This window comes from Rhamphochromis sp. 'chilingali' (assembly GCF_963969265.1).
Source record: "Rhamphochromis sp. 'chilingali' genome assembly, chromosome: 7".
Classification (NCBI taxonomy): domain Eukaryota; kingdom Metazoa; phylum Chordata; class Actinopteri; order Cichliformes; family Cichlidae; genus Rhamphochromis; species Rhamphochromis sp. 'chilingali'.
This window is the reverse complement of record NC_137934.1, coordinates 29,238,052-29,302,589: the sequence shown is the minus strand read 5'-3', so window position 1 is coordinate 29,302,589 and position 64,538 is coordinate 29,238,052. Positions and strand designations below refer to the sequence as shown.

Sequence of the window (64,538 nt, the reverse complement as noted above, 5' to 3'; positions counted from 1 at the left end):
TAACTGTACAAACAGAACCCCGAACAGCCCTGACCCGCTACAATATGCTGCTGAGAATATAGCCCAGAAGAAGCGTATAGTATAGCTTTTATTTTGGAAAGAGCCATTTCTCTGTAATAAACTCTCTTTTCCAAAGATGAGTGATTCCTCAATCAGATATTTTTTTTTTAATTACTTTTGTTTCAGCAACATTCAATTTAAAAACTGTACTTTTGAGTTAAAATATATATTTATAATTTTAATAAATGACAAATTAAAAAGGCATGAACATTTTTTTGTATCGAAAAAATATCGAACCGTGACACCAAAGTATCGAACCGAACCGAACCGTGAATTTTGTGTATCGTTGCACCCCTAATAAATAAATATATATATATATATATATATATATGCGTGTGTGTGTATATATATATATGTGTGTGTGTGTGTGTGTGTGAGTGTGTATATATACAAATAAAGGATATATTAGGAAAAATGTTTGAATTAGAACTACTCCTGGTACTCCAGCAAACTAGGCCAACAATTTTATTTTCACATTCATTCCACAGCATGACGTGCTTTGTATGCGTTTCTTAAAGATAGTAATTAAGAGAAAAAAAAACATGCATTTTATGTTATTTATACTAATACTCTTTTCTTCTCACTTTGCTCAAATCTGCCAGTGGAGTGGTAGTCTCTGGGGGTTTTCTTTCCTTCCTTCTTCACCCTCCACCCTCTCCTTTGCCTTTCTTTCTCCTGGGGCTGATGATGCCTCAGACAGTAAATGCTCTCGTGTGTGTTTGGTGTTTGGTCTTGTTTGACTTTGACTTTTGTTTGGGTCACTCATGACTGACCGAAAGACAGATGTTGTGAAGCTATTCTGAGTACATCTGCTTCACAACCTCCCAGTCTTTACTGCATCAATCCATTCATCCATCTGCCATCATGGGCCCATTGCAACCTTTCAAAGCCCAGACGGGGCCTCCTTTATAGGGAGCAGGTTGTCAAAGGATGCACAGACAGATAATCAGACAGACAGGCTGTTAGCTGAGGCAACATTAGTCTGTGCAAAGTGAAACAGGCCGCAGGGGCTCTGCTGCTACAAAAACCCTGTATTTTAACAAGCCATTAAATTCACTGTTGGCTCTTTAAAGCTTATTTTTCTTCAGGGAAGAGAGGCAGAAACCTGTCAGTGAGGTATAATTGTTTCATTTGTTTCTAGCGCAAATCAACATCTCATTTAAAGTCAAGCTCCCAGTGGAGGGAAAAGTGAAAGCTTTTGTTACTTTTTTTGTTTTGCTTTGTTTTTTCCAGTGGTAGATATAAATCCCTAAACTAGTTTAGATACATTTATTAACTGCCATTAAATGGGGTTCCCTCAGGATTCAAGTAAAAATAATCACATACCTCACAAAAATACTGGGAAAAAAAGAATGAAAGCACCAGATTGGAGCAGTTTACAGGAAGCAGAGAGACTCTTTTTTTTTATAACCCATTATGGAGCTAAGATGGTAAATACTGAAGAACGCTACAGACATGTATGCATGTGGCTCATAACACACTAATCTTGTTCAGACTGTTTAGTGCAATTAGTCACCCTTCTTACAAAATGATAACACAATGCTTGGTGAAGTCTAGCCCCAACACTCTAAATATATTGCTCCATAACATGCACATATTCCTACAAACTTAAATTGTTCCTGACTAGCTTATGTGTTTATATCAGTTACTTTGGATTTAGAGATAGCAAGTGATTAGCCTATATGCCAAAAAATGCATTAGCATACGTTTGCTTTAAGTGATAGCTTGCTGAGCCAGTAAACCAGAAGAGAGAACATGTCAGATCAATAGTTTAGCTTTTAAATTTTTAGCATGTTAGCATTGTCTTTTATAGGCTAATTATCTTGCTACTGTTAGCATACATCTCAAAATTTGTTAAGACCAAAAACAATCTTTCAAAAATAGATAAAAGCATCAAAATTTAAAAACATGTCTCCCTGGCACCATTAATTTATTGGCAACTTGAATTTAAAAAATTTCAAAGTTTTCTAGTTTGACAATCATTCCCATTTGGATAACAATTATTTTATGAAAGAATTTCAACCACTGGATCAATTTAGAAGTTTTTTTTCTTGATTTATATACGTCTAGCTTGTTTGTTTCAAACAAGAAGTTTTATGTTTCAAAAACTAATTAATTTCAGTTATAGATGTGTTACATTTTGCACCAATGATCCAATGACAAATGTTGCTGCACAGGTCAAGGGATCACATTTTACCTCTAAGTTAACGCTATGAAGTTGGTTTCAGAGATTCATTGGTGCATGAAGACTTCTTTGCCCTTGGTTTGCTCTGCTGGCACACCCTGTCATCGGCTGTTATTGTTTTTCTTACAGGCTAACACAGAGAGACAGATAACTGTCTGTCAGGCTGCGCTGCCCAGCTATCAAGTTCCAACTAGGAACTCAAGGGTAATGTTCTCTGCATTTTAACTGTCCTAGTTTAAGCCATTATAATTAGATTGTAATTATATTTAATGTTGGTTTTATTTATTGTATTTTTAGTTTATTTCAGGTTAATTATTACCTCGTTTTAAAAAATGCTTTATTGGATTTTATTGTTATTGAGGTACATATGTTAAAATATTTGTTTTTATATTTGATGTTTTTAACCCACCTTGTAAGAAAGGAATTTCCCAACTTTGGGATGAATAAAATGTATCTGTTTTACATGTTATCTTACCTGGCAAGTTCACCTTAGTCTGTGTCTCTGGGTGACCTTCCTACCCAGCCAATATAATACAAGGCTAAATAGTTCTATCTAGTGGACAAGTGAAAGCATTGCATCCTCAAAAGGTTACTAAGTGGCCCAGAATCACTTTCATTAAATAAATAATGAATAATAAAATTGTATTAAACCAGTAATAAGCATATTTCACTAGTAAGTCAAATAAATGTTACTATGAACTGAACAGAACATCAAGCCTCTGAAAACTTCCACAACTTTATCTAAAATATGAGCACACGTGGAATTTCAAACTTTGAAACTCTTGTGTGTTTGACTCCTTGAAATTCAGAAATCCATCACAGTGATGATAATGCTTCATTATTATTTATCATTTCTCTACCGTTTCTCTAATAAGCTCTGGGAGTCACATCACTCAGGGGGACAAGCTGACTTCACCCTAACTTTCCTCTCTGGGTTTTAAAAGGTTTGAAATCTGAAAAATATATAAAAAGATCTAACTTAGCGAAAGTGAATCATCATAAGAGGTACCTTTGGTTAAAGCAAGACACGGGGGTGAAAATCCTGCGATTAAATGAAAACGTCGCTGTAAACATCACCAAATAAGAGCTGCTCTTACAGTTTACATTACTGTGTGTACATACATTTGAATCCTTCGTATGTATGTGATCAGAAGTGGAAGAGAGAGACAGATCTTCTATTTGAGTGAACAAAAAATTAAATATAAAATAAACTATCCCAGCTTTCTTGTTAATCTGACGTTGGATGAGAAGTCCTGGCTCAGTGTCCGCGCTAATCCATCCCAAAGGTGTTCTATCAGGGTCAGGACTCTGTGCAGGCCAGTCAAGTTCTTCTACACCAAACACACTTGTCCATGTCTTTGTGGACCTGCTTTGTGCACTGGTGTGCAGTCATGTTGAAACAGGAAGGGACCATCCCTAAACATTGTCCAGAATGTCTTGGTGTGCTGAAAAATAAGAGTTCCTTTCACTGGAACTAAGGGGCCAAGCCCGAACTCCTGAACAACAATCCCACGCCACCTTTGAAACTTTACACTTTGCGCAATGCAGTCAGACAACTACCATTGGTTTTGGTGGTTGCCAGGACAAACTCGCCCATTGGTTTGCCAGACAGAAGCCTGATTCCTCACCCCAGAGAACACATCTTCACTGCTCCAGAGACCAGTGGCAGCGTACTTTACACCACTACATCTGACACTTGTGCTTGGTGGCGGCTTGGGAGTAGCAGTTTAGCCATGGAAACACATTTCTGTCAAAAGTGGGAAACATGGCAGAATTAGATGCTTTTTTTTTGCTGTGTGAGTAAACTGGTTAAACAGGAGGAATGATCTCCTGGAGTGTGACTTGCACCTGTCTGACACTGAATGAGCACTACTACACCTCCAGCTTCTCTTACTCACACTGCTTGTAGTTTGTAACACAGAGGTCCATGTCCTGCACAGGGTGGAGGAAAACTTCAACAAGCCTCTCTATCCTGCTGTGTAGCTCTACTATCACCTTTTGTATTGTAACACAGCCAGTCTTCTTTATATTAGCTGTTTGATGAAACCAGGCTTTCTGCTTTAGTGTCTGTGTGGCTTTTAATGCATGATTTGACTCTCTTGTGCACAAAATGAAGACAAATGGCAATAGACTGTGGGAGTGGTCCTACAATCCTCCAATCAAATTGTTTTTTTGTTTGTTGTTTAAGTGAAATTGCAAGTGAATATTAATCAACAGCCCACAGAGAGGTAACAGTTTCTAATTTTTCATTTTTTATCTGTAATTGTGTATCTGCAGCTGCAACTTGAAACCAATAAAACATGCATTTTTTGTGAAGAGTCTGTGGAAATGTGGAACTTGAAGCCTCAACATAACCTGCTTTATTATTTTACTATGCATCACTAGGATCTTCCAGCCAGGTTAAAAAACAGACACCTACCTAAAAAGATAAAAAAGAAAAGTGCTGTCCAATAAGCTTGCTTTGTGGTACACCCCTCACCTCAGACATCTTTTTTCACATTCCTCTTGGAATGGCTGAATACCACATTCAGCCATGCAGCAAGTTTTAAATCCATCTGCTCTGAGACCTCCATCAAAATACGAGAAACAGAGAAATTAGGTTCAGTGCAAGAGGTTATTTTATTATTATTATTTTTAACCGTTGACACAATCAGCAGAGAATCAAGGCATGACATGAAGACATGAAGAGGACGGGGTCAGATCTTGTTGAATGCTGCTACGTCGACACTCTGGACCTAAAATAAAGCAAAAAAATGCAAGTGTACCAGGATTATTCACGACAGCGAGTAACTGCATGAGATACTGTTCCTGATGTCACCCTGAAGAAAAAAAATGACTCAAACTGTTCTTGCACAACTGCTCGTGTTATGGAGTCTTTCAGCTTCACTTTGTCCCTTTCTGCCTCAAGGTGGCAGCAGTGTGCTGACTGTGGCAGATAATGTGATGATTCTGACACACTGCTCTTATTTTCCTAGGTGAGCCATCCTCACTGAACCTAATCTGTTCACTCCAGCTTCTCTGATGCTTTTAATCTATTTTAATTTCTATGTTTGAGTATGTTTACCTACATTTTAATGATAAAAAAATGCATATATGTAATTAAAATTAGCATTAAAAGAGTAAGGAGGAGTAGAGGGGAAACGGTGGCTTTGTCTATTAGCCGTTTTACTATTGCAAGTTAATGCGATTTGGATTTCAGCAGCAGATGGCTGTCCCTCCATGAGCCTGGTTCTTTAGGTCTTTCCAGCAGTTTGAGTGTTCTTCCTTCCTACTGTCACTAGAGCATCATTTGATTTTGGGGGTTTTAGTGGGGTGATTGCTATTGTGATTATTAAATTCTGGATGCCCAGTTAGTTTGTTATTGTATTGAACAAGACTTACATAATCCTCAAACTTGGTGATTTCCTCCTCTAACATGTCTGTTCCCACTTTGTCGTCCTCCACCACACACGCAATCTGGAGCTTTTTGATGCCGTATCCAACAGGAACCAGTTTGGACGTCCCCCATAACAGACCGTCGGCCTGTACTGAGCGCACACACTCCTCAAGCTTCGCCATGTCTGTTTCATCATCCCACTAAAAGAAGCAGAAAAAACAGACAGTGAGCTTTTTTTTCTTTTTTAAATAATTGACCTATGACCGGGCTCAGACAGAGCAGACTTACAGGTTTGACATCCAATAAGATGGAGGACTTGGCGATGATGGCAGGCTTCTTGGCCTTTTTCTCTGCATACTCTTTCAATCTCTGTTCTTTGAGTTTGTCTGCCTCTTCATCTTCATCACTACCAAACAGATCAATATCATCGTCGTCATCCTCCTCCTCCTCCTCTTTAGCTGGGGTGCTGGTCTTCTGCTGGACAGCGGTGCCCTGAAGAAAATTAAAAGAGTAGAAACATCTCTGGATTCTAAAAGGTGAAAGCTGGTTGAATGTTTAAAAACTCACGTTTGTATAAGGGACTGGAGGAGCAGAAGCTGGGCTGACGGCTGCAGGAGACTTCTCCAAAACTGCAACCCGACATTCCAGTTTGGAAAGTGCTGCCCTCAAGTTCTCCACCACTAAAGAGACATGAGATACAAGAGTGCGTTTAGCATGAATGAGGAACATGTGAATATGAATAAAGAAGTGATGCATATTCTAGCAGATCAAACACTGTGAGAGTTAAGACAACAGCACTGAATAATCCTTTAACTTTACAACCAATCAAATGTAAATCAGTAGTTAATCCTGTTCATTCACTTGTCTCTGTTTTACAAAAGGTCTCCAGCTCTGTAGGTCTGCTAGACTGGTGCCTGCATTTGCAGTTAGAGAGCTTGTTGATTAGGGAAAAAAAGTGTGATGACACCATTTTCATGTATTTTTAAAAAAAAAATCCTGTCAAAGTCATTTGATCATTATTAGCTGCAGTTCTAATAATACTTAACTTCAGCTGAGGGCACCAAAATAGCTCTGCTGTAAGTAAAGAAGGAAAATGCATTAACACCTGATCAAAGCTGAAAACAAACCCACCTTTGTGTAAGCTCTGGTTCTCCAGCTCCAGGCTCTTGATGCGGGAAACGAGTTCTCCGTGATCAGCCGAGCTGCTGCTGATGCTGCTGCCTGTGCTCTGAACCGCAAAGACAGAAACGGAGAGGGATCAATACAGTTTAATGAGAACATCTGATGGAGGATGTGGAATATTAGTCGTTTCATCAAACAGAACACCCATGTGTGAGAAAACAGCAGGTTGCAGTCTCAACAGCCAGGCTCTAGAGCCAGAAAGTGACAGCACAAGTATGCAGCAGTTTACAGACCCCAGTAGAAATATGCAGGTGACTGTGTCTGAATTGGAAACTGCACAGAAAAGGCATCTGTAAGCTGAGGTATTCAGATCAGTAAAGTGTGGTTTTCAACAAAGTCCACTGACAGAGGTGCTTCCAGTGACACACAAGCTTTGGAGGCACTTACAAGCTGAGAATGTTGGCTTATGGGAGGCTGAGCAGACCCTCTGTTACACAGTGTAGTCTTCAGCTTGGGGCCAGATTTCAGGGAAGAAAGGAAATGAGGAGAAGGGAAGGAGCAGGATTTATTGAAGTTCATGCCAAAAGGAGAGCAATGAGGAGCACAGAACAGAAAGCAACTGGAGCAACCACAGGAAATAAACAGAGCTCGGAGGTCACAGAAGAGATAAAAGACTACAACCACATTTTTACACTAAACCACATTTACACTTTAGAGCCTTCAGATCAACAGAGAGCTTCAACTCAAACAAAATCTCCCTTATCAGTTAGTTTAATCCATCTCCGTCAAGGAAATGAAAGCTAGGAAAAGTCAGAGAAAAGGAGGGCAACTGGTCCTATGTGTATTAGACTGTCACCATAAAATGATAGCACTATAGCTATGTTATTTCTAAATTAAAACTAGTTTTTGAGCTATGCCGATGTCAGACTGCACTATTATTTCTTTTTAAAAAGATGATGATCACAGTGCCTGATAGTAGTCTGAACTGGGCATTATGTGAATATGTAAGCTAAGATTAGACAGCTTACATTTTGGAATAACTTGAAATTATTTCCAAGACAATTTCAATTTGTCATCTCCATTTACTTAAAAGAGAAAGACACTACCCCCAAAACTAAAAGGCTGGATGCTCTGATCTAAATGGTCGGGATTGGTGAAATTATATTAGTATGCATACATGTACTTGGATAATTTAAGCACTTTTAATACCACATCAATGTTATCCATCAAATGGAAATACAGCGTGTTCGATGATACTTACCCCTGCTAGAGACTTTTGGATGTTCTCCCGGGCCCGGGCAATGTCCTGAAGAATGGTGTTGGCGCCAGCATCCTTCAAGAAAACGAACAGCTGTCAGTGTCAATTCATCTCTGACTTTATGACGCAAGGACAGACTCCACAATTAGAACATTTCATTCCAAAATATTAGATTGATTTACACCCCCCAAAAACAAACAAACAAAAAGGAAAAAAAACAAAAACAAAAAACTGCATCTATACAGCTCTGGTCAAACCAGACCTCTAGCAGATTTGTGCTGCAGGTGCCTTTTGTATCATTTTAATTAGTCAACTAATTATTCTGGCTCAAAACACATGGTTGTGTCCAAAATCCCAAAATTAAGGCTTCAGAATCCAAAACCAGCAGAAGATGTTACAGTGGCGATCTACTTAGATGTTTACATTTTAATGTGGCCTGCGACCAAGGCCGTAATTTATTTAAATTACAATGTAATTATATTTACATACAAATATTTAAGGTTGGTACACTAGAATAAGGAGCTAACAAGTCAGGTTTTTACAGGAAACAAAGATAATTATACTAAATAATTTTAAGTACAGCGCAAGTAAAAAATAAATAAATAAATAAAATAATTAAATAATAAATAAATAATCAACATAATGAATATTCAATAATGATGTACAAAAATAATAATGTAAAAAGGCAAGATTAATCCACTTCATAATACCAAAATGCCCTGAAAAGTACAAAATACTAATGATATAAGATGGCGAAAAATTGTTTGTTTTCCCCCTAAACTACCAGGAAATTGTGTAGTACTTAAAGTTACTTAGAGTACAATTATTTTCTGTTTCCAGTAAAAATGTCCTGTATCTACCTTTAAGTATTTGTATGTAAATATACTTACATTACAATCTCAAATAAGATACTCTGAAATTCGTCCTTAGACAGAAGGTATATTCTAACGTATTACTTTATTTATTTTTAATTACAATAAAATATAACTTCAAATTCAGCCTGTGGAATAATACAGTTTTGATCAAATACAGAACAGAACAAACAAAATCTATGCACTGTTAGAATCTAATCTCTACGCAAAGACACTTAAGATGTAAATAATCCACATTAATATGGTACAATGGTTTCAGATTAGATGTGATGATTAAAAGCTTAAAGCACAAGATTTAACTTGTAAGGCAGCGTGGTTACCTTTGTAGGTTGTGGTGAGCCATTCATGTGCTCGTAGAAGCGCCTCTCTGCTTCGTCATAGCGTGGTTTGTCAAACCAGATCTTTTCCTTGGCCAAAATATCCACTGCACTCATTTTTCTACAAAGTAGAAAGCAGGGAAGGAAAAGACAGGGATGTATGAACAGGACACAGAAGGTCAGGGAAAAAGGAAATGAAGCCTAAATTATTACTAATTCTTATACTAAAAATCACTCAGCATACAGAGATTTCACCAATACAAAATCTGACTTTTTATTCTGTAAGAGACTAATTTTAATTTAGTTTTAAACAGCTATTCTCCACCAACAGCCACCCCAATCCAACTATACAAATGCATAACAAAAAAAAGAGGATGGTAAAACACAACAATGGGTCAGATAGTCAAAACACAAAGCATAAGGAAAAGATTGAACACAGATGAATGACAAAGAATGGCTTAAAGGAAAGAAAAATCAAATTCATGTGGGAAAAGAATGGAGGTGATATGATGGTCAAAAAACCCAAAAAACAAAAGATGAACTGAAACATCTGGAGCAGTTCCCTTCTCCCGGTTTGATCATACTTGTCCCTCAGTGGGGCGGCCGAGGCAACTGATGAGGCTTCTGCTTCTGGCCTGCGCTCCTTCTTCACAGCTTTATTCCCACTGCAACCATGGAAATGGCTCTCAGCAGCATCATACCGCCACTTGTCCAGCCACACCCGCTCACTGTTCGGATGGAGGAAATAGCGAACTCCTGCAGCTGCTACTTCTTCCTTCTCCGGGAGCTCAGCCGGCTCCTCTTCCTCTTGTATCGGGTGCAGAGCATGGAAGACCTCAGCTTTCCCCTGTGGGACCACACGTGTTTCCTCTGCTACAGTTTCTTCGTTTTCCTCCTCCTCTTCCTCTTCTACAAGGCTTTGAGGGTGGTCACTACATCTGGAAGTAGCAGTGCAGCTGGACCGTTTGGTGGAATTGTTACCATACAGGTTTTGGTAAAAGGCTGCCTCAGCACGGTCATAAAGTGGTTTGTCCAGCCACACGTCTCTGAGCAGCTCCACTGGGATGCGGGGCAGTCCGTTAACTGATTGCCGTACGGTTGGTGTGATGGCTGCTTGGATGACAGGGGTTGCAGGAGTTGGGGCTAGAGACTGATATCCTTCATCAGGTGTTCTGGATGCAGTGGAGCGACTGGATGGAGCTTGAAGGTCCAGAGAGTTTGGAACTGATGGCTGCATCGACCCCTCAACAAAGCGGCGTTCTGCTTGGTCAAATGTCGTCTTGTTTACCCACACTGTTTGTACAACATGGTGGCAGGCCACTTGGTCACCATGGTTGCATGATGGGCCAGCAGAAGGTGGAGCTGCAGTGGATGAAGAGTTCAATTGTTTCCCAGAGGATGGAGGTGATCGGTTCGACTGGGTGGTCGCATTAGAAGAGCTTGCCAGCCAGCACTGGTAGAGGCTCTCTGCTCTCTCGTAGACGCTCCGTTCAAACCACACATTCGCGCACTCAGACTGCAGACCAATCAACCCAGAGAGGTGATCAGACGGCTGACTGCTTTGTTTGTTTTTCTCCTCGCTCTTGTGCTTGTCGACTTTTTCTTCTGGGCGGCTCTCAGGATTAGACAAACGTTTTCTGCGGCGACGGCTTTTGCCACTACGCTTTCCTTCTCCGTTTATGCTGCCGCTCTCCGGAGACGACGACGCGGTCTCTCCATTTCTCTGGCCTGGCTCGGCCTTCTTTCTACAACCCAGCATGGTCTTTGTGGACTGATCCACCTGATAGTGGCTGGGAGGCTGACCATGCTCTGACTGATCATCTACAGAGCTCTGGGTGTTCTTCTTAGACATCTTTGCGCCGTTGCGGAGACAAAGGAAAGAGAATAACAGGCACAGGCTTTTGGGTTAGTGAGAGAGAGGCACGGAGGTTTAAAGACACAAAGGGGTCGATCTATTTTACACAGTGCTGCTGATGAATTATTGAACTTTTGCTTTGTTACAGAGATGCACATTTATGGCAATACACTACAAAACAAATTCTACAAATCGGTAGCAGAGAAAAACATGCAGCATGCAAGCAGATGGTGTAGACTGAAGTTAGGTGACTGGACAAAGTCTGTCACCTTGAGAATTCAGCACTGCACTTTTCACACTTTCGCCACAGCAGAGAAAGGAGCAGGACAGTATTTGGAGACAAGTCCATCATTTCAAAATGCTAATGATCAAAGCAATTACGAGACGGTTTTAGCCAACTGGCTATGGAATACACATTTTTCCTTAGCATCTGGCGGTTGCCAGGACTGACTGGTCTGTAGGTTTGTGTGACTCAGACGTTAGTGCTCATAGTGGCCAAACCTCAATAAATGATGCTCTTGGTTGCTATGTCATCACCTGTTGGTTTAGTGAAGTCCTGTTATGGAGTCTCGAGCTAAGTTTTTCACCATATTTTCAGACTGTGAAACAGAATGCTTACTGGCTTGTCAGTCACAATGGATAAGCTTCACTTCTGACAAGATACATCGTAGCCTCTACATATGCTCAATCCAGAAGTCTAAATTAAGCTTTGCCCCAATAAAGCAAGTTAATCCACAAAGACTTTAAATAATTGTGAGAATTTCTATGTAAAAAAAAAACCCCAATCCTTTCCATGTGGTTATGATTATAAACTATTAATTCATAGAATTAGTAGATATGAGATACTGTTCATACAGAGGTGCCTTACCCCATTAATACACAGGCAATGCATGCCTGTCTGACTGATGTTGAGAAACAATAATTTTAACATATCGCCCAGTTCTAACTAGAGATGGCACGATACCACTTTTTTATGTCCGATACGATATCATAAATTTGGATATCTGCCGATACCGATATGATTCCGATATAGTGTGTTTTTTAATAGATAAAACTGTTTTTTTAATATCTTGCTGCATTTTGCATAAATTCATACTGAAGTTTAAATAAACAACAACACTAAAGCTATTCTGTTATACCTGTATGTAAAAAATACACTGCACCCAAAAGATTTCATAGTTCAGCAACACTGATCAATCTAATAAACTTAAACCTACTCCATCCTCCCTATTCTAGTATTTTAAAGAGTACTTAGCAGAAATATTAAGCAACCTAACTAATAGGGTTGCAAACTCCCAGCAAAAAAAAAAAAAAAAAAAAAAAAATAGGGAACCACCCCCCACCCTCCACCTCATGATGCTTAATCGACGTAATCAACTTTAATTTCATGCAGTGTGAAAAAAAATGCACAGAAATAAATTATTTTTCAAGAACAATTACATAGATTCAACATCTTTCTTCAACAGAACTGCAGACTGCACAGCCTTCCCAAAGGAAAAAGTACTATAGCTTACTAGGGCATATTAGACTTAATAGTTACTATATACAGTAATGGACTTCTATATATTTTATATAAGATTAAAACTTTGGGTGTAAGATTCAGATAATTATTTATTAAAATCTAGACATTTTAAATGAGAATAAGAAAGAAAAGTGTCTTTGTGCCCCCTTTTCCCTGTTCATGCCCTATCCGCCCCCCTGGCTAAACTTTGCTAGATCCGCCCCTGCACAGTTACCAGCACTCAGCTACTTAGAAAAGGATCCTGGTGTAGAAAGTAATATTAAATAAATTCTAACAACAGTTTATCAAGCTTAAACGTGCTGCTGTTATTCAGCCGCTGGTTTCCTCTTTCTGGTGCGAAGTGGGCCAAAAACAAACAAGAGAGACGGAGTCGCGACAGAAAAGCTGATCAGCTGATCATTAAGCAGTTTCATGATTGAAGTAGCAGCAGGAGAGGGAGGGAGAGAGAAGAGGCAGTCGCTCTATATATCGGTTGTTAAGCTTAACGTGGGAATGCTTTACAAACATTCAGAGATGAACTTACACACTTGTTTTACTTCTCTCTGGGATCACTTCCTCGGAGATGAAATGCTGGTTTGGTAGCGAGGCTCCAAATACACACAGCCGCTCTATCACGTGAGCACACTGCTCCGACGTGCTACGGTTATGAGCCGAGTTAGTGTCGCAAATTTTGTGAGGTGCTTTTTTGATATTTAATGGATCGGATTACATTTTTTTATTTCTCTCCGATATCCGATCCAGTAATTTACGTCAGTATCGGACCGATCCATCTCTAGTCCTAACCCAGATCAATCGAATCTAATTTTTTATGAGTTTTCTAGAATCTGATTTATCAATCATGTCTTTCACGGAGGACACTGTATTATCAGAGCTAGTAAGATATCCAGCATATGCCATAGCTTTTATATTATTAGCACCATTTATGACTAAATATTTATGCAAAGGATACACATTAAACTGACCTTATAATGCACTCCTTTGTTTACAGCTTCCATTATGTACTTTACAAACCTTAAACAGCTTTGCAACACTGAACATACACAATGACATGATAGCAATCACAGGAAGAAAAGGGGTCATTGAGTAAAAGAAAAACATTAGTGGACCAATGCAACGCATGCGCATGCAAAATAAATAAATAAAATTAAAATAATAATACAGTAGGTATTACAATTCAGACATGCACTAAATCATGCATCTTTAAGTTTTAGTAATATACTACAATACAGCAAATGCATTCCCTATTGTTCATACAGAGCTTAGTTAAAATGATCCAAACTAATACAAAGCTATAACAACTTTGGGTACTGGTTTGGGAAGTCATTTCCTGCTTGATGTTTATGAGGAGATCTTAGTCAATCTGTTAACTCACCTTCTTCAGTAAAGGTGTTGAGCTCAACCTAGTATCAAAGTCAAATGCTCAACACGTTCTTTTCATCCAGTTAACCGCAAGCCATTGAAAAGAAATTTATCAATCACCACCTTGCAAAATGAATCAGACAATACAAGGGATACAACATTTAAGGAGGGTGGAAACAGTACAAAAGACGGACATAACTACCATGATGTGACCCATTGTTTTCTGCACTCCTGTTTTGAAGCCAAACGTTTCTACCATTTCCATTTTGGTTGCAAGAAACTGGATGTGACTTGAAAGGGTATGTCTGAATGTGAAACTGCTTGGTCATTGGCTCCCGACTTGTGATTGACAAGCCGTTAGCCAATGAACAAGCAGAAAATACCACTGATAAGCCTCCTACTTGACATGTGGTAGGTTTAAGATTTTATTGAGTATGATCTTAAAGGAGTAACTAAGACAAAGAACTAGCAAAGTGTTTACAGAGGTCAAAACAGAAAGGCTTTTTTCCTCATAGACTAAAGGACAGGAACACTCATTGAAGGCATAGTTATAGCCATCTTTAGGCTTTCAGACTAAAAACCGGTTTAAGGCACTTCCACATCGGCTTAACTTTTTCAAACCAGGAAGCTACATCCATCTTTTGTACTGTCTGTGCTCAATGCAAGGTATGTGACAGCGTTACAAGGAATACTCACATGTGAAATTCTGAAGGCAAGATGGGAGAAGACAAGCTATACATTAAAAAATTTATCTAGATCAGATATTCAACATGAAAGTCAACCTTTCCGCAGTCTTTAAATGGCTCCACTTTTAGCCTTGGATGATGCTGAATGGGAAAAATGCTTTCACTGAAATCCAATTTAATCCTAGAACATGAAGCAAAACTTGGACCCAACCCCCCTTCAGTTGGGAGCAGTTTATTTTCCTCTACATCATCAAAAGTAGACATTTGCTGTTAAAGCACATCACACCTTTCAATACTCAATCTAATTAACAGATCAAACAAATTAGATACGATGTGGAAAACAGATTTTATCCATCTTCTTAAAGAACTGCTGCCTAGGCTCAGCTGCGGTAGGAGGGGAGGTTCATTTATCCGTTTCAATTTCTGTGCATTTTCAGGGAGAGTGTATCCTGTATTGAGGAGCTCCACTAGCAGCCAGTATGGTTGCCTGTCACTGAAGTTAAGAGGATAGCACTGTTGGTGTTGGTGTGTGTATGTATGTATGTATATATATATATATATATATATATATATATATATACATACACACACACAAAACTAAACATACTCTTCTGAAGGCACCCCAAAAATATTTCATACAGTAGGAAACTGCCGTTTTTAATTTAGCTTAGTTTTATTAACAAAAGTTAATACTTAATTTCTTGGGAGCTATTTCGAGCTGCAGCTCTGGTGAGTATTTCTGGCAGCAGGGTGGTGCACTGGGTGCTGGATCAGCTCAAAATAAACTACATGGCAATTTTGGAACATGTCATGGCTTCAAGCAGTTTTTGGAAAAGAAAAAAGAAGAATTCTATGCAATGGTTGATTTAGATATAGATATATTTAGATATAGGCTGACGTATACTTAAGACAGTTTGATTGTCGGTTTTGGCTGGCTCACAACATTCAGTTGATATCCCTGTGACTTTAGAATTTGGAGAAAAATGAAATCACCCCAGACACCCTGTGGCATTATATAGAATATGCTTTGTTCTCCTTTGATGTAGAGTATCCTTGCATGTATATAGTTGGTGCAATTTCATTCACAAATAATTTAATTCATCAGTCCTTCCTTGATAACATTTAAAGAGGGTGGCTGACAAAGAATATATACGTGATTTAGAACAACAAGAATTCACCTCTCCTGCCCCGATCTGTATAGAAGCTCATCAGTGACCATGTTCCAGGATTCAAGGCAGCACTTCCACTTAAAGATACTTGTGTAACGTCATGTAGAAAACCCTGTCATGCCAAATGCTAAACAACAAAAGACAGAGCATCAGGAGCGCTGTCAACTTCCAAAGGTGCGCGCCCTGCTAACCTTAGCCAGCTTTCATCTTCTTTAATTCGGTCCTAGCTAGAATTCTGCAGTAGCCATTTCATTTGCACCGGAATAAGTCTACTTGTTTTAAAACGTGGCCCTAAAGAGCTTCTTTTTAATACTGACAATGCCGTAAAAACCTAACCAGCACAAGCAGCCACTGAAGCCGGTATCCGGCAAGAGTGACTGCCGCTCCGACAGTGTTAGCACTAGCACGCTGCTCATTCAGCTAGCAGCTTGCTAGCCACGGCTAATCCCAGCCAAGCGCCTGCTCTGTTAACCACTGAATATCCATCAGTTTACCCAAAATGTATTTTAAAGATTCCCACCACTAACAACCACACTGAAACCTGGCTGTCGGTCGGCGTTGAGCTTACTTACTATTGTGGGGGTTTTTTGTCTTGTCGGTGTGAGGCCGGGCCAGCGGATAAAACGTGTTTCTCCGGTCGTGAATGACAGCGGGAAGGAGGAAGAAGCGGAGAGGAAGCAAGGAACAGCGGTGATTGTGTGATCTTAGCGGGTGGGGGAGGGAAGGTATGAATCATTAATGTTGCCTCATGCTCTGTGTTGAATGTCATGTCGTTTTGATATATTAAAATTGGAATAAATGTGACACTGGAGTATTTGCATCTCACCAAATTAGGTCACAACTCAGTTTAAAGCTACACCTCATAATTTCCAACCGCTGTCTTAGTATGACAGGCTTTACTGTTTATGATACCTTCACTCAGTTATTATTGTAAGTCTCTAAATTATTTACATCTGCTGTTATAGACAAATCAGTGACAAAAAAAACAATGTTTCATTCTCTTTGATCTAGATTTCAAATCCTCTGAACTTTTTATTTCTATTGTTCAGCCAGTTCAAGTGAACAGTCTTGAATTTTGACTCATATGACGCACTGGCAGATGAACTATGTAATGTTATTCAGGGCCAGAAAAGGTACTAAATGGACTTGTCTGGAAATTTATTTTTCAAGATTACAATTAGTTTTGTGGTGCCTTTTGTTATCAGTGAACTCATGACTTTGTCCATCAATCCACACACACCCATTCATTCATTTTTTAATGTGTACACAGGTCTGGGCTGCAGTCTATAAAGAGACCAGACCTTTCCTCCCTAAATGCAAACTCAAGCTTTTTCAGAGGAATTCCCAACTGAGGCCCACCTCTCCTGGAGCAGGAAGAGGTGGGCCTCAGGTCCAAGTTGAGACCTTGCTAATGGAGAAGGGGCTCCATGTGGCCTAAGACGCAGCAAATTGTCCACCCTCTTCTACACCCACAGCACATGCTTTGTGGATCAGGCCACAGTCAAAGGGTAATACATTGTCAGTCAGATTCTTGGCTGACCACTGACTTCAGATCTAACAATATTCAGTGTATAATTTCCCAAAACAAATTAAAACAAGAATTTATCTTAAATGATTTATCCATATGGCTGCCTATTAATGTTTCTTTCTAGGCTTACTGACTCATTGTTGCAGTGGCTTGTTATCTTTTGTATTGAAGGTCAGAAATTATGTCAGCTAATAGCTGGTTTCAAGACTCCAAAACTAACAGAAAAATAAGGAACAGAACCTGATAACATGACACTTTATGAAAATTGATACTTATTTTTAAATTAGAACCATTTTTTTTTTCCATACACCATGTTATACACAACCATACAGTAGCTATACTTGGGACACTATCATTGTACTGGAGCCACACAAATGTGATTACTCTTATCCTAAAATTTAGACGTATGCTTTATCCAAACAAATATTAAATACAATAATAATAATTTAAAAGATTAAAATGATCCACTGACTCTACATTACAATCCAATCAAGAGCAGTAAGGCAGTACAGCAATGAAGATGTTCATAACAGGGGCTTCTGTAGTGATGATGAACAATATGGTCTGCATAACAGCTTTTTTTCTACTCGTTTAGCCTCTCCTTCAGCCTTCGAGTCTCACGTGACTTTTAGTAAATGTGACAAGTTGGATTTATTCAGCATTTCGTTATTAGAATATATCAACAAATACTGGTACAATCAAATTTGGGTTGTACCTTACTTGCATCCAAATCCAATAAGACAGGGTTATTTGAGTGCATGTAAAAACAGAAGTCATGGTCTAATATTAAACTGTCAGAATCAATTTTAAGATTAAGCCAATGTTGACTTTTAGATTACAGAGACTGAAAGAAGATGAGAAAATGTGATTTAAAAAAGGGACAACTTGGGTTTTTTTTTTGAGTGTGATGAGAAGAGAAGAAGAAAAAAAAAAAAAAAAAAAAAAAGGAGTTCAGGTTTCCATGTTGGGTATTTATCAAGTTAAAAGTCTAATGAGTAGTTCTTAAAGGCAAATTTGTCCATCACTTTCTGCTCCCTGCTGTTGACTTTCGGCCGAGTTCCCTGGCTCTCTCTGTGGCGGACTCCACAGCACTCATGGTTGACGCCCTCACACCGCCTTGTTCCAGTGTGTGAAGCCCATATATGGTTGTTCCACCTGGCGTGCAGACTTCTGAGCGAAGTTGAGCTGGATGCTTCCCGGAATCACGTAACAACCTCCCAGCACCCTGCAGCAAATAGCAGCTTTCAAATATTATATTTGGACACGCAGGAGTCAGAGCTCTGAAGTGAACTGTTGTAAAACAGAAGTGAGCAAAGTGTTAAACTGACCAGAACAGTCTGAGAGGCAATGCTGTGGGCTAGAGCGCTTGGCATGCCCATTTTAACAGCTCCTTCTGCCAGAGCTTCAGCAAAAAGATACACCTGCAGAGAAGAAGCTCACTGATCAGAATAAAACATGAACTCTGTGCCAGTAAGTCATTAAAGACTCTGGAAAAAGAACAGTTAAAAGAAATCATAAAAAGCCCAAAATTGACATGACATTCATGACCATGGTGAGCTCAGGTAAACCTCTGAGCTCAACTGTGCTCACAGGAAGCTCAACTTCCAGGCAGGTACTACCAGTGACAGTGAAGAATACCACTGATTGACACATGACCTGGGTGTAAATAGATTAGAAGGACACCTAGGCAACTGGAGCCTGGAATATATAAGCAACCGTCATCTTCAAAGCAATGTGTATGGTCTGAGAAATTCATGTTACAATTGTAAACAAGAAGTTACAAAAGCCGCTTTTCCATTAGTACCTATTTTCACCACGGTTTTCAATTAGGTCCCAGTACCTGGTACCAGGGTTCCAAGCGATCCTAACAGGCACCAAGACGTCACCAGACTGCATGCCAGTGATTGGCCGGTTAGGAGTGTCATTTGATGTGTTATGAGAGCATCTCGTTCATGAAAATCAAAACCACCATTTTTGAAACCCAGCAACGGGTTAAATGGCTACCAAAAGCAATGCCATGTTCCCCAAGTCTGACGAAAAGCCACAGAGCGAGCAGCACGTATATTCTTGCCTGAACTTCCACCTTTTTTGTAGTGTTCGAGTTGCATACTAATTACGTCATGTCATGCTCGGACACATTGCTATAACAACAACCACACACATTGGGTTGTACTCTGCTGCAATGGAAAACCAGTCGATCCGAGTAGGTACTAATGGAAAAGCGGCAAAAGACTTCAGATAAAACAAATAAACCAACCAAAAGAAATAAAATCTAGGACACTCACAAAGGCTACTCCGCTCCCGCTCAGCCCAGTATGGATGTCAATCCAGGCTTCAGGTCCCTCCTCCACCAAACCACAGCGATGCAACAAGGAGCGAAGTAGTGCGCCGTCCTCCTGTTTTGCGTGTGATCCTCGAGCAAACAGGAGAGCACCTTCCTGAACTAAACACGGTAGATTTGGCATCAGCCGGATGGCAACAGAGTTCTCAGGAAGGAGCTTGAAGTTAAAAGAGGACAAATATAGATAGATCAGCATTGAAAGTTACAGCTCACCCTAAAATGAAATCTGTGCATGCACATAAGTACAATTAAATAAAAAGAATTAAAAAAAATTAAAAAAAAATCAGCAATTAATAAAATGTAACATGCAAGTAAACAATTATAATTTGGCATATTAATAAAGAAAAATGTGCTTTTTCATAAAACATAAGAACAAGAATCATATTTTAGCATTAAAATATCCCCTTTATTAATGAGTTTGTGCACACTGGTGGATTAAGCATTAGAGAACCAAATGATGTTGTAATTACATAGACTGCTAATTTAGGGCAGCTCAGCTGTGGCATAAAGATGTAACTGGGTGATGATCTGATACATGTGAGCACTGTATATATAATTTGTGTGTGTAGTATTAGTTTCAGGTAGGAACTATTTTCTTTCCATACAACTATACCTTTATTTGGAACCTTTATTTGTGCCTCTGCCCATGAAGACAGGCGACTCTACTCTGATGTTCGCTAGCTGCACTCTTCTATTGGTAGATGGAGGTGGTATACAAAAAATACTTGAAAAACTTGAACATGAAACTGCTCAGAGAGATCTGTGGTATTTGAAATAATGGTTCGTGATTTCCATAAAGAGACACTGCTACAGAGTTAATAAAAATATACAAATTGGGGAGCTTTGAGCAACTTATACACAAGAGAAGAGAGACATCTCTGCAGCCATCTCAAAAACTCGTTCACACCATGACAGTACAGACATAAACACACTACAAGCCAAAAGAAGAACACAAATCTGATTCAGTGGTAATCTGTCCCTTAAAAGACACCAGAAACTATGTGGCACTCACCTCCTCTAACGTTGCTAGTGTTACTCCTGCTGCAACAGATACAATCATGTGTCTGCCAGTGACGTGTTGTGTGACCTCCTTGAGAACTAGCGGAACCAGGTGAGGTTTGACTGCGACAAAGACCACATCAGACCCACAAACCACCTCTATGTTGGAGTGAGTTACAGCAATGCCCAGCTCCTAAAAGCAAGCCGGTGTAATATTACTTAGCCAAAGCACTAGCTCGGACACAAGATCAAATCATGCTGATGGCACACAATTCCTTTATATTGTTAATTTTTGCAGAAGCATTTACATTTCTAGGACTTGGAAGATGTCCTCCAGTATTACAATTATTTGCTTATGACATGATTACAGTTCATGTTGCTTTCTAAAACTCTGCCATGATAACAGACTCAGTGTTGTTTCAGTGATATTAGCAAACCAGTGTTTAATGCCATGCAAAGTGCTGTTTAAGAGTTTAGAGGAGAGGAGTAAACTTTAAATGGTCAATTAATCATTTACTGGGTCAACTTTAAAAAAAAAATAAATCTATTGGATATAATCCAATTATCTATTCAGCAACTTTGTTTCTCTCAACGAACAGTACAAAGTTGCAAAAAGTTATAGAAAATTATTTTTCATTCTCAGGTGAGAAAAGTGTAAAACACTCATCAGTCACCATAAAAATATGCTTTTGGGAAAAAGAAAAGAAAACAGAAAAACAAAACACTAAAGTGGTCTGACGAGTGATTAAACCCAACAACACAGTTTGCTGACTCATTTTTGGGGAAAGATTCAGCAGACTGAAGCTTAATAACCACAGCTGTCATAGACAGAAAGGTTAGGCCCCAAATCTAAAGTGGTATACATTTCATTTCCAAGCAGTATAAGAATATATAAATGCAAAAACCACCTCTCCAAAGAGCAAATTCATTTAACATTCAAATCATTAAATGTTCGTGTAAAAACACACACAAAGTTAACTTAAGTGACAAAAATAACAAGGGGTTAAGAGAAAATGCAGTATTGTTTATTGCGGTGCCCTGTAGTGGCCAGATGCAATAAGGTTTTTATTTCTATTGGTCACAGTGTTGCTAAGATATGACTTTACTTTCTGTTTGTCAGCTTTCCACACTTATGATTAGCTGTGACAGCCAGAAGACCTCCCATGTCAGCTTTAGTGACAACTGAAAAGAAAAAAAAACAAACATTTGGGGCTTGTGAAAAATTGTAATACCCCTTCATAAAACCCAGTGGTTTCACACCGGGCTTGAGAAATCCAACGCTTCCTTGTTTTTTAAAATCTAAACTAAACTTTGATGCACTGATCTATTGATGCAAGCCGAAAGACAATGGCGGTAATCTAGGAACTGACTTAAAAAATGATCTCTGACTTCATTAACACTGAGACTGATAAATGGACTCTGGTCAGGACGCGCTTTAATGATCCTTAAAATAACCTTTGACAAGAAACCTTTATGTGGATCTGGTTCAGGCTGACCCAATGAGACCATTTAAGGTGATTTTCAGTAGAAAATACATCGAGTTCAGATTCTGAATTTCAGACATTGTACCTTTCAAAACATGGAGGCATCATTTAATGACTGAATTTCAACCTGTGACCACATTTTAACATGAACTGCTTAGAAAACAGACTGTCTGCAGTTTTGCCTTAAAGTCATGTCAGGTTCACAGTCACATCATCCCCAACATCCCAGCTGTGGCAGACATTTTTTTTTTTTAATAAGGACAAATGATTGATCATTGATCAGTTTTATATACGTTTGATTGAAACAGATTGCTACAATAAAGGGAAGTAAATGTTAGCGGTACAGGAACCTAACTGACAGCCTGACACCTGCATTATTATACAAAGTATTAGCGTTAGAAAGATGGGGAGCACAGATTTTATATTCTGACCAGGTCATAGATCAATGATGTAATCGCCATTTCCATCCCTAAATATAGACGAATGAATGATCGTAAAAGTGCTCATGTTAATTACAAAAAACCCACATCATCTAACTGGGATTTTAGCATTTTTAAAACAAACTTTTGCAGTTTCATTTACTCCAGTATGTCCTCTGATGGTGACTTTATGAATGAAGAAATGAACGTGGATGTCAGTCAGTCGTTTTAGGTGCAGCAAGAGGGAAGAGAAAGAAACTCAGAGCAGGTTAAGTTCACAGAGTTTACCGATTGACTGACTCAAAGTTTAAGTTAACCGTCTTTCTGGAACAGAAAAGCCAGAATTTTCCTCATCTCAGAGTTAAAAAATTCAGTTGTTAGTAAACCTGATTCCCAGAATAGGGACCATGTCTACGAAAAGGTAAAAATGTTACAAATACTTACGCTGCTTAAAAATAACTGGCTGCTTCACTAGTTTTAGACTGAACTGTAAACTGATCTTCACCATAACTGCTTACTTCAATGCAAAATGATTCACACTGAGAACTTAAATGATAGAACAATAAACAAGATGGAAAAAAACCTCCACAATACCTGAAAGCGTCCCAGATTCCTTGAGGATGGTGCACTAACTTTGACGTTTGCAGGAAGGACATTTCCTACAAAGAGAACATTTATTAAATACTAATGTGTCCTTCATTCCAGTCCTCCTCACTTCTTCAGTTCTCTCTACACTCACCGGATAAGATGCCTTTGGCGATGCCAAACGCCATGTTCCCTGCACCGATAAAGCCAATCTTAAGCTGAGAGTCCATCTCAGGGTCCATTTTGATCTGAAACCAAAGCAGGCAGCAGGTTACAGCAGGAACATCGAGATAACATGATGCCAGTGATTAAAAATCACCATGATGACGCATTTTCCACTGTAACAAGGGTTTCACACGTTGTTGTTTGAAGATATTAAACTGTGTACATTTTACAGACCAAAAATAAATCAACTCAGGGAATGAATCCAGACAAGAATCAACACTAAAAACGTCACCACTCCAAAGACAATCAATTTGTGTTCAGATCTTTGTGTCCATGCATATGAGAAACCCGATTACTATGAGAAATCAGGTTAAAGCAAAAAAACAAAACAAACTCACACATATATGATAAATCCTAGTTGACAGGTGGTCAGTAATCAGATTCCCCTCCCTCCTCCAGTAAAATGCTGCCACAGCCTGGTTTCCCTGTCATAGGTCATTATGAAACGGCATCCTTTACCCAGTTCTGGGTTTGCAGGACAAAAAAAGGCTTAAGTACAGAAACCAGTCAGTGTGCACATCCGATTTCTCTCGTGTTTGGACTGCAGCCTGTATCACTGTATGTGGTCAATGAGCAACTGAATATTGTTGGTTTGACTGAACCTAGAAACACGTGACTCACACTCAACTGCCAGTCTCCCAATTAAACAAAGACAGTCAATAGAAGCGCACATGAAAATATGAATAAACCCCACTAAAGATGCAGTGGAAAAAATAACAGTGGTGTTTGGACACATGTTGCAGAGACAATAATTTAAGTGTTTGTTGGGGTACACCTGGATTAATATAGAATTAAAATTGTTGCGTTTTTGTTGATCGATATTATAGTGTTGTTATTAGTGTTGTACATGTTTCTACACAACATCATACCTACTAATTCAGGAATCTGAATTACCCTTGTAATGGAAACACTTTAATAGGAAGCAGTGTATTTTTGTATATGTAAAAATGTAAATTTGACTATGTTGATACTGAAAGCTTTTCCTATGTTTTGTTTGGAAAATGATTCGAGACCGTTACTTACCTGACAGAATATTAGAAACACCTTATTTCAGTAACTGAGAGAGTCACTCTGACATTACAGTCTTAATGAATATAGAACTGATTGCCAGACAGGTATACTGTATTTAAATTTAAAAAAGTGAGCTACACCTAATATCAGTGTATACTGTAATCCAGATGTATTAAAAAAACAAGCAGACTATGACATCATGTAGCATGATCTACTGACTATTATGGCATATTTGGGCCATTTTAAGTTTAATTATGGAGCCAGAGAAAGGGTGTGTTTTCTTGCAAATTTAGTTGTAGTCTGATTTTTTCATAACAAACATACAAGTTCAATATTGGAGTGCATCTGTTTTTGATTTTTTGTAAATCTTTTTCTTCCCATTTTAAATTTGACACTTTAATATTTGAATCTACAGTAATGTGCAAACATCTTGAGTCACCCATCAATACTTTATCTTTTGCTTCCACCCTGCATGTGTGATGCTTTGGGCTCTTCGGTTTCATCAGAAATTGTCTCTGTGGAAGACGGTTTGCCATTGTTAAGGAAGGGAAATCAGGAGGCTGAGGTATGCAAATTAAACAAGAACTAGGTTGAAAATCAGACGCTCGGGTCTTATGAACTGATGAATCTAAATGTGAAATTTTTGGTTCAAATGATGTCCAGAGGAGGTCAGGAAAGAGGTACAAGAGTTAGTGTCTACAGCTATCGGTAAAACATGTGGAGGTTCTGTCATGGTTTAGGGCTGCATTTCAGCCAGTGGTGTTTTTGATCTTGCCAAAACTGCCATAATACCATCAGATTTTGATCCACCATGCAATACTATCAAAAAACCTGACTGGCAACGGCATCATTTTTCAACAGGTCAAAAGCCCAGACACATGGCCAATGCAGTAAAAGCATAACTGGACAATGGAACATAAAATAAATAAATAAATAAATAAAAAAAAAGACAATGGGGCGTGATCAGCCATGGACTGATCTCCCCAGAACTTCAACATTACTGAAGCAGTGTGGGATCATCTTAACTGAGGCAAAAAGCAGCAAAAATTTCCTTCAAGACGCCTGGAGATCTATTCTTGAAGACAAAGAAGTCAAAAGGCAATCAAAGCAAATATTGACTTTCAAGCTTGTTAGAGTTGTACAAACTGTTTTTGCCTTATATTCTGTATTTTCATGCATGCTTTGATTTCTCAATAATTCATCACACCCATTTCACATTTTCCTAGCAAAATAACTGAATGAGAAGTGACTCAAGACTTTTGCACATTACTGTATCCCGGTTCTCTCCTTCTAAATTTAGGGCTTTATACTGCCAGAATATTTGAACGTCTTCCCTTTTGAAAGTTGTATAAGTTTATATCTTTAAATTAGAATATTCGACACATTTACTTTCCGAAATTTTGAATTTCCAAGGAATTAATCCCCGTCTTCCCAGGCGCCATATTTCAGTTATTTTAATACCTACAATGGCCCTCCTACGTCATCGTAAATTACATACGACACTGCCTCCACGGTTATCACACCTACAATTAAATCCAGGTTCTGGGTGGTATTGTCCGGGCAGGGCTGCGGCCAGTGTAGTACTGATGCTTCGCCATCTGACTCTTCTGTCACCTCGTCGTTTCTGTCAGAGTTAACCCCGGGTCCCACCAGAGGGTGTCTGGACTCCATAATAGCGACCATCGTCTTTTCATAGCGCCACCAGCCCTGTATTTTAGTTGGGGCCGGGGAGTCGGGCTCTCGCTTGCACTTGTAGTATGCGCTTTTGAGAAGTTTCCAGCGAAACTTTAATTGGTCCACGGATCTGTGATAACCAGCCGCTGTCATTCTCCTGTGTGCCACTTTGAACAGTTTGTTATTCCTCACTTTCCTTCCGTCTAAGCACTTCTTCATGTCCAGCTCCTTGAGAATTTCCAGAAACAACTCCGTTTCCTTCACGTCCCAGTTCTGCTTCTTGATGCCAGAATCGTCCATTGTTTTAGCAATGCAGTCTCATGAAAACTCACACGAACTAGCGTTCACACGGCTAGGTTGCTAATAGGTGCTAGCATGCCTGCTGTAGCATGAGCTGTTGTGATGTTGCTAGTTTAAAATCTTTAAGCAGTATTTAGCACGGAATCTTCAAAACCGAATCAATAAAAGGATTACAATTCTGCGTTTTAAACCCTCTAAACATGAGAAGAAAAAAAAAGCCCCGCTCATGCATCTGAATAGGAATAGCTTGAAAATAATCCAGGAGAGATTAGATTAGAAACACAATGCACGTGTTTCTTTTTGACTGGACAACTATAAAGTAACACAGTGACACAAACACGATAGCGTGAACAAAACCGGGTAACGCTGGCGGTAGGACATTTATTCACCTGATTTGTGTTTCAGATTTGCTGATATCCGGCGTTTTGGCAACCGCAAACAGAAGTTAAATTTAAACCGTGGATGCACCCAGAGCATACACAGAGCCAACCAGCTGACTCTAGCTCCACTGTTGGTTCGTTTGGTTTTAACTTCACTGTCGCTGCTGTTCCAGGTGGGCGGCGCCGCTCAGCATCCTCTGCGAAACATTCCGCGCATACCGGTTTTTTTTCCCGCCGTGTCCAGGACGTTTCAACCGTGAATTAAATGAAACGCACCTTTTTAAAGAACGTCTGCCATTCCATTGGTTGTGGCCTCGTCGTGACGAGAAGCTTTAAACGGGTTGAAGAAAGTTAGTGTCTGTCATTTGAATCAGCTGTGTGAGGGGGACGGGGGCGAGTGTTTTATCTTGTCAAGGACCTCCTTGAACAACAGGTATTTGTTTACAAATTATTCTATTTTATGCATTTAATAGGGCGTTTTTATTTTAACTGTTCATACATTTCGCAAAATATGATAGCTAATTTTTTGTTATTTTTTAATGACTGCAGTATTTTAAAATCGGGGAAAACAACTTAACATTTTTACAGTAAGCTAATTAGCTTCGTTTCCGTCCCGTTTAAGTTATGCAAAAGTGATTATTTGTTAATTAAATGATGTTACTGCAAGTATTCAGCAGAGCGCTGCAGCAGTGGGCATACCTGGGCAAGCCTCGGTAGGATCTTCATTCAATCAGAGAAATAAATGGTAGTTGTTATTTCCACATTGTCTAATGCATCCAATGCAGCAGAAACACTTTATAGTCATATACAGAATGCTAAATGCTAAACATCGTCACAATATTCGTTTAAATATGCACAGATCATCAACAATGTTGAAACCACCTGGCTAATGTTTTGTAGCTGACGGTCTCACCACCAGAACAGCTCTGACCAGTCCGGACATTTCCATAAATGCCTGAGTGGAATGAGCTCTGGGCAGTTTGGTGCTCGGGTCATTGCCTTGGGCTCTTTGCTAAAGCTGTCCCTGAGCAGGTTTTGCCCTGTGGTTTAGGCACGTTATCAAGGGGTGTTACGATACGACCACCTAACATCCACAGGATTTAAGTTGGTTAAACATTTTTAGTTCTTCTCTCCACTGGTCAATAGTTTCGATGCGTTGGCTGATTTGCTCTGTTGCTTTTTGTACACGGCTCAACAACAAAAAAGAAAATTAAAGCAACACATCAGATCTGAGGGTTAAAAAAAAATCATGCTGCATATCTACACTGATATGAAAATGATCACCTTACAGAGGGCTGAATTCAAAGACATATTGAAAATCAAAGTAAAAAACATGATGCAGCAGGCTAGTCCACTTTGCGGAAATTTTAATTGCAGCTAGTCATAATGGTACTTAGTAATTTGTATGGACCCCTGCCTGCCCCCTGCCCAATGTGCTTGTAAGCATGCCTGACAAGGTCCGGGCATGGTGATGGTATCCTGAGGGAATCTCCTCCCAGATCCGGACAGTCTAAGATGCAACCTGCTGGTGTTCAATTAGTTGAAACATAATGTTCTACAGGTGTTCTACTGGATTAAGGTAAGGAAAGCATGGGGGGCCAGTCAGTAATATCAACTCTGTCCTCCTCCAGGAACTACCTTCATACTCTCGCTACATGAGGCCAGGCAATGTTGTGCAGCAGAGAACATCAGTGGTGGGCCTGCTAATTCTGGTATTCTCTGGCAAATGCCAGTCAGGCTCCATGGTGTGGGCAGTGAGCACAGTGCCCACTAGAGGACGTTGGGTCCTCAGGTCACCCTCATGAAGTCTGTGATTGTTAGTGAGAGACCTTCACACCAGGGTCCTGCTGGAGGTCCTTTTATAAGAGTGTGGCAGTGTTTATCCTGTTACTCCTTGCACGAAGGAACAGACACTGATGGGATAAGGACCCTCTACAGCACTGCTCACCTCTGAGTAACTGCCTCCCAAAAGTGATTTAAAAAAAAAAAAAAAAACAACCCATAAACACACCTAAACTCAGAAGAGTTGAAGCTGCAAAGGGTGGGCCGACATCATATTAAACTCTTTAGATTAAGAGTAGGATGAGAAGTTCTTATGTATGTGAAGGCAGACGAGCAGTTACTTTTGGCAGTATAGTGTGGTTGCAGGGATTATGAGAAATGTATTTCCCATGTTTGATGATTTGCATGTGCACCTTGTCATGTTCTGATCCAGACATGGGTCACCTCATCCACTACCTGCACCTCCTGCTGGCCTGTCAGTGTCTCGCGGTCAACGGGCTGTTTGAGTGGCTGAGGCTGACAGAGGCACCTCGAGCAGCAGCGCCTCTTCAACCAGCTGCAGTGGCTCCAGCACATCTTGCCAAAGACGCTCAGTTTGAGATGGCAACTGCAGATGAGAAGTTTTTAGCTGAGGCAAAGCAGATGGAGCTCAGCCCATTGGACAGCTGTCATTACAGGGTATGTGGGCCTTGAAAATGTGTATTTAATCCAACGGACAAATAAAATGTTTTTGAACAATATTAGGTTTGAGTTTGGAGAAGGCTGGGCAACAGTGTTATTAAGTGTCTTTCATATAAAATTCTCATGGCACAGTTTTCAATACATTGTTTAAACAGAGGAATCATGTTTCTCTGGTTTGTCTCCTCCTGTAGGTGATCGCTCGGCTAAAGTCGAGCTGTGACAGCCTCTCAGAAGAAAAGCTCGCAAAGCTCGGAGTGGAACTGTTTAACTGCCAGGCAGAGATTGAGGGGCGCCAGACGTACCTATGCACAGAGGAGATGGTAAAAATACGATCTTGTAGTACTTGTCAGAAATGGCTTTAAAAATATAATGAAAAAATATATAATGTTGTGTGCTAATCTCAATTTTATGTGTTAGACCATCAAAGAGTGCACAGCAGACATGGATTCAGATACATGGAATGCTTACCACATAGTGAGCAACCGAGCGCGCTCCGTTTGTTATGCAACTCGACAGCAGCTTTTCCGGCGCAGAGCAGAGCACACAGTCAATGCACTCATCTCCACAGCCACCAGCCAGCTAGATGCAATGAAGGACCTGAAGGTAAGGCTGGGTTTAAAAAAAATAAAATAAAATAATTTTTATTTTGCAAATCAGTGGTTTCTTGGATTCATGGATCATTTTCAAACAGGAGGGCCAGGTAGAGTTGAAAGAACTGACTGCAGCATCACTGGACAAGCTGCTTGAAGGCCACAGTGTTCTGCAGGCTCAACAGGGGAAGCTCCACGAGGGCCAGGAGCAGATGACGAGTTCACTGAGGGACAACCTGGAGCGTCTGGGTCAGGAAAAAGCTCTCATCGCCTCTGGACAGGAGTTGGTAGCTCAGCTCATTCAGGGAATTACACAAAGAATGGGTGAGAATTTTACATTTTTCTGTATTTTTATTCTATTCTGTTAAAATTGACTTTGGGCGCGACTGCAAATAATCCGACATAAAGGCTCTTTTCATGTGCTAACAGTCAAATTGCAGCAGTTTGTAAATGGGTTTACTACTGACCATGGATAAAAGAAACTGTTTGTCAAAGTACTCGAAAATGACCTGATACAGTTCGATGTGCTGAATGACTTCTGGAAGTTTTAACTTTCCCCTTTTAAATAAGATAAAATATTGAACTGCAATTCTCTTTAAGAAAACTCTGTAAACACACCTGATGCCACATCATGTAGCATGGATTTTATTCTTTCTGTCCACCTTATTATTTTTTATTTTTTATTTTAGAGAATGTGAGCGAGCATCTTCAAATCCAGGGCTCTGAGGTGCAGGACAGCCACAAGGCGATTGTCAAGGACCTGGCAGATGTAAGACACCAAGCTCAGGACATCTATCAGAAAATTGGTAAATGGCTGAAATCATTTGTAGTTTATAAAACTATCCCCCCCAAGCAATGTGCTTACATATCTTTTTGTATGTGGCTGAGTAGACCACAGTATGATAGAGTTTCTGCAGTATCAGGATCAGACCTCCCAGTACTACACTGACCTGATGAACAAGTTGGAGCGCATGAACAGCACCCTGGGAGGCATGCTGCACTACCTCGATAAGATGCAGAGCCGCATAGAGGACAGGCTTCACATGATCCAGGGCTACCTCGGATGGGCAGGTGAGACACGGCAGCCATAGGGCACACTCCCTTTTTATAGGGTCTTTTCCTGCTACAGAGAAGTTGGATAATTGACTGTCAGCAGGACATATTTAGAAATTAATTCTTTACATTCTCTTTGACTAAAAAAAAAAGGTTTCTGTATGACTTAAGAATTCTTTTTCTTGTGCTTTTTTGCTTGAACAGGTTTAAGTCTGACAGCTATATGGACGTGCATCACACACACAGGCTACTTTGTACTGTGTGCAGTCCTGCTGACATTCCTGCACTGTCCTGGTTTCTCTCGAGCCATGCTGCTGCTAACTGTGCCTCTGAATGCAGTTGCTGAAGTCAACCAGCAGCCAGCGCTGGATCTCACCAGCCTCAGCCTGCTGCTGCTCACTCTGTCTCTGGGTATAAACATAAAGTCACTTATGAGGAAAATACATTAGCTGCAGTTTTCTGAAGCATTTGTCACAGTGTGAATTTTGTTTCTGCAGGTCACTGGTTTGTGAATCAGCTGTGGGCATGCTTCAAGATCACGAAAAAGCTGACCAGTCCACTGCTACTCAGCTCGTGCACCATTGTGGAACCGCAGAAGCAGCCTTGCAAGTGAGTATGTTGCACACTAGAACTGCAACTTGCGTATTGGTCTTTGAAAATGTTCAATTTAACGGACTTCACTGAATGTTAAGGCCATCACCATCTTGGTGTTTTGAAACTGGACATGGAAGAGGGGTGACGTCTGCTTGCTGATGGACACTGGTTGCAGCTATCAATTATAATATAGAGCAGGGGTCCCCAATCCCAGTCCACGAGGGCTGGTGTCCCTGCAGGTTTTAGATCTCACCCTGGGTCAACACACCTGAATCACATGATTAGTTCATTACCAAGAACTTCAAGACATGTTGAGAAGGTAATTTATCCATTTAAATCAGCTGTGATGGATCAAGGACACATCTAAAACCTGCAGGGACACCGGCCCTCATGGACTGGGATTGGGGACCCCTGATATAGACAGTAATTTATTAAATGAGCACAATGTTGTAGATGTTAAACTTGGCTAATGATTTAATCCGACTCAATCAGAAACTCTTGAGTTCACTGGTCAGTGCTCAAACTGGTAACTGATGATTTGTTCGAGTAAAAAATGAATTTTGAACTCTACACGGTCAGTAAGAGCTTCAGGCAGTAGAACATGTATTATTGTCTACACCAAATTAACAATGATTCCTTTTGCATCTATTGGACCTATTTTCTATCCTTTTGTGCTCAGAGATGAAAAAGATGACCTCATTGAGGAAGACGACCTATTGAATCCGGACAGCTTTTTATCAGGTGGGAAACACATGCTGAACCTTTTTACAGTGAATCCTGTTCAAGAGCAGTGCTCTTTCTATAAATTCAGCTTCTCAGTTTTGCTGTCAAACATGTTTGTGTTCAGGTGAACTTGGCATATCAGCTGTGTCTCCACCTCAGAGGAAGCTTACGCCAGAGTCGAGGCTTATGCCAGTAATTGGTAAACCAAATCACTCCACTCCCAGGTTTATACCAAAGCCACTTTCTTCAGCGGTAAGCAAACTGAGTTAATGCTTTCAGAAATGCAAAAACTGTATTCTCAGTGCATCACTAGTGGCAAGCAAGACAAATATTGTTTAATTGAAATCTGTTTTAGGCTCTTTGTTACGATATACCCCTGAGTAACCTGGAAGGTGTTTTTGATTCAGTCACTGACTCGTCTGATTTAGGGAATGATTCACGAAGTGCAAGACCCACTCCATCGTTAGTCAGCAACAGGTCAGTAGCTCCAGTTACATGCACATATTTTATTTATTTATTTTTTTTCTGTTTGAAGAGCTAAATTGTTTATATGGACTGTGATTTAATGTACTGTGTGTGTGTGTGTGTGTGTGTGTGTAACCCTGACATTTGAAATGAGCATGTCATGTTAGGGATTCTAGCTGCCAGTTCATTGCTATGTTACTGATACCAGTTTTCACTGAAATCATACAGAAATAGAAGTAAGAGTCTCCAAGAGCTTTTGGCCTATAGGAGTTGTTTCAATGTATACTGACCTCATTATTTGAAACTGTGGAATTAATAATTACCCTCCAATATAACCTCATTATAATGAGTAAAGGGGAAATATGAATTGTTAAAGGGCATCTTTCTGTTTTTCTGCCTTCAGCTCAGTGTCAGGCCGTCAGCTGTGCAATGGCCTCACAAAAAGAGGAAAAGTCTGTAAGAAGAGAGCCGTGCCAGGACAGGAGTACTGCAGAGTCCACGAAGGGGGGCACTCCTCGTATGTCCAGTTTTAACAGGCTCAGCCGTCTTTGTTGTCTGTAAAAACTGTATACAGTAATGAAATATTGTTTTTACTAAGTTCTGTCTGCACTGCAGACAGCAGTAAGATTGCTGAATGAAAATTACATCTGTAGCTATTTTAAATGTTTTTAGACGTTTATTTAGCTTTCGTGTTTAATAAAAATGAAAACTTATCAAAATTAGCTTTGTCAGAGTATGTGCATGTACACACAAGGAACTGGGCTCAGTTGTTTCTTAATTCCATGCTCTTTATTGCTTTCAATGTACCTAAGAGAACATGGAAACAGACAGTAGCAATGTGCCACAGATGAACATGTATAGCCTATTCATAGTGGTGGGTAACTGGTTCTATATATAGATGGAGGGAGAGAGTTATGTGAATTTGTATAGTATATTTTTTTCTCATTTCTTTTCTAAATGTACTTGTATATTGGTTCACATGTTGAAATAAATTACCTATCAATCAATTTGAGTATGTGTAATATAGGTATAACCAAAGAGTATTTACTGCATGGTTTGTTTCAGTAAAAGCTGTGGTGGACGTTTTAGTAGAGACAACATGTAAGCAATGGCCTGTGAAAAGCTGTTCTGTAGCACCTACCAAAGGGAGGAACTGGAAGAGGTTGTATCCTGGGTGTGAGTGTTTCCTAATTCTGAGTTTGTACAAATCGTTTCTTGCAGACCTGACTTGTCCACTGTAGTCTGTTCTCGTCCTCTTTGGTTTGATTAATACACTGATGGTCATGCAGTAAACAGACTGGATTACTGCAGAGTAGAAATGGACCAATAGCTCCTGAGCTGGTGCAGGAGGTCCATCCTCTTCTGGGCCTCTTTGATAATTTTGTATTAGGTGGCAACAGACTGGATCCCTGAAACCTGAAGGAGCATGTTCAGCTGTTTAACCCCTCATTGGTATGCAGACTCATCACCAACCTTCACAAGTCTCATGATCACCATGCCATCTGCAAACCTCACGTTTTTAAATAGGCTGGTGTTTTGAGGTGCAGTCGTTTGTGTATGAGGATCTGCATTCCTCAAGGGCCGATGTCCTGCAGGTTTTAGATAGCACCCTGGTTCAACAAACCCGAATCAAATATTAGTTCATTACCTCTGGAGAACTTCAAGACATGTTGAGGAGGTAATTTAGCCATTTAAATCAGCTGTGTTGGATCAAGGACATCTAAAACCTGCAGGACACTGGCCCTTGAGGCCTGAAGGTTCCCCAACCCTGATCTATACACTTCTGTATACATCAGGGTTCTGTGTCTGTTATAAAGTGAAGCATGAGTAGTGCTGTCCAGCAGAACTGAATCCTTGTTTTGTTTTTATGGCATATGAACATATAGAGAAATAATCTCAATCTGTGACATGTCTTTCATTTCAAGGGTAGGACACTTGAAACACATTGCAAATATAAAATATTTATTTTGCTCTGATTAGTTTAAAAAAAACAAAAAAAACAAAACAAAACACTAGCCCACATAATGCTCAATTATAAGCTGGATCAATCAAATCCCAAACCCTTCAATAACAAACTAAGTCAAAACAATTCTGATTTCTGAATGTTATGTTGTGCCAGCACCTGGATTACAAGAGTGAAGCAGCCCATTTCCTATGGGCTCAAAATGTGGTCATAAATATTTTGTACTTGTAAATCAGGATTTGTATGTGTTTAAAAAAATAAAGATTTGTGTTGGTATAAACAATTTGTATATGTAAAAAAGATTTGTGCGTGCATAAAAAAAATTTGTGTGTGGACTTAGCCAAAAAAAACCCCCCTGCAAGTTACAAGTATGAATTTTGACCCTATTTTTCTTCCTTTCATCTGATTGGTCAATGTCATGTCAATCACAAATGTAACAATCCAATCAGAGAACAGATGGGTTTGGCTGTCAGAAGGGCGCTTTTTTTGAACTGCAGGTCTTTGAAGGGAATAAATGCCCTTTTACATGCCAACCCAGCGTTTTCCTTCATCACCACGAAGGAAAACAGTCTGTGGTCGTCCAAGTTTGGTGATTTTTGTGTCACAGGTCTACATGTTTAATACAGGGACTTCAACAGCCTTTTCAACAGCACTGCGGACCGCGGGGTGGGGGTGGGTAGTGTTTTGGAAATGACAGTCTTCATCACAAAGCTTTCTTCGGTTTGAATTAGCATACATGTTTTTATTGAGCATTTGAAGAACTAGCAAAAAAAAAAAAAAAAAACTCTTGTAGAGGACATAAAGTCAGAGATAGAAAAGACAAGGAGCAGGTGCATCTAGTACAGGTAGAGCAGCTGCAAAAACCCACAGAGCTCAGCAGCCAGCGCAACAAATTCTGGATCCTTTGCTCTTAGTTAGCAGTTAGCATTAGCAGCACATCCTTCGTCCGATGTGAAAGGACTTTTATGCTGCGCACTGTGACTCACAGCAATGGTCCCGGGTCAGCCCTGACTTTGTGTTAAACTAATCCTAAAGTAATAATGGTGTTTGTAACCACTGACATACCACAACTTTATCTTTTCAACAGCTGCTGAAAGTTAGGTGACCTAGCTGCTATCGGATATTTATATAGAGATCCTCAAGCTTCAAACTGTATTACCCTTCAAGGACCTGCAGTTCAAAAAAGCGCCCCTCCGACAGCCAAACCCATCTGTTCTCTGATTGGATTGTTACATTTGTGATTGACATGACATTGACCAATCAGATGAAAGGAAGAAAAATTGGGTCAAAATTCGTACTTGTAACTTGCAGGGGTTTTTTGGCTAAGTCCACACACAAATTTATTTTTTATTTTATTTTATTTTTTTTTTTTTTACACACACAAATTCTTTTTACTCATACGAAACTGATTTACAAGTACAAAATATTTATGACCACATTTTGAGCCCATAATTTCCCAGCTGAAATGATTAACGCTACAACAGTGAATAAAACTCTAAAACTTCTTCTTACGGGTCGTAGAATAGACGATGACATCATTTTTCTTTTACTGAAGGACAGTAGACCCCACGATCTGTACGTTCCTAAAACGTTCCACGCTCAGCTGGATGATCTAGTTTAGATTAAAACAGTTGGATTAAATCTGAGATGACTGAACTCTTCCTGCTGGTAACACTGATACTGGAAACCACAATCAGCAACTCTGCAATTTAAGTTAAAACTGGGAGGGAAGGAAAAATAACAAAAAAGACATCCAAGATTACATGTAGCTCAGTCAGTACCCTTTAAAATTCGACTAGAGAAAAATGTAGTGAGGGACAGTAGAAAAATGGCAGAAAAGCTTTCTTTTACAGCATAATTAATGTCAGTCCTTTTAAAAGCAAATACAAAGAGCGCCTAAATGGGAAAACCAGCTGAAAGCACCTGAATTTAGAGGGCGTAGAACAGGGCTGCCCAATCCCAGTCCTTGAGAGCTACTATCCTGCAGCTTTTAGATGCATCCCTACTCCAACACAGCTGAATCAAATGGTTTGATCTCTTCAGCATGCCATCATGTTTGGCAAAGGCCTGATAACAAGCCATTCATTTGATTCAGGTGTGTGGGAACAAGGATGCATCTAAAAGCTGCAGGACGGTAGCTCTCGAGGACCGGGATTGGGCACCCCTGGCGTAGAAGAAGAACGCTCTTCCTCACAGCAGCTGGACGGATTCAGCAGTGATGACTTTAAGGCCTTGCAGTACAATTTCTTAATTTTATTTTATAGCTGTGTTGAGCCGTGAAAGGAAATTATTTTTGTCTCCTACTACAGACTGGTAGCAACTTTCATGTGTGTATTATTTCCTATTGACTGAGGGGCACCTCTAAATGATCATGATTTGCAGTGGTCTCTTAAAAATGCTTCTCTAACACTGAGTCCACAATCACAACCATAGCCAGTATACAATAGATGGACTTCACTACTGTGATTTTACCCTTTGCTTAGTGAAGCTGTTGCGATTTTTGCAATCATCAATTTGGTGTTTTGAAACCAGATGTGACGAGGTAAGGTACAGACTTGTCATTTAACGTCTCTTTATAATCACTAACACTTCAATCTAGCTACAGAGCTCAAGCTCATAAGGAAAGTGTTTACTGAGGTCACAGATTGTGGATGAGCAAAGATTTCTACATGACTGGACTGCTTTTTACAATTGCAGGAGTCACCCCCTGCTGGCCATTAAAAAGAATACAGGTTTAAGGCACTTCTGCATTAGCTCACAATTTAGACCCTGCAGCTACACCCACCTTTTATACACAGACAAGGATTCTAACCAGTTCCTGACACAAGAATAATGCCACCATGGCTCGGTGGCATCATTTCAGTCCAATACTTTTCAAACTGGTATTCTGACAAATCATCCAAGATTGAATCCAGCTAAATAGAGTCCATGTACCGAAAAGGGGTCCCAGGTCCTGCACCCAACATTCAGCACAAAACAGTATGGTGCTGCAGAAAGAGGGCAACAACAGTAAGACTCAACACCAACTGCCTTGTGTTTGTGCTGTGAAGCACTTTGTTTTCCACGAGCTCTCTCTCCACCACCAGACTCTTTACCAACACAACAGCAGATGAAACAAGAATTAGCACCGATTTTTTTGGCAGTCTTCTCACTTCCTGGCTGTGTCATAGTTGGCAACAAACCAATCACAGGTTTCCTTTAAAGCTGCAAGTGAAAAGAACCAGGCAAGTCAGTAACTGATGGAGTCTTTTGAAATTTCTACACTGTTAGCATCTAAATGTCAAGCTTTACATCAGCCGCACCTTGGTTGAAGGGGGTGAAAGTGAAGTCTGGCAGATACCGGCACAGCTTTGCATTGCTGGCCGTCTTTTTGAACTGTCCATCTGCTTTACTGGTGTCAAACTGAATGTCACGGGTAAAGGAAACAATGAGACAACAAGAAGCAATGTTGGGGTTTTCTCTATAGTAGTCTACAGTCTTTACTTTACAACATAAAGCGCTTTGAGGCGACTGCTGTTGTGATTTAGCGCTATATAAATAAAACTGAACTGAATTTAACGTTAATCTTCCAAATCCACTGTCAAAAACAAATAACTTGCATTACTGAAAGGATACCACGACTTCTCCTTTAAAGCCCAATGCATCAACAACAGCTTCTGCTGCTTCTTTGATGGACACTTCATCTTCCTCACCAACTGGAAGCAACAGATGTAGCATTATAAGAACACTTATCCTTAAACTGCCATCATCATTGAATAGTCAAAGAGTCATAGTCTCTATGAGGACTCACCAGAGAGAATGATTGGCTCAACTTCTGGATACTCCCTCAGGACCCAGAGGAAAAGACGAGCCAGGTCCAAAGAGTAGATGAACTGTCTTCTAGGTGTGCCAGAGCCCCAGACCACCAAGGGTTTCCCCCCCTCTGAACAGTACAACATGTAGATGAAGTCACATGTCCATTTACACCACCAAAAACTTGTAAATGCTTAAAGAGAAATGCTGGAATGACAATGGGGTTAGGGACTTAAAAATCCACAACTTACTTTGAGCAATGTATGCTTTATGTATAAGACCTGGTAGCACATGACCATCTTCGATGCTAAAGTTGTCATGAGGACCAAACACATTAGTGGGAATCACAGCTGTATAGCAACGCCCATGCTGCTGTAAATACGCTCTGTGAAGCACACACAGGAAAAAAATGTCATGAGGCTGAAAGTTTTAAATGCATTTCCTGAAAAATAGGCAGAGGCATTATGCGAGGGTGACACATAACAGTATTGGAGAATTCTCAAACACTAATATGTCCTGTGAAACTATACACATGCTAAACAGAAGTATAACTAAAAACTGTTGGGATTATGTTGGTCAGCCGCAAGATCATGATTGTTTTACCCCTTTGAAACACCCTGCATTTGTTGATCTTTTAAGACAACAGCTTCCTTGCTGGACTTCTTGAAAATAATTAGAACTGTTCTAAACCAGTCTGCCAGGGAGGGATTTGAGAGCTGAGAGAAAGCACAATGCGGTAGAGGATAGAAATGACACATAGAAGACATAACGTACCTGTTGTGGACATCAATCATCCTCTTTGCATAGGCGTAGCCAAAGTTGGACTCATGAGGTGGACCGTTGTGGATCTGTAGTAAAGAGAAGCGCATGTGAGCTGCTCTTTTCCAAATGTGCTGATGCACAGAAAGAGCAGGGAGGTATATTCACCATGGTCTCGTCAATAGGATAGGTCGTCTTATCAGGAAAGATGCAGGTGGACAAGCAGGAAACAACCTTGACCACGCCCGCTTCATGCGCTGCCTGCAGCACATTGTCATTGATGTAAATGTTGTTCCTCTGGAAAGTAAATAAAACAGGATGAGCATCAAAAACATGAATCTAGATAGTCTACGATCATAGCATTTCTATTAAATGAGTTAATTAGATGAACAGGTTCCTCATACCCAGAAGTCCAGGTTATATTTCATGTTCTTGAAAAGCCCTCCAACCATAGCAGCCAGGTGGATGACGTGCGTAGGCCGGTGTTTCTCAAACACTGCCCGGGTCTGGTCCATATTCCTGAGGAGAGGCCACCAGCAGGTTAATAGTATCAAAACATGTGACAGCATTTTATCTTGAAGCGGAGCAACTCTCACATGAGGTTGGCATCTTTGGAGGACAGGAATATCCATTCCTCCCCCTCCTTGGCTCCTCCTTCTTTCACCACATGCTGTATGGCCCTGCCCACCAACCCGGATGCACCTGTCACCAACACCCTCATGGGATCGCTCATGTTTATCTAGGTAGTGGAACATGAACAATTCAGCACAGGACGAATCACAGGGAAACTCTGATTTAGATACAAGCTATAAACATCGTCAAACTTTCTAAAGCTAACAGGTTTATCTGTGTTTTCATGCAGTAACGTTTGCTATTTGTTAGATGCTTCCTGATTTTTATCTGAGGTGATCTGACCCGTACAAAACGAGCAGATTTTGTACATATATAGTTGCATATGTGCCACGTACACCGCACACGACCATTCAGACAAGCTAACCTTATTAGCTGTTAGGTGGCGGTAATCGCCGTCATCGTTCCTTGGAACTCGACAAAGTAAAAAACTGATTACCTCGTAAGTTTACTTTTCTTCCTAAACGCGAGATATCAGTGCTAGAAATCCTCGTTAACTCGGAGTTAAACAAATAAGCTAGCATTAAAAAAAACAACTCTTTTACCTGTTTGAAAGCTGAGAACAGAACAGAGAAGCCGGTTTCTTCTCTTCGTCGCCTCTTCCTTCTTCTTCTAAATTTAATTGGCGGTTGTCAAAGAACTGAATGGTGCATTACCGCCACCAACTGGTGTGGAATGTGACTGGAACGTCGCTCAAAAGAGAAAAAAAACCCTCAATTCCCCCTAAGCCATTTATTCTCTTTTAAAAACTGAAGTAAGGTCTGATAGCGTTTACTTCTAGAGTCCTTTTGCAGTATACCAATAACATCTAGTTTCATTTTTACGTTACTCAGGTTTTAGGTCAGTTGTCTTCTCTCCATCTGAGCTGCTGCATCTTCTTCTTCTATCTTTTTATGACGGTTGGCAAACCACTTCAGGTACATTACCGCCACCTTCTGGACGGAGATTCTTTTCCGTAGGCTGTCCATTCACCATCCTTCCCTCCAGCGACCCTAGAGGCTTCTTGCTGGTTCACTTTTATCTCTTCCAGGTGTATGCATTCTGTCTCTTCAGCTACTTTTCTCTTCTTTACACAACTACCGCTTTCCCACACTGTCAATCTCAATACTGACGTTACTGTAGACCAGTCATCTTCTTGCCTGCCTTTTTCGAGCAAATCAGCCTCCGTGTTGCACTCTTGTGAAACCCACCTCCTTACCATCTTCACCTTGGACATCTCAGTGGGAGCTTTATTCAAAGCCGAAGTCGTCATCTTCAAAACCACCAGCATCTAGACCAAGGGCGTAGATTTGGTTTTGGCATTGGTGGGGACGGATGATTCAACCACCGAACTCTGCCCTGTTTCTTTTTTTTTCCCTTTTTGTTTTTGCTTCTTAATAAAAAGAGGAGAAATATACTTGCCTGCATATGCTATTCTACATGCTTTTAAACCATTTAAAATCACAATTCATAGTTTTATATGTGAATTCTATAATGTTAAATTAATATTAAACAAATGACTGACTAAGTATTTTAGGCTTTAGTTTACTTCAGTCATATTCCATATAAATCAGGTATCATACAAAAATAAAAATAGCTTCAAATACAGTCATGACAATAAAAGAATATGACTTTAAGGACTTAACATCATTACTTCAGTTATAGTACACCAACATCTGTTATATTTTGGCACTAAGGGAACACTGAATGACTACCCATAAAACTACTCATCTAAGATTACCACAAAGTAAAAGATCTCTCAGCAAAATTATGCAACAGTTTAGGCGCACTATTGCCCCGATCAAATCAGTGAGCTGAGATTTTCTATTCTAAACATGAACTAATGTTACAGCAACAGACATGGGCTACTGGTGTCCCACACAACAACTGTTTGTAGGGTGAGTGCATTTTTGTGCAAACTGCACTACAAGGTGGATATTTGCAAAATCATGACTACCTCATGACATTTTGTCTCAAAAATTAACCCTATGAATATGTCAGTGCCATTAGGATGAAATTATTGTGTCACCAACATTTCTATGTTAGACATATAATTTTAACAGCCTCTGTAAACTAATATCCTGGCTTGCTCAAAGCCGCCGTTTTCTCTGACAGTTTCAATCAAAATTAGAAATGCTACTCTGAGATAACTAACAGTGCTGCCTGTTGTGCAGTTAGTTTCCAAAACACGTTATTCGTGGTTGCATACAATTTTAGACTGATGTGGGCCAAAGCCTAGCATAGTCTGTAACGTTATTATGACGGACACATCTACAGTGATGAGAGCAGCTACTAGATTTTTATCCGATCTTGGATTCTAGCTGCTCACTTTTCATTGCTGTTGTAATAGCTACAGTTTAGTATACTGTAACAAACAAGGGCTTCCCTGAAAAATGTGTTGCTCTAACCCCTATATACACCTTTCAGTATTGCTGGGGCCCTTCCAGAGCATACTGCCAGTTCATAGATGCACCATCATACCATCAGAGCTGCAGACTCTTGATAATAAGTTGGAGTTTCCTCTTTAGTCTGGAGGACACAGTATCTATGTTCTCTAAAGCTGGTGGAACTTGTGATTTTATACAAGTACCATCTATTTTGTAAAAGAACATTTTGTTTTTAATAAAAGAGACACGTGTGTGTCTGATTAAGTAATAAAATGTTCCAGAGAAAAATACAGTTTTATAAATAGCAAAACATCACAACACAAAACTCCATTTACTTTATTTCATAGATGTATTTATTTGAATTGCAACATCATCTTCCTCTGCTGCTTCTGTCTACTGAGGAGATGAGAATCTGCCAAAGAACAGGACGGACTTGGTCTCGTTGTGTCTGATGAAGAAGAGGAAGGGGTGATCTGCTGTGAAGTATCTGGTCCATCCAGAACTAAGATTCCTGGACACAACACCTGTGGCTGCAGCGGCCTCTGTGCCCTCCTCGTTCACCTCCACAAAGACCTTGTGGGCCACCGTAGACAGGAAGAGCCCCCCTTCACCGTTCATGCCAGACAGGTCAGCGCTTCCTGCACAGAACACGTCCTTCATACCCAGTTTAGTCAGAGGTTCATTCAGCTCGTAGTCTTCCTCCAGCTTGAACTTTGGCAGGTCAACAAGAACTTCTAAATCAACTTCCATGTTTTTCCTGTCGGTCCATTCATTCAGCCTCTCCTATGTTAGCTCCTTCTCCAGCTGGAACACAGTTAATACATTTTGTCATATTTCTTTTGCTCATATTTAAATTCATTTTATACATGAAATCAGAAGCAGTCTGTTAAATGATCAAAATTAAACATTTTACAGTTTCCTGTATTCAGACTTTGTGTCCAGAATTTGTAACCTTCAGTTAAATTTCTACCTGTTTGATTTTAAAGGGCATCTCTTTGGTGTTTGGCTCTTTAAACGGGTTCTTCCAGTTGCCCTTGAAGTAGACAGCATTGACCAGAGCCAGTCTGGTATCTGCGTTTACTGTTCCTGGCTTCAGAAGGTCTTTTATCTTATCTGAAAGGAAATACAGAAACAACAATATTTCATTATAATCCACAGAGGATGCTAAAATGATTCCCTGCTGTTCAGGCTGTGGAAGATGCACATTCTCACTTTCTGTCTGCTGCTCGACCCAGCTGTTGATCTCTGCTCTGCACGCCTCTGGAGCTCCGATGAAGTCCACAGTCTTCAGGTCTGCCTGGTAGTACTTCTGTGTGGCGTCAAGGAAGTCCTGCAGAGAGCAGACATCTGTTTATTAATCCAGTCTTTGTAATGAAGAACTTTATGAAGAGAATCATTGATGTGGACACTCACTGGGAGGAAGTGGGCAGTGTTTTCTCCATAAAGACGGTTGGCTAGTTTCAGGATGTAGGATGCAGATGGTGAGTTGATGTCAGCGTTCAGTTTCTGGCAGTCTGCATGGACGCCTTCACCTGAGCTGAATGAGAGGGCCTGTGTGGCATTGAAGACAGAGACTGAAAGGATGTGACACTGAGCCTGAGCGACCCTAATGTAACAATTTATGGTCCAAAGGTAGAAACTGGACAACTTTATTCTTTCAGCATCAGGTTTAATAATAACCTTTAACATACTGTCAGTCTCACTGAACATCATGCTCTCAGTAACTATACTGCTTGTGCGTTTTATGGACTTTCATGCCATTTATATAACACACTCCATCCTCATATGGTAGACACAAATTTCTGATGTCCCACTGGAAACATCTTGGGGTTCAGTGTTTTGGATACATAGAAAATTAAGCTTTTCAAAGATGTTAAATGAAACCCCAAAATTTATTTATTTATAAATCTACCGAGGACAAGAATTATTAGTTTATTAGTTAGTTTACTATTCAGCCAGCCAGCACGCTTGTAGCAAAAAATTTCAGATTTTTTATATATATATATATATATATATATATATATATATATATATATATATATATATATATATATATATATATATATATATAAGACATATATAAAGACAAATCAAAACAACAAAATAAAATTATTTCTTCTGTATAGAAAAACACAGACAGCCACATTTGACTGCTTTTAAACTGTAACGAGGGCTTGAAGTTGCACAATCATGCTCGCCGATCAACTGACAGCTGGTGCAGGGAACAAGTGACAGTGAGCTGACCTGAGCGATCTGAGCTGCAGTGTCTCCTTTAGCTCCCAGGTAGACCATGGCCAGGGCTGAGCTGATGCTCAGAGGAGAGACAAAGTTAACCCCTTGTTATTTTTGTCACTTAAGTTAAGAGAAAATGCAGTATTGTTTATTGCGGTGCCCTGTAGTGGCCAGATGCAATAAGGTTTTTATTTCTATTGGTCACAGTGTTGCTAAGATATGACTTTACTTTCTGTTTGTCAGCTTTCCACACTTATGATTAGCTGTGACAGCCAGAAGACCTCCCATGTCAGCTTTAGTGACAACTGAAAAGAAAAAAAACAAACATTTGGGGCTTGTGAAAAATTGTAATACCCCTTCATAAAACCCAGTGGTTTCACACCGGGCTTGAGAAATCCAACGCTTCCTTGTTTTTTAAAATCTAAACTAAACTTTGATGCACTGATCTATTGATGCAAGCCGAAAGACGATGGCCGTAATCTAGGAACTGACTTAAAAAATGATCTCTGACTTCATTAACACTGAGACTGATAAATGGACTCTGGTCAGGACGCGCTTTAATGATCCTTAAAATAACCTTTGACAAGAAACCTTTATGTGGATCTGGTTCAGGCTGACCCAATGAGACCATTTAAGGTGATTTTCAGTAGAAAATACATCGAGTTCAGATTCTGAATTTCAGACATTGTACCTTTCAAAACATGGAGGCATCATTTAATGACTGAATTTCAACCTGTGACCACATTTTAACATGAACTGCTTAGAAAACAGACTGTCTGCAGTTTTGCCTTAAAGTCATGTCAGGTTCACAGTCACATCATCCCCAACATCCCAGCTGTGGCAGACATTTTTTTTTTTAATAAGGACAAATGATTGATCATTGATCAGTTTTATATACGTTTGATTGAAACAGATTGCTACAATAAAGGGAAGTAAATGTTAGCGGTACAGGAACCTAACTGACAGCCTGACACCTGCATTATTATACAAAGTATTAGCGTTAGAAAGATGGGGAGCACAGATTTTATATTCTGACCAGGTCATAGATCAATGATGTAATCGCCATTTCCATCCCTAAATATAGACGAATGAATGATCGTAAAAGTGCTCATGTTAATTACAAAAAACCCACATCATCTAACTGGGATTTTAGCATTTTTAAAACAAACTTTTGCAGTTTCATTTACTCCAGTATGTCCTCTGATGGTGACTTTATGAATGAAGAAATGAACGTGGATGTCAGTCAGTCGTTTTAGGTGCAGCAAGAGGGAAGAGAAAGAAACTCAGAGCAGGTTAAGTTCACAGAGTTTACCGATTGACTGACTCAAAGTTTAAGTTAACCGTCTTTCTGGAACAGAAAAGCCAGAATTTTCCTCATCTCAGAGTTAAAAAATTCAGTTGTTAGTAAACCTGATTCCCAGAATAGGGACCATGTCTACAAAAAGGTAAAAATGTTACAAATACTTACGCTGCTTAAAAATAACTGGCTGCTTCACTAGTTTTAGACTGAACTGTAAACTGATCTTCACCATAACTGCTTACTTCAATGCAAAATGATTCACACTGAGAACTTAAATGATAGAACAATAAACAAGATGGAAAAAAAACCTCCACAATACCTGAAAGCGTCCCAGATTCCTTGAGGATGGTGCACTAACTTTGACGTTTGCAGGAAGGACATTTCCTACAAAGAGAACATTTATTAAATACTAATGTGTCCTTCATTCCAGTCCTCCTCACTTCTTCAGTTCTCTCTACACTCACCGGATAAGATGCCTTTGGCGATGCCAAACGCCATGTTCCCTGCACCGATAAAGCCAATCTTAAGCTGAGAGTCCATCTCAGGGTCCATTTTGATCTGAAACCAAAGCAGGCAGCAGGTTACAGCAGGAACATCGAGATAACATGATGCCAGTGATTAAAAATCACCATGATGACGCATTTTCCACTGTAACAAGGGTTTCACACGTTGTTGTTTGAAGATATTAAACTGTGTACATTTTACAGACCAAAAATAAATCAACTCAGGGAATGAATCCAGACAAGAATCAACACTAAAAACGTCACCACTCCAAAGACAATCAATTTGTGTTCAGATCTTTGTGTCCATGCATATGAGAAACCCGATTACTATGAGAAATCAGGTTAAAGCAAAAAAACAAAACAAACTCACACATATATGATAAATCCTAGTTGACAGGTGGTCAGTAATCAGATTCCCCTCCCTCCTCCAGTAAAATGCTGCCACAGCCTGGTTTCCCTGTCATAGGTCATTATGAAACGGCATCCTTTACCCAGTTCTGGGTTTGCAGGACAAAAAAAGGCTTAAGTACAGAAACCAGTCAGTGTGCACATCCGATTTCTCTCGTGTTTGGACTGCAGCCTGTATCACTGTATGTGGTCAATGAGCAACTGAATATTGTTGGTTTGACTGAACCTAGAAACACGTGACTCACACTCAACTGCCAGTCTCCCAATTAAACAAAGACAGTCAATAGAAGCGCACATGAAAATATGAATAAACCCCACTAAAGATGCAGTGGAAAAAATAACAGTGGTGTTTGGACACATGTTGCAGAGACAATAATTTAAGTGTTTGTTGGGGTACACCTGGATTAATATAGAATTAAAATTGTTGCGTTTTTGTTGATCGATATTATAGTGTTGTTATTAGTGTTGTACATGTTTCTACACAACATCATACCTACTAATTCAGGAATCTGAATTACCCTTGTAATGGAAACACTTTAATAGGAAGCAGTGTATTTTTGTATATGTAAAAATGTAAATTTGACTATGTTGATACTGAAAGCTTTTCCTATGTTTTGTTTGGAAAATGATTCGAGACCGTTACTTACCTGACAGAATATTAGAAACACCTTATTTCAGTAACTGAGAGAGTCACTCTGACATTACAGTCTTAATGAATATAGAACTGATTGCCAGACAGGTATACTGTATTTAAATTTAAAAAAGTGAGCTACACCTAATATCAGTGTATACTGTAATCCAGATGTATTAAAAAACAAGCAGACTATGACATCATGTAGCATGATCTACTGACTATTATGGCATATTTGGGCCATTTTAAGTTTAATTATGGAGCCAGAGAAAGGGTGTGTTTTCTTGCAAATTTAGTTGTAGTCTGATTTTTTCATAACAAACATACAAGTTCAATATTGGAGTGCATCTGTTTTTGATTTTTTGTAAATCTTTTTCTTCCCATTTTAAATTTGACACTTTAATATTTGAATCTACAGTAATGTGCAAACATCTTGAGTCACCCATCAATACTTTATCTTTTGCTTCCACCCTGCATGTGTGATGCTTTGGGCTCTTCGGTTTCATCAGAAATTGTCTCTGTGGAAGACGGTTTGCCATTGTTAAGGAAGGGAAATCAGGAGGCTGAGGTATGCAAATTAAACAAGAACTAGGTTGAAAATCAGACGCTCGGGTCTTATGAACTGATGAATCTAAATGTGAAATTTTTGGTTCAAATGATGTCCAGAGGAGGTCAGGAAAGAGGTACAAGAGTTAGTGTCTACAGCTATCGGTAAAACATGTGGAGGTTCTGTCATGGTTTAGGGCTGCGTTTCAGCCAGTGGCGTTTTTGATCTTGCCAAAACTGCCATAATACCATCAGATTTTGATCCACCATGCAATACTATCAAAAAACCTGATTGGCAACGGCATCATTTTTCAACAGGTCAAAAGCCCAGACACATGGCCAATGCAGTAAAAGCATAACTGGACAATGGAACATAAAAAAAATAAATAAATAAATAAAAAAAGACAATGGGGCGTGATCAGCCATGGACTGATCTCCCCAGAACTTCAACATTACTGAAGCAGTGTGGGATCATCTTAACTGAGGCAAAAAGCAGCAAAAATTTCCTTCAAGACGCCTGGAGATCTATTCTTGAAGACAAAGAAGTCAAAAGGCAATCAAAGCAAATATTGACTTTCAAGCTTGTTAGAGTTGTACAAACTGTTTTTGCCTTATATTCTGTATTTTCATGCATGCTTTGATTTCTCAATAATTCATCACACCCATTTCACATTTTCCTAGCAAAATAACTGAATGAGAAGTGACTCAAGACTTTTGCACATTACTGTATCCCGGTTCTCTCCTTCTAAATTTAGGGCTTTATACTGCCAGAATATTTGAACGTCTTCCCTTTTGAAAGTTGTATAAGTTTATATCTTTAAATTAGAATATTCGACACATTTACTTTCCGAAATTTTGAATTTCCAAGGAATTAATCCCCGTCTTCCCAGGCGCCATATTTCAGTTATTTTAATACCTACAATGGCCCTCCTACGTCATCGTAAATTACATACGACACCGCCTCCACGGTTATCACCCCTACAATTAAATCCAGGTTCTGGGTGGTATTGTCCGGGCAGGGCTGCGGCCAGTGTAGTACTGATGCTTCGCCATCTGACTCTTCTGTCAGAGTTAACCCCGGGTCCCACCAGAGGGTGTCTGGACTCCATAATAGCGACCATCGTCTTTTCATAGCGCCACCAGCCCTGTATTTTAGTTGGGGCCGGGGAGTCGGGCTCTCGCTTGCACTTGTAGTATGCGCTTTTGAGAAGTTTCCAGCGAAACTTTAATTGGTCCACGGATCTGTGATAACCAGCCGCTGTCATTCTCCTGTGTGCCACTTTGAACAGTTTGTTATTCCTCACTTTCCTTCCGTCTAAGCACTTCTTCATGTCCAGCTCCTTGAGAATTTCCAGAAACAACTCCGTTTCCTTCACGTCCCAGTTCTGCTTCTTGATGCCAGAATCGTCCATTGTTTTAGCAATGCAGTCTCATGAAAACTCACACGAACTAGCGTTCACACGGCTAGGTTGCTAATAGGTGCTAGCATGCCTGCTGTAGCATGAGCTGTTGTGATGTTGCTAGTTTAAAATCTTTAAGCAGTATTTAGCACGGAATCTTCAAAACCGAATCAATAAAAGGATTACAATTCTGCGTTTTAAACCCTCTAAACATGAGAAGAAAAAAAAAGCCCCGCTCATGCATCTGAATAGGAATAGCTTGAAAATAATCCAGGAGAGATTAGAAACACAATGCACGTGTTTCTTTTTGACTGGACAACTATAAAGTAACACAGTGACACAAACACGATAGCGTGAACAAAACCGGGTAACGCTGGCGGTAGGACATTTATTCACCTGATTTGTGTTTCAGATTTGCTGATATCCGGCGTTTTGGCAACCGCAAACAGAAGTTAAATTTAAACCGTGGATGCACCCAGAGCATACACAGAGCCAACCAGCTGACTCTAGCTCCACTGTTGGTTCGTTTGGTTTTAACTTCACTGTCGCTGCTGTTCCAGGTGGGCGGCGCCGCTCAGCATCCTCTGCGAAACATTCCGCGCATACCGGTTTTTTTTCCCGCCGTGTCCAGGACGTTTCAACCGTGAAAAAATGAAACGCACCTTTTTAAAGAACGTCTGCCATTCCATTGGTTGTGGCCTCGTCGTGACGAGAAGCTTTAAACGGGTTGAAGAAAGTTAGTGTCTGTCATTTGAATCAGCTGTGTGAGGGGGACGGGGGCGAGTGTTTTACCTTGTCAAGGACCTCCTTGAACAACAGGTATGTTTACAAATTATTCTATTTTATGCATTTAATAGGGCGTTTTTATTTTAACTGTTCATACATTTCGCAAAATATGATAGCTAATTTTTTGTTATTTTTTAATGACTGCAGTATTTTAAAATCGGGGAAAACAACTTAACATTTTTACAGTAAGCTAATTAGCTTCGTTTCCGTCCCGTTTAAGTTATGCAAAAGTGATTATTTGTTAATTAAATGATGTTACTGCAAGTATTCAGCAGAGCGCTGCAGCAGTGGGCATGCCTGGGCAAGCCTCGGTAGGATCTTCATTCAATCAGAGAAATAAATGGTAGTTGTTATTTCCACATTGTCTAATGCATCCAATGCAGCAGAAACACTTTATAGTCATATACAGAATGCTAAATGCTAAACATCGTCACAATATTCGTTTAAATATGCACAGATCATCAACAATGTTGAAACCACCTGGCTAATGTTTTGTAGCTGACGGTCTCACCACCAGAACAGCTCTGACCAGTCCGGACATTTCCATAAATGCCTGAGTGGAATGAGCTCTGGGCAGTTTGGTGCTCGGGTCATTGCCTTGGGCTCTTTGCTAAAGCTGTCCCTGAGCAGGTTTTGCCCTGTGGTTTAGGCACGTTATCAAGGGGTGTTACGATACGACCACCTAACATCCACAGGATTTAAGTTGGTTAAACATTTTTAGTTCTTCTCTCCACTGGTCAATAGTTTCGATGCGTTGGCTGATTTGCTCTGTTGCTTTTTGTACACGGCTCAACAACAAAAAAGAAAATTAAAGCAACACATCAGATCTGAGGGTTAAAAAAAAATCATGCTGCATATCTACACTGATATGAAAATGATCACCTTACAGAGGGCTGAATTCAAAGACATATTGAAAATCAAAGTAAAAAAATGATGCAGCAGGCTAGTCCACTTTGCGGAAATTTTAATTGCAGCTAGTCATAATGGTACTTAGTAATTTGTATGGACCCCTGCCTGCCCCCTGCGCAATGTGCTTGTAAGCATGCCTGACAAGGTCCGGGCATGGTGATGGTATCCTGAGGGAATCTCCTCCCAGATCCGGACAGTCTAAGATGCAACCTGCTGGTGTTCAATTAGTTGAAACATAATGTTCCACAGGTGTTCTACTGGATTAAGGTAAGGAAAGCATGGGGGGCCAGTCAGTAATATCAACTCTGTCCTCCTCCAGGAACTACCTTCATACTCTCGCTACATGAGGCCAGGCAATGTTGTGCAGCAGAGAACATCAGTGGTGGGCCTGCTAATTCTGGTATTCTCTGGCAAATGCCAGTCAGGCTCCATGGTGTGGGCAGTGAGCACAGTGTAGTGTGGTTGCAGGGATTATGAGAAATGTATTTCCCATGTTTGATGATTTGCATGTGCACCTTGTCATGTTCTGATCCAGACATGGGTCACCTCATCCACTACCTGCACCTCCTGCTGGCCTGTCAGTGTCTCGCGGTCAACGAGCTGTTTGAGTGGCTGAGGCTGACAGAGGCACCTCGAGCAGCAGCGCCTCTTCAACCAGCTGCAGTGGCTCCAGCACATCTTGCCAAAGACGCTCAGTTTGAGATGGCAACTGCAGATGAGAAGTTTTTAGCTGAGGCAAAGCAGATGGAGCTCAGCCCATTGGACAGCTGTCATTACAGGGTATGTGGGCCTTGAAAATGTGTATTTAATCCAACGGACAAATAAAATGTTTTTGAACAATATTAGGTTTGAGTTTGGAGAAGGCTGGGCAACAGTGTTAAGTGTCTTTCATATAAAATTCTCATGGCACAGTTTTCAATACATTGTTTAAACAGAGGAATCATGTTTCTCTGGTTCGTCTCCTCCTGTAGGTGATCGCTCTGCTAAAGCCGAGCTGTGACAGCCTCTCAGAAGAAAAGCTCGCAAAGCTCGGAGTGGAACTGTTTAACTGCCAGGCAGAGATTGAGGGACGCCAGACGTACCTATGCACAGAGGAGATGGTAAAAATACGATCTTGTAGTACTTGTCAGAAATGGCTTTAAAAATATAATGAAAAAAATATATAATGTTGTGTGCTAATCTCAATTTTATGTGTTAGACCATCAAAGAGTGCACAGCAGACATGGATTCAGATACATGGAATGCTTACCACATAGTGAGCAACCGAGCGCGCTCCGTTTGTTATGCAACTCGACAGCAGCTTTTCCGGCGCAGAGCAGAGCACACAGTCAATGCACTCATCTCCACAGCCACTAGCCAGCTAGATGCAATGAAGGACCTGAAGGTAAGGCTGGGTTTAAAAAAAATAAATAAAATAAAATTATTTTTATTTTGCAAATCAGTGGTTTCTTGGATTCATGGATCATTTTCAAACTGGAGGGCCAGGTAGAGTTGAAAGAACTGACTGCAGCATCACTGGACAAGCTGCTTGAAGGCCACAGTGTTCTGCAGGCTCAACAGGGGAAGCTCCACGAGGGCCAGGAGCAGATGACGAGTTCACTGAGGGACAACCTGGAGCGTCTGGGTCAGGAAAAAGCTCTCATCGCCTCTGGACAGGAGTTGGTAGCTCAGCTCATTCAGGGAATTACACAAAGAATGGGTGAGAATTTTACATTTTTCTGTATTTTTATTCTATTCTGTTAAAATTGACTTTGGGCGCGACTGCAAATAATCCGACATAAAGGCTCTTTTCATGTGCTAACAGTCAAATTGCAGCAGTTTGTAAATGGGTTTACTACTGACCATGGATAAAAGAAACTGTTTGTCAAAGTACTCGAAAATGACCTGATACAGTTCGATGTGCTGAATGACTTCTGGAAGTTTTAACTTTCCCCTTTTAAATAAGATAAAATATTGAACTGCAATTCTCTTTAAGAAAACTCTGTAAACACACCTGATGCCACATCATGTAGCATGGATTTTATTCTTTCTGTCCACCTTATTATTTTTTATTTTTTATTTTAGAGAATGTGAGCGAGCATCTTCAAATCCAGGGCTCTGAGGTGCAGGACAGCCACAAGGCGATTGTCAAGGACCTGGCAGATGTAAGACACCAAGCTCAGGACATCTATCAGAAAATTGGTAAATGGCTGAAATCATTTGTAGTTTATAAAACTATCCCCCCCCCCAAGCAATGTGCTTACATATCTTTTTGTATGTGGCTGAGTAGACCACAGTATGATAGAGTTTCTGCAGTATCAGGATCAGACCTCCCAGTACTACACTGACCTGATGAACAAGTTGGAGCGCATGAACAGCACCCTGGGAGGCATGCTGCACTACCTCGATAAGATGCAGAGCCGCATAGAGGACAGGCTTCACATGATCCAGGGCTACCTCGGATGGGCAGGTGAGACACGGCAGCCATAGGGCACACTCCCTTTTTATAGGGTCTTTTCCTGCTACAGAGAAGTTGGATAATTGACTGTCAGCAGGACATATTTAGAAATTAATTCTTTACATTCTCTTTGACTAAAAAAAAAAAGGTTTCTGTATGACTTAAGAATTCTTTTTCTTGTGCTTTTTTGCTTGAACAGGTTTAAGTCTGACAGCTATATGGACGTGCATCACACACACAGGCTACTTTGTACTGTGTGCAGTCCTGCTGACATTCCTGCACTGTCCTGGTTTCTCTCGAGCCATGCTGCTGCTAACTGTGCCTCTGAATGCAGTTGCTGAAGTCAACCAGCAGCCAGCGCTGGATCTCACCAGCCTCAGCCTGCTGCTGCTCACTCTGTCTCTGGGTATAAACATAAAGTCACTTATGAGGAAAATACATTAGCTGCAGTTTTCTGAAGCATTTGTCACAGTGTGAATTTTGTTTCTGCAGGTCACTGGTTTGTGAATCAGCTGTGGGCATGCTTCAAGATCACGAAAAAGCTGACCAGTCCACTGCTACTCAGCTCGTGCACCATTGTGGAACCGCAGAAGCAGCCTTGCAAGTGAGTATGTTGCACACTAGAACTGCAACTTGCGTATTGGTCTTTGAAAATGTTCAATTTAACGGACTTCACTGAATGTTAAGGCCATCACCATCTTGGTGTTTTGAAACTGGACATGGAAGAGGGGTGACGTCTGCTTGCTGATGGACACTGGTTGCAGCTATCAATTATAATATAGAGCAGGGGTCCCCAATCCCAGTCCACGAGGGCTGGTGTCCCTGCAGGTTTTAGATCTCACCCTGGGTCAACACACCTGAATCACATGATTAGTTCATTACCAAGAACTTCAAGACATGTTGAGAAGGTAATTTATCCATTTAAATCAGCTGTGATGGATCAAGGACACATCTAAAACCTGCAGGGACACCGGCCCTCATGGACTGGGATTGGGGACCCCTGATATAGAGACAGTAATTTATTAAATGAGCACAATGTTGTAGATGTTAAACTTGGCTAATGATTTAATCCGACTCAATCAGAAACTCTTGAGTTCACTGGTCAGTGCTCAAACTGGTAACTGATGATTTGTTCGAGTAAAAAATGAATTTTGAACTCTACACGGTCAGTAAGAGCTTCAGGCAGTAGAACATGTATTATTGTCTACACCAAATTAACAATGATTCCTTTTGCATCTATTGGACCTATTTTCTATCCTTTTGTGCTCAGAGATGAAAAAGATGACATCATTGAGGAAGACGACCTATTGAATCCGGACAGCTTTTTATCAGGTGGGAAACACATGCTGAACCTTTTTACAGTGAATCCTGTTCAAGAGCAGTGCTCTTTCTATAAATTCAGCTTCTCAGTTTTGCTGTCAAACATGTTTGTGTTCAGGTGAACTTGGCATATCAGCTGTGTCTCCACCTCAGAGGAAGCTTACGCCAGAGTCGAGGCTTATGCCAGTAATTGGTAAACCAAATCACTCCACTTCCAGGTTTATACCAAAGCCACTTTCTTTAGCGGTAAGCAAACTGAGTTAATGCTTTCAGAAATGCAAAAACTGTATTCTCAGTGCATCACTAGTGGCAAGCAAGACAAATATTGTTTAATTGAAATCTGTTTTAGGCTCTTTGTTACGATATACCCCTGAGTAACCTGGAAGGTGTTTTTGATTCAGTCACTGACTCGTCTGATTTAGGGAATGATTCACGAAGTGCAAGACCCACTCCATCGTTAGTCAGCAACAGGTCAGTAGCTCCAGTTACATGCACATATTTTATTTATTTATTTTTTCTGTTTGAAGAGCTAAATTGTTTATATGGACTGTGATTTAATGTACTTTGGTGTGTGGGTGGGTGGGTGTGTGTGTGTGTGTGTGTGTGTGTGTAACCCTGACATTTGAAATGAGCATGTCATGTTAGGGATTCTAGCTGCCAGTTCATTGCTATGTTACTGATACCAGTTTTCACTGAAATCATACAGAAATAGAAGTAAGAGTCTCCAAGAGCTTTTGGCCTATAGGAGTTGTTTCAATGTATACTGACCTCATTATTTGAAACTGTGGAATTAATAATTACCCTCCAATATAACCTCATTATAATGAGTAAAGGGGAAATATGAATTGTTAAAGGGCATCTTTCTGTTTTTCTGCCTTCAGCTCAGTGTCAGGCCGTCAGCTGTGCAATGGCCTCACAAAAAGAGGAAAAGTCTGTAAGAAGAGAGCCGTGCCAGGACAGGAGTACTGCAGAGTCCACGAAGGGGGGCACTCCTCGTATGTCCAGTTTTAACAGGCTCAGCCGTCTTTGTTGTCTGTAAAAACGGTATACAGTAATGAAACATTGTTTTTACTAAGTTCTGTCTGCACTGGGCTCAGTTTTTTCTTAATTCCATGCTCTTTATTGCTTTCAATGTACCTAAGAGAACATGGAAACAGACAGTAGCAATGTGCCACAGATGAACATGTATAGCCTATTCATAGTGGTGGGTAACTGGTTCTATATATAGATGGAGGGAGAGAGTTATGTGAATTTGTATAGTATATTTTTTTCTCTCATTTCTTTTCTAAATGTACTTGTATATTGGTTCACATGTTGAAATAAATTACCTATCAATCAATTTGAGTATGTGTAATATAGGTATAACCAAAGAGTATTTACTGCATGGTTTGTTTCAGTAAAAGCTGTGGTGGACGTTTTAGTAGAGACAACATGTAAGCAATGGCCTGTGAAAAGCTGTTCTGTAGCACCTACCAAAGGGAGGAACTGGAAGAGGTTGTATCCTGGGTGTGAGTGTTTCCTAATTCTGAGTTTGTACAAATCGTTTCTTGCAGACCTGACTTGTCCACTGTAGTCTGTTCTCGTCCTCTTTGGTTTGATTAATACACTGATGGTCATGCAGTAAACAGACTGGATTACTGCAGAGTAGAAATGGACCAATAGCTCCTGAGCTGGTGCAGGAGGTCCATCCTCTTCTGGGCCTCTTTGATAATTTTGTATTAGGTGGCAACAGACTGGATCCCTGAAACCTGAAGGAGCATGTTCAGCTGTTTAACCCCTCATTGGTATGCAGACTCATCACCAACCTTCACAAGTCTCATGATCACCATGCCATCTGCAAACCTCACGTTTTTAAATAGGCTGGTGTTTTGAGGTGCAGTCGTTTGTGTATGAGGATCTGCATTCCTCAAGGGCCGATGTCCTGCAGGTTTTAGATAGCACCCTGGTTCAACAAACCCGAATCAAATATTAGTTCATTACCTCTGGAGAACTTCAAGACATGTTGAGGAGGTAATTTAGCCATTTAAATCAGCTGTGTTGGATCAAGGACATCTAAAACCTGCAGGACACTGGCCCTTGAGGCCTGAAGGTTCCCCAACCCTGATCTATACACTTCTGTATACATCAGGGTTCTGTGTCTGTTATAAAGTGAAGCATGAGTAGTGCTGTCCAGCAGAACTGAATCCTTGTTTTGTTTTTATGGCATATGAACATATAGAGAAATAAAAATCTCAATCTGTGACATGTCTTTCATTTCAAGGGTAGGACACTTGAGACACATTGCAAATATAAAATATTTATTTTGCTCTGATTAGTTTAAAAAAAAAAAAAAACACTAGCCCACATAATGCTCAATTATAAGCTGGATCAATCAAATCCCAAACCCTTCAATAACAAACTAAGTCAAAACAATTCTGATTTCTGAATGTTATGTTGTGCCAGCACCTGGATTACAAGAGTGAAGCAGCCCATTTCCTATGGGCTCAAAATGTGGTCATAAATATTTTGTACTTGTAAATCAGGATTTGTATGTGTTTAAAAAAATAAAGATTTGTGTGCGTAAAAATTTGTATGTGTAAAAAAAGATTTGTGCGTGCATAAAAAAAATGTGTGTGGACTTAGCCAAAAAAACCCCCCTGCAAGTTACAAGTATGAATTTTGACCCTATTTTTCTTCCTTTCATCTGATTGGTCAATGTCATGTCAATCACAAATGTAACAATCCAATCAGAGAACAGATGGGTTTGGCTGTCAGAAGGGCGCTTTTTTTGAACTGCAGGTCTTTGAAGGGAATAAATGCCCTTTTACATGCCAACCCAGCGTTTTCCTTCATCACCACGAAGGAAAACAGTCTGTGGTCGTCCAAGTTTGGTGATTTTTGTGTCACAGGTCTACGTGTTTAATACAGGGACTTCAACAGCCTTTTCAACAGCACTGCGGACCGCGGGGTGGGGGTGGGTAGTGTTTTGGAAATGACAGTCTTCATCACAAAGCTTTCTTCGGTTTGAATTAGCATACATGTTTTTATTGAGCATTTGAAGAACTAGCAAAAAAAAAAAAAAAAAAAAAAAACTTTTGTAGAGGACATCAAGTCAGAGATAGAAAAGACAAGGAGCAGGTGCATCTAGTACAGGTAGAGCAGCTGCAAAAACCCACAGAGCCCAGCAGCCAGCGTAACAAATTCTGGATCCTTTGCTTTTAGTTAGCAGTTAGCATTAGCAGCGTATCCTGCATCCGATGTGAAAGGACTTTTATGCTGCGCACTGTGACTCACAGCAATGGTCCTGGGTCAGCCCAGACTTTGTGTTAAACTAATCCTAAAGTAATAATGTTATTTCTAACCACTGATATACCACAACTTTTTCCTTTCAACAGCTACTGAAAGTTAGGGGACCTAGCCGCTATCGGATATTTATATAGCGATCCTCCAGCTTCAAACGGTATCACCCTTCAAGGACCTGCAGTTCAAAAAAGCGCCCCTCTGACAGCCTAACCCATCTGTTCTCTGATTGGATTGTTACATGTGTGATTGACATGACATTGACCAATCAGAAAAATAGGGTCAAAAATCCGTACTTGTAACTTGCAGGGGTTTTTTTTCTAAGTCCACACACAAATCTTTTTTACGCACACACAAATCTTTTTTACGCACACACAAATCTTTTTTACACACACACAAATCTTTTTTACGCACACACAAATCTTTTTTACACATACAAATCTTTTTTACGCACACACAAATCTTTTTTACGCACACACAAATCTTTTTTACGCACACACAAATCTTTTTTACAAGTACAAAATATTTATGACCACATTTTGAGCCCATACCACAGAAAGCTATTTTCCAGCGAAAGAATATGGAGAATAAATGTCCTGGTAAGTAATATTAAGTTTGTTGAGTTTAGTAAACTTCGGTGAAATTAGAATACCAAGGAAAAAATAACACTTAAAGAATTATTGCAACCGCCGAATATTTCAGTAGGCTACTGGGGGGAGCTAGCATAAGAGTTATTAGTTATAAGATATAATCCAAGTCGTAACATTGCTGTGTGGAGCTGCAGATTTGGTTGCAGGTTAATACTGGCAGTGTCGCCATGCCAGCTGACTGCATTTCATCATCAGCCAGTGTTGTTCTTTATACATCAATATTACCAAAGTTTGTGCCATGTTCAATGTAGGGATGTGCAGTTCTGGTCCTCCTGGTTTCAGATGTTTCCATACTTCAACACAGCTGATTTAAAGAATCATTTACAGACTTGTGCACAACTAGGTGTTTGGGGATTATTTGGTGACAGGTGACAGATCAGTGGAGGCACGGGGTCTGTTGGCACAAATTGACCTCACATTTATTGGCAATTTATCCACATTTAGAAAAATTCTAGGGGAAATTAAGTTGCTTTCTGATGTACTTCAGTCTCCATCTCTTGATCTAGCAAAGGCTGTAGACCTAATTCATGCACTTCAAGACACCTTGGACCAATATAGAAGTGAATCCTGTTTTGATGAGCTGTGGCAAGACGCAATGGATATTGCAGAACAGTGTACTGTTGCCTCTGAGACAGTTAAGAGAAGGATGCAGAGAGAGAGCCTCAGGCTAAAGGGTTATTTTGTAGATTCTCCAATCGGGCAACACAGGTGTAAGGAGGATGACAAGGACAAGTTTAAGAGGGAAGTATTTTACCCCATTCTTAACCATGTACATGCAGAGATGGAGAAGCGCTTCAACAAGACCAATTGTGATATTATGCGGGGTATACAGGCACTAAACCCCAAGAGTAAGAGCTTTTTGTCAGAGGAAATAGTTGTAAGCTTGGCTGGTCTGTATGACTGTGATATTGAAGACCTCAAACATGAGCTGTATCAAGCTAGAAAGGTTGTTCAAAGGAGAGCAGGGTGTGGGAATGAACTCTCCAGTATTTTGGGGTTTACTACCTTCCTAGAGCCTTACAAAGAGGTGTTTCATCAGCTTTTTCATTTATGTCGAATAGCTTTAGCTTTACCTGTCAGCAGTGCTACTTGTGAACGTAGCTTTTCAGTGCTAAAGCTTAGAAAAAATCATCTACGAACAACTATGACTGATGAGAGGCTTAGCAATATTGGAGTTTTGAGTATTGAGAGGAAAAGGGCAAGATCATTAAGCCTGGATGACTTTGTAACACGTTTTGCCACCCGTCACCGTAACAGGCGGATCTACCTATTCTAAGTCATTGATAATATTTAATGAAGCATAGAGTAGGTACTTGAGTAAATGTTCTCTTTCAAAACATAAATATTTTGCAACTACAAGTGCTGCTGTTCACAAATGTTTTTGTACTTCTTGTCTTCTTAACATGTAACAGAGTCTTATTAAAAGTTCAGTATATTTTAATAAGTTTAAATAAGTTTTGCATTGCATTGGCTAATTTGCCAATTGTATGTTAAAAATGTTTGTAGTTTAATGTTCAAAAATGTTTTAGCCCAAAACATATGTGCACTATATGTCAGTAAAAATACTTGTCCTTGAATGCTGAATAAACTGACAAAGCACTGATTGTATCTCTTGTACTTTATCAACACAGTATCTAAACACTTTTCACTGTAGTGGTGAAAATCTCATTCTAATAAAAGTTAAAAGCGCATCCAGTTATTAGGTTTATAGGATTATTGAATTATGGTTAACGGTTGGTAGAATTTTTGTTTAACATTATCTGCCAATTACATCTGCCACCCTTCTCCAAATCTGTGCCCCTACCTGGCCACCCCAAAAAAGATTTTCTAGACACGCCACTGCGTTCACCCTACCCAGGATATGGTTTCAACACTACTTCTTAGCCAACAGGCTGTTAAAATTCAATATTAAATTTTAACAGCGTTCGACTGCCATGATAAAACAAAATCCATAAATCCATAAATAACAAAGTCAAATAATGCCATATTTTATACAACAATCAATAAACCAATAACCAAACAAATCATAACATATTATAGTCATCTTATAATGAATTTCATTCAAAATACTATTATACAAAAACATTCTCATGGGTCCCATCAAAGCTAATAAACATTATCCAAAATTAATCAATTAACACATTTAATCACAGGTGTTGCGCAACAAGTTCAATAATCTAAAGGGAGTTCAACTCAATTCAAAAGTCTCATAGGCCGTTTTGGCATTTAATCAGAAAAGTAACAAAAAACATCCAAAACGGACAAAACTACAAAAATAAAATCACTCGCTCAACTCTTGATACGTTAATTCAACATTCGGCCATAGTGAAATAAACAAAAACAACAATATTCAATAAATCAAACCAGTAATTGCACTTACTGTCACTAGCCTAGCATTAGCTTACCGGCGTTTTAGAATGCGCGACCGCGGCTCCGTATTTTCATTAATTGTGACAAAACAAAACAAACAAATAACTCACCGTTGAGTCGATTGAGAGAGGGTGTAAAGGTGAATGAATCGGCCGGGTTATTGCACGCTGTCAACTGGTATGTAGTCTGTAATTTGTCAATATCTGACAAGAACGCCAACCAGGGCTGTATCCCAATTCAGGGTCTGCAGCCTTAAAGTACGCAGCCTTAACGGTCCACCAGGGCCGCATACGCAAAGACCGCTAAGGCCGGAAGTGCGAGGCTTGTGAAATGGGACGGTCTAGCCTCCGTCTGCCCAGGTTGCCTAGCAACCATGACACTAACAGCTGGAAACGTTTCATACAGCTTTGTTTGACAGAAATGAAGGAAAAATCTTTTGTTCATTTGTTTGTTTGTTTCTACATGAGCTTTGATTTGATAAGCATCTGAGGCTGAGACCAAGGGACTGTGAAATCATGATTATTGGGCTTCACTTCTGTACTGAACAGTCATTTAAGATTAGCTAGTAAATAACAATTAGCTAATGTTGTTCATGAGACTAAAGTCATCTCCCTTTGGTAATGTACATATAATATGGCCAATATTAAAGTTATAATTTCAATCATTATTACAACAGTGAATGAACTCTGTTTCAAATACTGAGCTTCAGTAAAGATTCAAGCTGCATTTATTTATATTATTTATATTTCCTGTCACCTTAAATCTTCACTCAAAGACAGGTTTCTGTCTTGTGGGGTCAGATGGTACCATGGTTACACTCCCCCCCCCCCCCTCAATCCCATGGACGTCCTTGTACATGGACTAGGCTGGCAGTGAATGACTGGTTGGCTGAGGTGTGAAGGCATCGTATCCTCTTCTTCATCGTCTTGAAGAGCGAAGGAGAAGACAGAACTTAACTCATGCAGAAAGGTCTGAACGCTCTTTAACAGAGGCTTACCAGGCTTGATGTACTGCAGCCGATCAGGAGGATTCCTGGTGCAGGTTGAGTGCCTTAAGGGCGGTTCTGCCTCAGGACTCAGAGGCTCTGATTCAGTAGGTGAGTGTTGTGACAAGTTATTACTGGATGGTTCTGGAATAACTGGATCAGAAGATAGACTTTCTTCATCATGAGAGGTTTCTGCAAGCTCAACTGGCTCAAAGCCAGCTTCCAAGGTTTCGTTATCAATAACTTGTTCCTCTTCAACAGGTACAGGTATAGGTTCCTCTGTGTTCGCTTCCACTGTAGCCAATACTACAGGGTCATCTGGCTGGTCGATAACTTGAACAGATTGCGGAGTATTGGGTAAGTCAATGGTTGTTGTGAATGTGACAGGTTCAGCAAAGAAAGGAACGGGTAGGTATGAGATGAGTTCCCCTTTGTCATTGTCATCATCATCAGCAGCAGCAGCAGCATGTACAGGAGACACAGGTAACACAGGCATTTTCCCCTTTTGCTTAGTAAGCATTTCATTTTCAGAAGGTGGTAAATACCCACAGGGCAGTAGGAGGTCTCGATGTAAAGTCCTCAGGGGCTTGTCTTGGCCTTCGGGTCGAACTGTATACACAGGAAGATTGCCGGCTTTCTTCACTACAATGTACACAGATGACTCCCATTTATCTGCAAGCTTGTGTTTGCCTCTTACCCGCACGTTCCTCACAAGAACTCTGTCTCCAACATTCAGCTGTGATGCAGTGATATTCTTATCAAATCTGTTTTTGTTACGTTTCATCACTTTTTCTGAGTTTTCAATGGCCAGCTTGTAACTTTCTTCCAGGTGGGACTTTAGTTTTTCCACATATTGTGTGTGGGATGTTGATCCTTCTTTGGCAAGGGGTAGTCCAAAGGCTAAGTCCACCGGTAAGCGAGGTTGGCGACCAAACATGAGCTCATATGGTGAGAAACCTGTAACATAATTTCTTGTGCAATTGTATGCATGCACCAGGGGCTTTACAAAATCTTTCTAATGACATTTCTGTTGAGCTGTCAGTGTTCTTAGCATATCCAGTAATGTTTGGTTAAACCGTTCAACAGGATTGCTTCTTGGATGGTATGGAGTGGTTCTTATTTTGTGGATCCCAGCCATTTCACAAAGCTCTCGGATGATTCTGGATTCAAAGTCAGGGCCTTGGTCACTGTGCAACCGTTCTGGGATACCATAATGAACAACAAATTTCCATTGCTGCCAAAAGGGCTTGTGGGGACCAAAAGCACAGGACAAATTCAAATCAAGGGCAACCATTTCAACTGTCTTCTTGATACTGGCTCTCAGGTTACTACCATTCCTTATGCCTTCTATAATACTTATCTTTCAGACCACCCAATGAAACCACTAAATGATCTGTTGGAAGTAGAAGGAGCAAATGGACAAGCCGTACCTTACCTGGGATACATTGAGATTAACATGACGTTCCCAGCTGATTTTCTTGGTCCATCCATTGATGTAGATACACTTGTCCTTGTCGTGCCTGATGTCCAGCAATCATACCCAATGATACTTGTTGGCACCAACACTCTTGATGTTGCTTACAGCAAACACTGTGATACCCACCCTGAGCAGTCATTCCTGCCAACTGGTTCCGGTTACATTGCAGTTTATAAAATTCTCCGCCATGTCCAGAATTTAAATGACCAGTATGCTCCTGTAATCTTAAAGTCAGACCAACCACATACCATTACTCCCGGCCAAACCACTGTCCTTGAGGGATGCCTTATCACAAGGCTATTCCAAGGTGAGATAGCAGTTATTCTGGAACACCCCACCTCCAGTTCTCTGCCTGGTGGACTCATGGTAAAAACCTGCCTTGTGGACTTACCTCAACGTTGGCCATGTTTTCTGACTGTTGTAGTGAGTAATGAGTCTGACCATGAAATCCACATTCCAGCTCGAGCTATCTTTGCAGAAATCAGTGCCTTCCAGGAAGTCACATCCATTATTCAGACCAGTCTACAGAGTCGTTACCTCCATCTCAACCACAATACAACTTTGGAGATTCCCCTTTAACTTCAGACTGGAGAAAACACATTGTTTAAAAGCTCAACAGTATTCCTGAAGTATTTGCCAAACACAATCTGGATTTTGGCAGGACCGACAAAGTTAAACACCAAATCAAATTGTCTGATCCAACCACTTTCAAGCAAAGACCACGACCAATTCATCCTCAAGATCTTGATGCTGTAAGGAAACACCTGCAAGAACTTCTTGACTCCGGAGTTATCAGAGAATCCGACTCACCATTTGCCTCTCCAATTGTGGTTGCGCACAAAAAGAACCGCAGTGTACGTCTTTGTATTGACTACCGCAAACTCAATCTGCAAACAATCAAAGATGCTTATGCTCTGCCTAAACTGGAAGACACCTTCTCCGCACTTGCAGGATCAAAGTGGTTCTCAGTGCTAGACCTCAAGTCAGGATACTACCAAATTGAAATGGAGGAGAAGGATAAAGCGAAGACTGCCTTTGTCTGCCCATTAGCATTCTGGGAGTTTAATTGGATGCCACAGAGGATTACCAATGCACCAAGCACATTCCAATGGCTGATGTAAATCATGGTTACACTTAGGTATGCATAAAAACCTTTCATTTAATTACAAAGCCCGGTCTT

General features: G+C 40.1%; 5 protein-coding genes and 1 pseudogene across 12 annotated transcripts; 2 read left to right on the top strand and 4 right to left on the bottom strand.

Annotated features, from left to right (window-relative positions):
* Nucleotides 1–4,840: 4,840 nt before the first annotated feature.
* eef1db (eukaryotic translation elongation factor 1 delta b (guanine nucleotide exchange protein)) lies at nt 4,841–16,485 on the bottom strand. 4 transcript variants are annotated; one of them, XM_080886028.1, is made up of 9 exons: nt 13,940–13,997; nt 9,775–11,042; nt 9,194–9,311; nt 8,005–8,076; nt 6,753–6,849; nt 6,189–6,301; nt 5,910–6,113; nt 5,627–5,821; nt 4,841–4,980 (listed from the first exon to the last, which is right to left on the bottom strand). In XM_080886028.1, the coding sequence occupies exons 2-9, from the start codon at nt 11,040–11,042 to the stop codon at nt 4,942–4,944; spliced, it is 2,106 nt and encodes a 701-aa protein (XP_080742154.1). In that variant the 5' UTR covers nt 13,940–13,997; the 3' UTR covers nt 4,841–4,941. The 4 variants fall into 4 exon arrangements, with proteins under 4 accessions (XP_080742154.1, XP_080742155.1, XP_080742156.1 ...); XM_080886029.1 differs by lacking the exons at nt 9,775–11,042; nt 13,940–13,997 and adding an exon at nt 16,354–16,485; XM_080886030.1 differs by lacking the exon at nt 9,775–11,042 and having other exon boundaries at nt 13,940–14,003.
* Nucleotides 16,486–18,229: 1,744 nt separating this feature from the next.
* Nucleotides 18,230–26,730, bottom strand: pycr3 (pyrroline-5-carboxylate reductase 3). The gene is made up of 7 exons (XM_080887366.1): nt 25,901–26,730; nt 23,292–23,385; nt 23,147–23,211; nt 20,663–20,842; nt 19,595–19,807; nt 18,638–18,730; nt 18,230–18,534 (listed from the first exon to the last, which is right to left on the bottom strand). The coding sequence occupies exons 1-7, from the start codon at nt 26,345–26,347 to the stop codon at nt 18,331–18,333; spliced, it is 1,296 nt and encodes a 431-aa protein (XP_080743492.1). The 5' UTR covers nt 26,348–26,730; the 3' UTR covers nt 18,230–18,330.
* A 279-nt stretch (nt 26,731–27,009) lies between these two features.
* On the top strand, nt 27,010–34,625 carry LOC308399935 (protein brambleberry-like). Of its 4 annotated transcripts, none has more exons than XM_080887363.1 (13): nt 27,010–27,160; nt 28,943–29,187; nt 29,382–29,510; nt 29,608–29,793; nt 29,885–30,104; nt 30,470–30,586; nt 30,672–30,851; nt 31,038–31,244; nt 31,331–31,442; nt 32,107–32,168; nt 32,275–32,402; nt 32,506–32,627; nt 33,019–34,625. In XM_080887363.1, the coding sequence occupies exons 2-13, from the start codon at nt 28,945–28,947 to the stop codon at nt 33,146–33,148; spliced, it is 1,836 nt and encodes a 611-aa protein (XP_080743489.1). In that variant the 5' UTR covers nt 27,010–27,160; nt 28,943–28,944; the 3' UTR covers nt 33,149–34,625. The 4 variants fall into 4 exon arrangements, with proteins under 4 accessions (XP_080743489.1, XP_080743488.1, XP_080743490.1 ...); XM_080887362.1 differs by having other exon boundaries at nt 29,882–30,104; XM_080887364.1 differs by having other exon boundaries at nt 29,882–30,104; nt 32,579–32,627; nt 33,019–33,156.
* Nucleotides 34,602–40,761, bottom strand: LOC308399938 (GDP-L-fucose synthase-like). Its single transcript, XM_080887368.1, has 10 exons — nt 40,305–40,761; nt 39,726–39,868; nt 39,534–39,648; nt 39,298–39,426; nt 39,145–39,218; nt 38,622–38,755; nt 38,369–38,500; nt 38,194–38,273; nt 37,881–37,980; nt 34,602–37,782 (listed from the first exon to the last, which is right to left on the bottom strand). Exons 2-10 carry the CDS (start codon nt 39,860–39,862, stop codon nt 37,727–37,729), a joined length of 957 nt encoding a protein of 318 aa, XP_080743494.1. The 5' UTR covers nt 39,863–39,868; nt 40,305–40,761; the 3' UTR covers nt 34,602–37,726.
* A 1,689-nt stretch (nt 40,762–42,450) lies between these two features.
* LOC308399687 (leukocyte elastase inhibitor-like) lies at nt 42,451–49,015 on the bottom strand (annotated as a pseudogene). Its single transcript, XR_013974811.1, has 7 exons — nt 48,666–49,015; nt 46,122–46,215; nt 45,977–46,041; nt 44,370–44,430; nt 43,539–43,676; nt 43,338–43,455; nt 42,451–43,238 (listed from the first exon to the last, which is right to left on the bottom strand). The product of XR_013974811.1 is annotated as a leukocyte elastase inhibitor-like (transcript).
* Nucleotides 49,016–49,808: 793 nt separating this feature from the next.
* On the top strand, nt 49,809–56,497 carry LOC308399686 (protein brambleberry-like). The gene is made up of 13 exons (XM_080887055.1): nt 49,809–49,964; nt 51,376–51,620; nt 51,812–51,940; nt 52,039–52,224; nt 52,320–52,539; nt 52,905–53,021; nt 53,110–53,289; nt 53,477–53,683; nt 53,770–53,881; nt 54,548–54,609; nt 54,716–54,843; nt 54,947–55,068; nt 55,479–56,497. Exons 2-13 carry the CDS (start codon nt 51,378–51,380, stop codon nt 55,606–55,608), a joined length of 1,836 nt encoding a protein of 611 aa, XP_080743181.1. The 5' UTR covers nt 49,809–49,964; nt 51,376–51,377; the 3' UTR covers nt 55,609–56,497.
* Nucleotides 56,498–64,538: the final 8,041 nt, after the last annotated feature.

Bases quoted from the DNA above. Each gene is read 5' to 3' on its own strand.
- eef1db (XM_080886028.1), bottom strand. From the start codon at position 11,042: ATGTCTAAGAAGAACACCCAGAGCTCTGTAGATGATCAGTCAGAGCAT. The intron at 8,077-9,193 runs GTAACCACGCTG...GTTTTCTTGAAG, and splicing joins GCTCACCACAACCTACAAAG to GATGCTGGCGCCAACACCAT. The intron at 5,822-5,909 runs GTAAGTCTGCTC...TGCTTCTTTTAG, and splicing joins TCTTATTGGATGTCAAACCT to TGGGATGATGAAACAGACAT.
- pycr3 (XM_080887366.1), bottom strand. From the start codon at position 26,347: ATGGACGATTCTGGCATCAAGAAGCAGAACTGGGACGTGAAGGAAACG. The intron at 20,843-23,146 runs GTATTGTGGAGG...GCTTGCTTTTAG, and splicing joins GGAATCTGGGACGCTTTCAG to GAGCTGGGCATTGCTGTAAC. The intron at 18,535-18,637 runs GTCAGTTTAACA...TATTTGCTGCAG, and splicing joins TTGCCTCTCAGACTGTTCTG to GGTGCTGGGAGGTTGTTACG.
- LOC308399935 (XM_080887362.1), top strand. From the start codon at position 28,945: ATGGGTCACCTCATCCACTACCTGCACCTCCTGCTGGCCTGTCAGTGT. The intron at 31,245-31,330 runs GTATAAACATAA...TTGTTTCTGCAG, and splicing joins GCTGCTCACTCTGTCTCTGG to GTCACTGGTTTGTGAATCAG. The intron at 31,443-32,106 runs GTGAGTATGTTG...TTTTGTGCTCAG, and splicing joins CCGCAGAAGCAGCCTTGCAA to AGATGAAAAAGATGACCTCA.
- LOC308399938 (XM_080887368.1), bottom strand. From the start codon at position 39,862: ATGAGCGATCCCATGAGGGTGTTGGTGACAGGTGCATCCGGGTTGGTG. The intron at 39,649-39,725 runs GTGAGAGTTGCT...GCCTCTCCTCAG, and splicing joins TCCAAAGATGCCAACCTCAT to GAATATGGACCAGACCCGGG. The intron at 38,501-38,621 runs GTAAGTTGTGGA...TGTACTGTTCAG, and splicing joins TAAAGCATACATTGCTCAAA to AGGGGGGGAAACCCTTGGTG.
- LOC308399686 (XM_080887055.1), top strand. From the start codon at position 51,378: ATGGGTCACCTCATCCACTACCTGCACCTCCTGCTGGCCTGTCAGTGT. The intron at 52,225-52,319 runs GTAAGGCTGGGT...TTCAAACTGGAG, and splicing joins ATGCAATGAAGGACCTGAAG to GGCCAGGTAGAGTTGAAAGA. The intron at 52,540-52,904 runs GTGAGAATTTTA...TTTTTATTTTAG, and splicing joins GGGAATTACACAAAGAATGG to AGAATGTGAGCGAGCATCTT.